The sequence below is a fragment of the Melozone crissalis genome, unplaced genomic scaffold (assembly GCF_028551555.1).
Source record: "Melozone crissalis strain CALT ecotype California unplaced genomic scaffold, PUWL_Pcris_2 ptg000111l_1, whole genome shotgun sequence".
NCBI classification, from domain to species: Eukaryota; Metazoa; Chordata; class Aves; order Passeriformes; family Passerellidae; genus Melozone; species Melozone crissalis.
The window spans coordinates 9,102,254-9,165,144 of record NW_026535888.1 but is presented as its reverse complement, the minus strand read 5'-3'; the positions used below and the strand labels follow the sequence as shown (position 1 = coordinate 9,165,144).

Genomic DNA, 62,891 nt, shown 5'->3' with positions numbered 1-62,891 from the left:
GTTTTTAGTAGCCCCTTGAATTAATTTTTTAGTAGCCCCTTGAATTTTTTGTTGTTGTTGAATATCAAGACGGCCCAGCACAAAGCCGTTATTCAAATTAATTAATGCGGAGTGTGGGAGTAAGTAAGTGCTGTAAAATATCACCAGAGCTTTTTGCACTGTCAAGACGGATGTAGCTCCTTCCACAGATCGAAAGCCAGGGAAAACCCGAGTGGTGTCGGTCAGTGACAGCCCTGCAGCACTTCCTCCTAATCCAGAAGTGGGTGAGTCCCAGAACAGCCTGAAAACGCTGCTCCGAGCCCCAGACCTTTCAAGAATTGTGGTGCTGGGCTGTGCTTTTGAGACAGGACAACCCTTGACGTGGATACACTGACACTGAAACAAGCTAAACACACACCCAAAGGCTGAGCTGCGGTTTTACTGTACCAGAACAGGCTCTGCAGCGTGGGAAGGGCCGGCTGTGGTAGAATGACGTGGGGTTTTTTTTATTTCATCCACCCCATTAGGGCTGGCACTGCTCCACGAGGGCCAGCGCCGCTGATTCTCCTTGCTGGGAAAGCACACGAGGCTCCAAGGGCTCAGACCCACCCAGCCCAGCTCTGCCGCCCTCCCACAGGTCACACTGTGTTCAGCCACGCTCCACACACAGCACCAAAGGCGGTTGACACAAAGAGCTTTTAATATTTTGCAATATTTTCTCCAAGGAACCAGTGGCAGGGAACAGCACCACAGGTAATTCAGCCTGGCCATGCTCTGTGTGCTCACCTCTGGGCTCTGCTTCAGCAGCAGAGAGCCACAGATGTGAAACAGGACCATCTGAAACATGAGATGCTTTTAGATTAATCCCACTTCCCCGCCTGAGGCTGGGAGATGAAACACAAAGTTGCTGTTTTACGTACGCAGGCAAGAAGGATTTCACTTTGGAGCTGTCAGAGGGGTGCAGGGAGACTGTGCCACAAGCAGGTCATTGATCAGAGCAGTGCTTCAGTCAATGCAGGATTTTGGGGGTTTTAAGGAAGCCTAAAACCTGCTTTAAGGAGGCCTAAAACCCTCTTGTTCCAGCTCCTGAAGTCCCTCATTCCAGCATCCACAATTAGCTTGCAGGTCTCTCAGACCTACAGCATTTGGGCAGGGTAGGGTAGAACCCCTTGGTGTAGATTTCTAGGTGGAAGATGAAGTGCTTTTCCTCTGGGAAAAGGGAAAATCTTGTTTCCAAGTGCTTAAACTTTACTGAAATGTCAGGACTCACCCATGCTGGGGTGGTGCAGGATTCAGGGTGCAGCTTAAGGGGGGGTTTCGGATCAGCAGCAGGGTCCTATGGGTCTCAAGGGCCTAAAGAGGGGTTTAGGATCAACAGCAGGGTCCTATGGGCCTGATGGGGGGTTTGGGATCAACACCAGGGTCCCATGGTCCTCAAGGACTTAAGAGGGGTTTAGGATCAACAGCAGGGTCCTATGCAGGGTGAGTACTTAAACTTTACTGAAATGTCAGGACTCACCCATGCTGGGATGGTGCAGGATGCAGAGTGCAGCTTAAGGGGGGTTTAGGATCAACAGCAGGATTCTATGGGCCTGATGGGGGATTTAGGATCAACAGCAGGGTCCTGTGGGCCTCAAGGGCTTAAGGGGGGGTTTAGGATCAGCAGCAGGATTCTATGGGCCTCAAGGGCCCATAGTTTAGGATCAACAGCAGAGTCCTATGGGCCTGATGGGGGATTTAGGATCAACAGCAGAGTCCTATGGGCCTGATGGGGGATTTAGGATCAGCAGCAGGGTCCTATGTAAAGTGACCCCCAAGGGTTTAAGGGATGTTTAGGATTGGCAGCAGGGTCCTATGCAGGGTGAGCAAAGTGCCCCCCAAGGGTGAGCAGCTGCCCATGAGCAGATGCAGAGGGCTCAGACACCCTGTTGGTGGCACAGGGACAGCACAGAGGGTGTTTGCTAGCAGCCTTGGCTGAAGGCAGAGAGCATCAGGTCCTACTGAACCTACAGGAGAGGCTGAGGAGCTGCCTGGCTGCTGCCTACCCCCAGAGGGAGGTGGTGACCCTGAAATTCAGGAGCAGAACCACCCCACATGCCATGAGCTGCAGGAGTGGGACCAGTGCTGCCTGCCCAGCGCTGTTGAGGTGAACTTTGCCATCCAGTTTCAGACAGCTGCCCTTTGGGGTGGCTGGGCAGCACTCCTGGTAGCAGGCAGCCTTCACCCCAGCAGCACAGGCTGGTTTGGCAGCCTTGCAGGCTCTGCTGCATCCTGCCATGTAATTCAAGCCCATCTTCTTCATCTGGAAGGAGAGAGACATCACCCTGGGGGTCATGCCTTTGGTGTTGGCATTACAGGAGCACAATGCTGTGCAGCCCCAGGCCATACCTCACAGAAGTCCTGTCCCAGAATGCATCTAGTGGTGGTTTTCCTGCCTTTGAAACACTGGTCCCCACGACAGGAAAATGCTGCGCACACTTTGCCCTGTGAGAGAAAGGACAGGGAGATGCCATCTGCCCATCAGGACAAAAACTGCATGTAGGACAGCCCTGGGCTCCTCTCCACCCCCCTCTGCTCTGCTGGTTTTTGTGCTATCAGGCATTTGAGATCCAGAGATAAAGGAGTATTCTGAAACTGCAAGAAACTTCTGAGAGACCAGCAGAGCAAGCAAGTTTCAAGCCTCTTTTTCCTTCCTCTTAGGAGGGCTCTGCAGAGATAAGCTCCTTCCCCTCCTCTAGGCTCACTGCAGAGCCCAGTGGGGTCTCACCCTCCTGCAGCTGCAGGAAGGCTCATCCCATGGCCAGATTAAACTGATGTGAGTGCTGCTCTGGGGAGCAAACCTGATGCATCCATCCCATGGTGAGATCAAAGTGCCTGAGCTGGTGTGAGTGCTGCTCTGGGGAGCAGGACTGATGGACAGGGACAAGACCCAATGCACAGGGCGCCTTAGGGGCTCCTAACTTCCAGTAAATACTCATTCCAGTGCTCATTCAGGGTTTGTTGCCCTTCCAGAGCGAGCATTTACCCCAAAAATCAAACGGAGGAGGGACATTTTCCTCTCCCCTGGCTCAGGGGGGAGCTCAGCCACCCCAGCAGCTCCAGGCCCATGGGTGCAGCCCCAGCCCCATGGGTGCAGCTCAGACCCATGGGTGCAGCCCCAGCCCCATGGGTGCAGCAGCCTCTCCTGCTGGGTACCTACGTTCTGGGGGGGAGCCCGAGGGGTGCTGCTGGTGCTGCTGGTGCTGCTGGTGGTTGTCGGTGGCACTGGGGTGGTGGTGGTGGGTGCCAGGTCACCTGCAGACACACGAGGAGCCCTGTGAGGCTGGGACAGCCCACACAGAGCTCATGCTCAGAGCCCCAGGGCCACCCTGCCCCTTTTCGGGTGACCCCAAAAGAGAGGCAGAAGCACCCACAGCCCCTCTGGGTTGTGCCCACCAGCATAAAGCAGAGCAAAGCTGAGCCGTACCATAGGCGGTGGCGTTGAGCTGCAGGCAGAGAGGGCCTGCACAGCACTCCAGGGCACAGTGCTGCCTGCTGCTGTTGGTGCTGCAGGGCTCCATGCTGCACCCCCTGCTGCAGCCCGCCGTGTAGTTGGTGCTGGAGAAACGGTAGAGCTGCAAGGAAGGGGCAGAGACAAATGGTAAATTGAGTGTGGAGAGTGGCTGCCATGAAAAAGCAGAAATAACTGACAGGCTGTCAGAGAGGAAAGGGAATGGGAGACAGATTTGATGGAGCAGTGTGGATTGCTGAGGTTTCCCCTGGTGCTGCCCCTGGCAGCTCGTACCTGGCAGTGAGTCTGGTTATGGCAGGTGGCTGTTGTGTTGGCATGGGCTCCATCCTGGTAACACCGCTCTCCCGAGCACTGAAAGCTCTGGCAGGTTTGCTGGAGGGACACCAGGGTGTCACTGCAGGGCTGTCCCCAAGCACAGGGGCCACCCCCACCTGGCCACCCTCTGCGCTCCCTCCCACCACAGGAAATGCCGCCATGGCCCTCCTGTGACCAACCAGCTGGGAAAGTGAGTGTCCATGGGGCTGCAACAGCCCAGCAATGCCCCTCTTTCCATTCCTTGCCTTACCATGGTCTCCTCTGCTCCCTCCATAGAGGTGTTGGTGGCCACCAGAGAGGCATTGGTGGTGGTGGCCACTACCGTGGCATTGCTGGTGACCACCACCACTGAGCTGTTCCTGGTGGCTGCCGAGGCCTTCTTGGTAGTTGCCACCACCACCATGGCATTCTTGGTGGCTGCTGAGGTGTTCTTGGTGGCCATGGTCACCATTGAGGTGTTCTTGGTGGCTGCTGAAGCCTCCTTGGTAGTTGCCGCCACCACCATGGCATTCTTTGGGGCTGCCAAGGTGTTCTTGATGGCTATGGTCACCATTGAGGTGTTCTTGGTGGCCATGGTCACCATTGAGTTGCCCTTGGTGGCCATGGTCACCACTGAGGTGCTCTTGGTGGTTGCCAGTGCATTCTTGGTGGCCCTGACCACCACCAAGTTGTTCTTGGTGGCCATCGAGGCCTCTTTGGTAGTCACCACCACCATGGCATTCCTGGTGGTTGCTGAGGTGTCCTTGGTGGCTGCCAATGCATTCTTGGTGGTCACAGAGGTGTTGGCAGTGGCCATCACTGCAGCATTCTTGGTGGTGGCCGCCACCATGGCATTCTTGGTGGCCGCCACCACTGCAGCATTCTGGGTGGCCACTGAAGGGTTCCTGGTGGTCACAGCCACCTTCTTGGTGGTCACTGCCCCTACCAAGGCTTTCCTGGTGGCTGCTGAGGTGTCCTTGGTGGCCATCACAGCTGTGCTGTGCGCTGGAAAACAAAAAGCTCCTGCTTGGTGAAGGAGAAACCAAGGAAGGAACAACGTGCTCAGCAAGCCCCGTGTCCCTTCCTGAGCCATGGCACGGTCCAGAGGGACCTGTGGGAAGCATCTGGCACACTGTGGCCAGGAGGTGAAATGGAAAATGACCACAGGGTGTCCCCAAGAGGGTTCACTTGCAGCCACCAATGGGGCAGCCCAAGAAGCGGGTGAGGGCCAGCAGCCAGCACAGCAGCGCTGTGTGGGTGTCACAACAGCCTCTCCCTCCCACTTCCAGCCATACTGCCTGGGAAGGACAGGTTTTATGGGAAAATGTTCCTCACCCATCCTGCAGCCCTGTCCTACAGAGCACAGCCTGCAGAGGACAGGCACAAAGCCACCACTCTGCCTGTGCCCCACTCCCTGCAGCACCCCAAATTTCCCCTTGGGTACAGAACTCACCTGTTGTGGCAGGAGAGCCCTGAAGAGAGAGTTGCAGAGCCAAGATGCAGAGCAGGAGGCCTGGAATGGAGTGGGAATGCCTGAGAGCACCACAGAGAGCACTGCTGTCTGCCTTACCCACCCAGCAGAACAGGCAAAATCCTTGAACAGACAGGCAGGGATGCTCCTCCACCTCCCCAAAGCCCCAGGCGAGCTCAGGGAGGCCTCTGGCACAGCCCCCAACAGCTGGAGCAGAGATGGGGGACAGACAGACAGACAGACAGACAGACAGACTGCTCCCTGTGCTGACACAGCCCCCTTACCTCGAGTGGGGGGCACGAGCCATCGGTGTCCAGCCATCCTCATCCTCCAGCAGCTGCACCCGGAGCTGGCAGGGGCAGAGGGGTCAGAGCTCAGCCAGGTGCAGGGGGGACAGCCCAGGACAGCTCTGTGCTGTCCCTGCAGTGCCCAGCCCCAGGACAGCTCTGTGCCCAGCCCCAGGACAGCTCTGTGCTGTCCCTGCAGTGCCCAGCCCCAGGACAACTCTGTGCCCAGCCCCAGGACAGCTCTGTGCTGTCCCTGCAGTGCCCAGCCCCAGGACAGCTCTGTGCCCAGCCCCAGGACAGCTCTGTGCTGTCCCTGCAGTGCCCAGCCCCAGGACAGCTCTGTGCTGTCCCTGCAGTGCTCAGCCCCAGGACAGCTCTGTGCTGTCCCTGCAGTGCCCAGCCCCAGGACAGCTCTGTGCTGTCCCTGCAGTGCTCAGCCCCTCCTGGAGGCTCCCCAATCCCCCGTGGCTGCTGACGGGGATCAGGAGCTCTGTGTGTGCTGTTGGTGTGGCAACAACTCCCTGGGGTCACAGCCCTGCAGGCAGCTGCCACCAGCAGGGCTCGGGGTGACAGGGAAAAGTGGAGATGGGACCTGGCTCTCCACCCTCTATTTGCATTCCAAATGTTGAGCTGTTTTGCTAAGGAAATGGTGGAGGTGTGACCCTAAACAGGCTCCAAAGCCAAATTCTCCAAGGAGAATGGTAATACTCCCCTCCTGTTTTATGATTTAGACTCAAGTCACCATTCCTCCAGGACCTGGAGGGGCTGAAGCTCAATCAGAGACCCCCAAGACTTCAGAAAGAGCCAGCTGGCACCTCACCCTGCAAACCAGCCCAGAACAGCTCCGGACATCCACACTGAGCCCAGGGCAGGCAACACAAGGAACAACAACAAGGATGAGCCTGACACAGCCCCATCCCAGAACAAGCTTCCCCCCAGGCAGGGAAATACCCCACAGCACTGACTCACCTGTCTGCTGCTCCTGGAGCCCCAGCACACCTCAGGCACTGCCAGCACCTCTGAGCAGCTGCTGTGGCACAGCCCCACCCTGGCAGCCCCCAGGGAAGGGTCACATGCAGCTCCACAGGGACAGACACAAATGTCCCTGTACAGCAGTGGGGAAAGGGCTTGTGAGGTGGACATGTCACAGATACCTTTTATGAAAAATCTTTTCTTTAAGATTTTTCCTCCTGAGAAGCTGAGAGGTCGCAGGAACAAAATGTAAACATTGGTTATCTGCTGCTGTGGAATGCAACAGGTGCATCTGTGATTAGCTTATGTTAGTTGTTTCTAATTAATGGCCAATCACAGTCAGCTGGCTTGGACAGAGAGTCCAAGCCACAAACCTTTGTTATCATTCTTTCCTATTCTATTCTTAGCTAACATTCTGAAAAAATCTTTTCTTCTATTCTTTTAGTATACTTTTAATATAATATATATCATAAAAAAATAAATCAAGCCTTCTGAAACATGGGAGTCAAATCTTCATCTCTTCCCTCATCCTCAGACCCCTGTGAACAGTCACAGGACATGTCACACCAAGGGCTTGTGAGGCTGGACATGTCATACAGGCCACCTCTGCACTCAGGGGACTCGGGGACACAAGTGCCACTGCCACACATGATGTGTGTGAGTGGCCTCTGCACAGAGGGGCTGCAGTTCTTGAGGCATCATGAATCCATGGGGTAGGTACAGACACCTCCAATGTGACACCAGGGGACAAGGATGCTGCTGAAGCCACGACAGGCATCTCTAAACAGTCTCTGTTCCCATCTCCATCCTCCTCCACAGATGGATCTGCACACAAATGACCAACCAGGACATTGAAGCCAAGCAGTGCCACAGAAATCACCCCAGAGCCAAACCTGAAGTTCAGTTGGTAGTTCTCAGAAAAAAACAACGGCCAAAGCTCCCCAGGGACATAAACCCAAGGTAAAAAGTTCTGTAAGCCAGGTGAGCTTGTTTTTTAAAGAAAACCGTAAGTTCACACCAAGATCTAGAAATAGGACCAGTACCTGTCAGCACACAGTGTCCATGTGCTTCAGTCAACCCTCACCATAAACATTTCCAGCAGAGTGGAAATGAGAGAAGGAATTCTTTCTGACAGCTGTATAAGAAGCATTTTAAACACACTGTAATCAAAACTCTTCCTTCCAGCATATGAAAGAAGACAAGTCTCTCAACACTTCCTAAATTACAATGACTTTATTTTTCAAGGTATTTTTAATATAAAACAATGTCACAAGTCTAAGTGGCTTACTAGAAAGTGACTCTATAAAGTATTCTTGAAATCTATGTTCATGCACATACAAAATGCAGACAAAGAAGAAGTCAAAGCTGCTGCCAGATCCACTCTCTCTGCAGATGTGGGATCCTTCACCTGGGGACAGCTACAGCAGCCCTTGGCGCTTCAGGTCTTCGTAGGTCTTTTTATTCACCACGTTCCCACTGGAATCCTCATATTCCTCCTGGAACAGAACCACAGTTTAGAGACTCAAATGTTAGCTCCAAGAGCAGCCACTGAACATGAGCACCCTGCCAGAACTTCTGTGCAGGAAGGCAGGCAGTGGATCTGCCAGCAGGTGCTGGGAGAAGAGCTCAGTCAGGGCCAGAGTTGTTACAGGGTGTGCCACAGATTTTACCTCCCACTTTTCCATGCACCCTGCTGAAAAATGGCTTTGGAACAGAAGTTTAGGAAAAGGCAGCAGGACACTGGAACAAGGGGTTCCCATGGACACAGGAGGAGAGACACTGAATGCCTCTCACTGCTCACCTCTGTATCAGGCTGCCACCTCTCTGAAGCCTTCTGCTGTTTCAGCTTTGCCCACACTGCAAACACAAAATCAAACAGCATCTGTGTCACTTCCCTTGAGATACTGGCTTCTAAACAATACACACATGAGCTTTTTTCCCTTCCTTTTAAACCCAGGAATGTATCTAACATCCATTACAAAGGATGGATGTTATAATCCATCATTCCACTGTACTATCATTCCAGTGTGCTCACTGAAAGGCACTGGGCTGCAGCAAACAAGAACTGAAATGGATTTCTGGGATGGGACACGAGACCAAGGTCCAAAGCCCCTCCTTCAGAAAAGGTGGTGCTCTTTAACATGTTCCCTGCTCTTTAACATGTTCCCTGCCCTGCCATCACTACTTACACGAGACTGCATCCTCAATCTGTGTGACATTGGCAAAGTGAGCTGTGTTGGGGATGCCCAGGCACCGCATGCCGTGGGCATGTCTCCACTCCTGGGGAAGAGATGAGATCAGTGTGAGAGGGAACACCACAAGACATTAACATCTAAACAGGGTGCAAAACATGTTATCACAGTACAAATCCACCAGTCCTCTTCAAAAACATTATTTTCTTGTCCTGCAGACAGTAACACAACACCAGCCATCAACAGCCACAGTGCACTCATCAGACTGAGCACTGGGTTTCAAATGGGCAGGGATGGCAGCAAAAGTGATCTCTGTATGGCCAAAAGTGATCTCTGTATGCCTAACACCATCTCTGGGTTCTGTTGCATTGCCCTGCAGCACAAGCTCAGACCCACATGGCAAAAATGCTGCTCAGGGACCCCAGGGACTCATTACAATGCAAGAATGAATGCAGCAGGGCTGTCACTTACTGCAAAGTGCCTCTGGAAAGCCTTGGGCCCTCGGTAGGTGTAATTACCACAGATCTCACAGTTGTAGTTGATGTTCAGTCCATGGAGTTTATACAACCAGTATGGGATGGGCTGGAGAAAGGAGACAGCAGGATTAGGTCACTTGGCAAAAAAACTCAAACAGAGAAGCAGCGTGGAGTCAGTGACCTGTCCCACTTCTCCAGGCCTGCTAAGTCTCAGTTACCTTCCCATCCCAGCCAAGAGGCAGATTTTTAGGATTATAAATGATTTCATTTTCTTCATCTTCACTCTCGCTCTCGCTGATCTGCTCCTCCTCCTCCTCCTCTCTCTCCTCCCCTGTCCGCGCCTGCTTGCGCTGCACGTTCTCGTGGGTGAGGTGTCTTTGTTCCTGGAGGGGGAGAAAGGAAGGGACTGTCCACACACCATGGCAGCAAAAAGTCAGGCAAAAAGTCACTCTTGTAGCCAAAAACTCCCTCAGTGCACAGAGGGAGGAAACAAGACCAGTGTGAAGCAGAGAATTCCCACCTTACCGAGCCAAACAGTTTCAGTTTTTAGTACCCTGACATTTCCTATTTGTAAGAATGAAACCTTGTATCACCTATTAGCACTTCCAGTGTTACCACAGCAGCAGCCACTCCCATGAAAACAATCCCCCAAAACTAAACACAAGGAGCAAGGCAGATCAAAGTAAAAGTTTGTAGCACTGAATGGCTTTTGCACAAAACAGATGTGGTGCAGCACACTGATGTGATGCTGCCGATGAAAGCACCACGTAAAGATAAGGACAACGTTCCAGTCACTATTTGACAGGTCTGAAATAAAAAGCTTAAAAACAAAATAAAATCCTTACCCCAAGAACTTCCACGTACTCATAAATCTGAGCTTCCAGGAATGCAAGATCTTTATTTCTTTCTGTGTCCCTGAAACAGATGAGGGTATCTTCATTAAACACACAAATTCAGCTCTGGTACCTTCTGTTTGGTTCAGCATGAAAAGCTTCTAAAATCCAGAATCTCTAACTACACAAGAGTGGTGACTATAGAACACTCCTCATCCAAGAGCAGAGAACATTGCCAGCCTCAGAATGACCTCTGAGAACTCACCTTTTGCTTCCTTTTGTCTTTGGATTCTTAGCAAACAAGGAAGGATCAAGTGCTTCCAGGGATTTGCCTTTGGTGCTAAAGAGCCTCTGAGCACGTTCCTCCAGAGTCCTGCAGAGAGGCAGGGAAGGGATGAGTCTAGATTGCAGTTTTACATTTCCTGAGATGCAATAAAAATCTAAATGTAGCTTTTAGGAAACCATGAGATTCCCTTTATCTTTGTCTTCATTCAAGTCAAAGTCTACTGTACCAGAGACAGGACCAGTTAAAAGCAGCAGATCCCACTGTTTGATTCTTTAATGTTTTATCCTTTAAACATCTCTAAGGTAATTCTAGTACAACAGAGATAACCACACAAGTATCCCAGACAGAAATGTGATACAGAAACACCTCAGAAACTGAAGGGAACTCTACAAAATTACACCTTACCCGCCACACTTCAGCCCCAGAGCCAGCAAAGCTGATTTTAACCTGTCCAGTCCCAGGGAGGCCAATTCCTGTTCAATTAAATAAACCACTGTAAGAAACAAGCTGTTCAACACATACAATATGGATGTAGCCCACTTTAGCTTATTAATGAAGAAAAAACCCTGAACAGTTTTTAAGAAAGGACTTTCAACACATAGAATATGGATATAGCCCACTTTAGCTTATTAAATATAGCTTATTAAATATAGATAAATATAGTTATTAAATATAGCTTATTAAATATAGCTAAATATATCTATTAGCTAATTAATAAAGAAAAAACCCTAATGAACAGTGTTTATTCTTAAACACTGTTCATTAGGGTTTTTTCTTCATAGGACTGTCAACACTGTATCCCTGCTCCCAGGAAAATGAGGAATGTGACAAATCTAACCAGGTCTTTCAAGTTACACCCCCAATGGGAGAAATCACATCATGAGCACCAATAAAGTTTTACCCAGGAAGCACAGAGCCAGGGATGAAAGCACAGCACTAAAAGTACACAAAAGACCCCAAATTACTGAACTTCCATCTGCTCAAAATGTGGTAGTATGTGCAGAGCACTGGAAAATTAATTACCTCCCAGGAGGAGAAGGCCGAGAGGTCCAGGTGGGCACCAGCATGGGTGAGGGCACTGCTGGTCTCTTTCTGCCAAAAAAAAAACACATGCAAGAGCTGCACAACAAGCTACAACACTTCTGGACATAGAGCATTTTAATCTTTAGTAAAGCAGTTCATTTCACAGAGAAAAATCCTCTTAATAAACTGAAAATGGAGCAATAGTAAGATGCAAAATAAGCCAATGTAAAAGAATGCTCGTTTTAAACCAGTTATGCTGGGTTTTAAATGCAGGCCAGTATGAATTTAAACACAGAGCTGCAGCCCTCACTGTCATGGTCCCCCCAGCACAAATGACTCCCAGAGCCCCTCCCAAGCACAGAACATCCCCCAGGCCCAGCTGCTCACCGGCCAGCCCGGGAATGTGCCGTTCTCCCACTTCTTCTCAAACTCCGTCTGGATTTTCCCAAAAAGTTCATTCTGGTCCAGCAATGGCTTCACACGATCTGTGTAATCCTGCAGGTACTCAAGGAGCATTTCCAGATACCTGGCAAGGGAATCATGAGCACAGGAAATTCACTGTCACCCTCTCAGCACATCTCTGGACAGGCACCACCCTCCAGTGCTGCAGAGGGACGTGAACAAGGTCAGGCCAGATTCCCACACAGGATTTTCTTTAATGTACCCCTCTTTCCAAAGGTACATTAAAGCTCTTCCTCTGAGCTAAATGTGCCTCTCCACATCTCTGCTGCACTGCAAGTTTGCTTGGGGCTCAGACATATGATTGAGCTGAGGTACCCAATCTATGTGAGTTAAATTTGACTGTTAATTATAATCTCTGGACACTTCAGAAGTAAATTCCTTCTCACCAGGACTTCTTTCTCACCAGTAAATTCCTTCTCACCAGGAATTCCTTCTCACCAGTAAATTCCTTCTCACAAGGCAAACAGGCTCACCTCTTATATTCAGCATTTTTCCTCTCCTTGGGAATATCGAAGAGTTGATCAAATGAGGATAAGTAAGTGATATAATCCAATTTCTAAGAACAGAAAGTGTGAGTCAGATTTCATACATGGCCAAATTAACATCCAGGTCCCAGAAAAGAGAAGCTCCAGCCTGGAGATCCCTGGGCCCACACACAGCAGGCACTCACCTCTGATGATTTCAGGTTAATGTACTTGAGGTAACAATCATGCAAATCCAAGTATCGTCCATACCCTTCCTCGTCTGTGAACTCCACCAGATCTGCAGGAAAGATCATGAAAAGCCTTATTATGAGCTTAATATTCCCTACTTATTCTACAACTGTTTTGGAACTGGAAAAGGATCAGCTGTGAAGTCATTTATGCTTAAGGAAGGGGCTACAATGCCTCTGACACTCATGGAGCAGCCCCAGAACATTCCACAGGAACAGCAGCCTGACTGTAGTTCAGAAGCATTTAAACAGGAGAATTTTCAGAATTCATTTAGTGAAAGGGAGGTGAGGCCCTGAAACATGCAAACCAGATCAAACAACCTATTAAATAATGCCAGAGCTGGAGCAAACTACAAACTTACTCTGAGCTTCTTCACTGGGGTTGTCTCTGGCCTTCAGCAGCTCCTCAAACTCCACTGACATAGGAACACAGATCTGCAAGGCACAAAGTGATTTACTTCTGCTCCTGTCCCAGAATAACTAATATAAAATCACACAAGGTGGCAAATAATGAAACTGCAAAAAGAAAACAAACTCAAAGCTTTGTCACCTTTTTTTCTGCACAAAGGCAAAAGTGTGGCTTTAGCCAACATGTGAAAGGTGAGATCTGATCCTTGCTCAGCTGAACATCCCAGTTCCAGCAGGGAACAGGGTGAGTGTCCTGCACTGCTCCCTCACATGCTCCTGACCCTCAGCAGCTATGCTGAGTGTTCTCAGTACTTGTGTATTAATGCAATAAACTGGGCAAACAAAAATTCTGTTTCCTGTAGGGACGAGACCCAACAGGGCACATCTCACCTGTTCCTATGGACCAGGTATCAACTCACCTCATTTGGGTGCTTCCGGTGAAATTCCTTAATTTGCTTCAGTCTGTTGTAAAACTCTGCAAATTCATTGGGCCCGGAGATGGCACTGAGCTCCTCCTTACGCAGGCTGTGAGTTCATGGACAGCAACAGATTACAGAGGGAAAGAAAGGGAAGGGAAGGGAAGGGAAGGGAAGGGAAGGGAAGGGAAGGGAAGGGAAGGGAAGGGAAGGTTCCAGGAAGGTTCCGGGAAAGTTCTGGGAAGGTTCCGGGAAGGGAAGGGAAGGGAAGGGAAGGGAAGGTTCCGGAAAGGGAAGGGAAGGGAAGGGAAGGGAAGGGTAGGGTGACACTGACACAGCCTTAGTCCAGGTCTGTGCTCAGCGTCTGACTGCAAACCTTTGAGCCATGGGGGATCTCCCAACCCAGCAGTTCAGGGGCTTGTGGCCACATCCCCCTGCACAGGCTGCACCCCTGACAAACCCTGGAGCAGCCAGGGCCTCCCCACGACATAACACAACACAATAAAACGTGTCCATCCAGCACAGATGTGCCCTCGGGTCCTGCCCTGCATTCAGTCGCCACATCTCCATTCGCGTGTCACCCTCGGGACATTCACACTGACTTCAAACAGCGGGGCACGCTCGGGCACACCCCGGGCACACTCACCCGTCCTTGTCGTCGTACAGGTCCCGCAGGTTGCCGCTCACCTCCATGTACCTCTGCGGAACAAAGCAGAGGCCCGAGCGCCGCCGAGCCCGTTACCGGGACAGGCCCCGCTCGCTCCGGGCAGCCCGGCCCGCCTCGCCCCCGGCCCCAGCCCCGCTCCCAGCCCCGAAGCACTCACGTCCTGCATGGCCCGGGTGCGATGGTCCGAGTTGATCTGGTCGCGGAGCTGCGGGCAGAGCAGAGCAGAGCAGAGCGGTGAGCGCGGGCCCCGGTGGCGCCTCCCGCCCCCCTCAAGGCCCCGGGCGCACCGTGGATTTCTTGGTGAGCATCTCCTTCACCATCACGTCCATGAGCCGCTCCCGCTCCTCATGGTAGCGCCGCTGCTGCTCCAGAATCGTCTCCATCCCGCGCACGGCTCCCGTTACCGCCGGAAGATCCCGGTGAGGCCCCGGTGTGTGTGCGGGAAGGTTCCGGTTCCGGGGCGCGGCGCGGTGCCCGGGGCCGGCCGGCAGGAGGCGGCGGCGGGTCGGCCGGGCCCTCAGAGCGGGGCCGCGTCCGAGAGCGGTGTCAGAGAGCGGAGCGGTGTTCGAGCGCGGTGTTCAGACACTGTCCGAACGCAGTGTCTGAGCACGGGGCCGTGTCTGACCACGGTGTCAGAGCGCGGTGTGCGAGCGCGGAGCAGTGTCCGAGCCTGGGGCACGGCATCCGAACACGGTGTCCAAGAGCGGTGTCCGAGCACGGGGCCGTGTTCGAGCACGGGGCCCGTGTCCGAGCACGGAGCCGTGTCCGAGCACAGTGTCCGAGCCCGGGGCGGTGTCCGAGCACGGTGTCCGAGCACGGGGCCGTGTCCGAGCACAGTGTCCCAGCACGGTGTCCGAGCACGGTGTCTGAGTCCGTGTCCCAGCACGGTGTCCGAGCACCGGGCCGTGTCCGAGCGCGGAGCACTGTTCGAGCCCGGGACCGTGTACGAGGGCGGTGTCCGAGCCCGGGGCCGTGTCCCAACACGGTGCTTGGTGGCACCGAGTGTCCCCCGGTGCCGGTTTGGATTTGGGGCTGCCCCAGCCCGGACCCTCTCGGGTTTGCCCGGCTGCAGCAGCGTTGTTTGATGCCGAGCCGGGCCGAGCCGTGCGGGACGCGGCGGCAGCTCCCCGGGTCCGGTGCCTCGGTGCCCGGCAGCGCAGACTTTGCTTTCAGCCCCACAATCACAGTGCGAATCCTCCCACAGACACTCCACTTGTTTTCAAGTGCCTTCTTCAGATCCACCCTAAATCCAAGGGTGCCTTGCCCCAACACTGCCGAATTCAAAGCTGTAATTACGTTTTGACTCACTGTACGTGAATGAATTATTCGTAATTTTTTAAATTACTCTAAGCCAAAAGCAAGAAAAAAAATTTGTCTTAATTAATGGCAGACAAAGATGATCCTTCACTGAGGAGAGGATGATGCTGCAGGTATGAATATTGTCTTTAATTATCCCTTGCATTATAGGCTGCCTCAAAGTATATAACTTTTCTTCATGAATGCCTGCCTAAAAATAAAAACAGAGATATGATTCTGAACTTAGTGTTCTAACGTTTATCTTTGCATGAAACTTCATCTCTGGAAAGAGAAGGAATTGAAATCTAGCAATCCAGCCACATGGCCTCCTTGTTTTGGGCTGCTGGCATCAGGAGGATTGAGGTGGGACAAGACCAACCCTTGCATGCCCACCCTCCTGGTGGGAGGAGGTGGGAGAAAGTTGTCCCAAGAGATGCTGTTTCGTTTCAGGGCAGCAGTGCAGCCTGTCAGGAGCTGGGAGCAGAAATGCAGAGAGCCACAGAATATCCTGAACTGGAAGGGACCCATGAGGATCATCAAAGTCCAACTCGTGGACCTCACAGGACTGCCCAGGCAGTGGCTTGAACCTGGCTCTGCTGTTAACGTTGTCCCTGATCCACAGTGGTGCAGGAGGGCACAGCTTGGGCAGATTTGGTCAGTGCCAGGGTCTCTTTCTGCCCCACTCTCACCTCACCAGCACAGCAGCCCTGGCCTGACCCCCCTCACACTGCTCCTCGTGCTTAATGAAATTTCCATGACTGTTTCAGAGCCACACTCCAGTCTCGGGGGATGTTTGTGCATGACATCACCCTCCCCCTCCTGTAAATCAGGCACTGGGCCATGTTCAGCCATGACCCATTCATGACAGGGATAAAATCCAGATGTTCCAGTGCTGCGTGCAGCTGGGTCATTTCCTTTTTTGGCTAAAAACGTGAGGCTCTGGAGGCTGGCTGAAAGAGGAGCCTGGGGGCCCCTTGTACAAAACCTTCTGTGGTTAATCCCTGGAAACAGCCCTGCAGAAAGCCCAGCTTGTGCTGCTGCTGCTGCTGCTGGAGGACAGGCTCAGCTGGGAACCTCGGGGCTGGAGCTGCTCACCCACCCTCCAAGGCACAGCACCAGAGCCCAGCCCAGGTCACAGGGCAGCAGCAGCAACAAAAATTGTGCTAGAGTTCCATCAACCAGCAGAGCAGAGCCTTTGAATGAGCCAGGAATGTGCACACAGCAGTGCCATGGTCCTACAGAGGCACCCCATGGGCTGTGCCCATCCTGCCACAGAGCAGCACCCAAAGGAGCCCAGCTCTGTGCTGGGAGGGCTGGAGCAGGCAAGAACAGAGCGAGTCACGGCAGCTGTTGGTAAATGTAATCTGTGGAAAATAGTTTCATATGTTAGGGAATACATGGCTCCCTGAGCGTTAAACATGAGTAAAGAGCAGGCAGCACTCGGGGAAGGCTGCCAAGAGAGACCACGGATATCCTGGCTGGAGGCTGCAGCAACATCCACCCAGGGAGTGCCCTTGGAATGTGGTGTGGGCAGTGCAGAGAGCAGGGCAGGGAGTTCTGCTCACTGCGGGGCAGGCAGGGCACACTGCAGGGCACACTGCAGGGCACACTGCAGGGCACAGAGCTCTGCACAGCGGGGCTGGGTTGGTACCACAGCCACCCCCATGATCTCACAGCCAGCCTGCAAGCACAGAGCAGCACCCCATGTCCTGCTGGGGCCTGTCCTGGACAGACAACAAGCACGGACAGATGGACATCCCCAGCCCCAGGAGCCACCCAGCAGGAGGAGGGAGATGCTGTGGCTGTGCCACAGCCACAACCACAGGGCTGGTGGTGCTTTGGGAAGGCAGGCGCGAGCACTGTGGAGGTGCCCATCCCCAGAATGGGATCAGGGGTGAGGCAAGGCTGAGCAGAGCCCAGCACACACCCAGCACTCTGCCCTGTGCCTGCTGTTCAAAAGACACAGAAGAGAAAATGTCACGAAAACTGTTTATTGTATAAAGCTGTAGGAAATACAGAGGATGTTGAGGTTTAGGACAATTCCTTCTGGAGATGGCTCCAAGCTCCTCTCATAATAGCAAACACACAAACACTGATTTGCTGTCATCAAAGCTTCCAAACAAGGATTCAACAAGGATCTGAACACAGAGTAATAACACTTCAACATGCATAACATTTTCTGTTCCTAAGTGAAGCCCGGGTGGGGGGCTAGCCCCTTTATCCTGTAGTTGTGTACAAAATGATGGATATTCATGACAAATGAGTACAAAAGGGAAAACACCCACAAGAACAGGTTTTCAGAAAAGCATGTGGCTGACTAAGCAGGAAAGCAGGGTTGGCAAAAGTGTCCCAGCGAGACAGAAGCAGAAAGATGTAGAGACAAGGCAGGCATGAGCATCCACTGGGAGGGGCCTCAGCCCAGGGCCAGCTCAGCCACGGGGCAGGGATTGCTCAAGGCCTCATGTGAGTCTGGGATGGCTCAAGACACCCTGTTTTGCATTTAGGGCCAACTGGGCAATGCAAAGTCATCCCCCCCTCACCCCCCAGGTGCAATTTTTGCTTTGCTTCTTGTTTGGGACCCAGGGAAGGATGAGTGTGGCTGGAAGGAGCCAGCACTCCCTGCCTACCCCTGGGGACACAGGCAGCCCTGGAGGAGCAGGTTGTGGACATCCTGCTGCCCCCTCAGCTGCTCTCTGTGCTGCAGCCCTGAGCTCCTGCAGACCCTCCCAGCAGCTGCTAATCACAGGCACAGTCTGTGGGCAATTCTCCCTTCTCTGAATGAACTATCTCTGGTGCTCTGATAGATGGATCCTCATGAGAGGGATGGAGAAGGAATAAAGCCCTGAGCGCTCTCAGCCTTCAGCATGCCTTTCTCTAGATCTCTGCCAGATGCACCTGAGCATCAGCACTCCCAGGATCAGCCACCCCAGCCATGGAGGTCACAGCACAGGTGGATGGCAGTGGGGCAGGTGTGGGTGGGCTGAATGCCCTGTACCTACAAGTGACTGGAGCTCCTCATTCACAGCTAAGAGAGCACTGCCATGGAGGTGCTGAGCAAAGGGTCTGGTCTGCAAAGAGTCAGGTGCTACAGAATTCCAGATGGATCCCATCTGACAAGATGCATGCTCTTCTCCTGGCCACACTCCAGCTTGGTGTCCCCAGACCTCTAGAACAAAAGACAGTGCCCCTCATGCCCGGGCCAGCTGTGCATATGGGAAGGCTGTGCAAAGCCAGCATGGCCAAGCTGCATGGCCACTGCCTTGTGTCACCTAGAGAGAGGGAAGCACATTGGGAAAGGAGAGAGGGCAGTGCCAAGGGGTGAATACATCTGCCAGCACGCAGATCCAGCAGGCCAGTGCCAAAGCCACTCCTGCCCTTTGCTCAGCTGGGGGCCTGGGCTCGTGCCTGGTTAGACTGGAAGCAAAAAGAAAAGAGTAAATAATGGGGGGGGTCTCAAAGCTCCTTTTTCAGCTTTATTTACCTTTGACTGCACAGAGCCATAGCACAGCATACTCTAGCCTTCAGGGAGGGGGCACAGGAGCCCCCTGAACACACCACAGCTCAGGGTCAGCCCCCATCTCCTGTGCCTCGTGCTCAGCCCCGGCAGTGCTGCTGGGAACGTGGCACAAAGGCCCTGGAGAGCAGAGGAAGGCCCTGCCCCGCCCTGCCTGCCCTCGGGGGCTCACAGGTCGTTGCTGCAGTCACGGCACAGGATCTGGTCGTTGTCGGGGATGAAGCCCTTCCCCACCAGCGAGGTGCTGCAGCGCGCGCAGTTGAAGCAGTTGTGGTGCCAGTGACGGTCCTCGAAGGAGACGTATTTGCCACCACCAAAACCTGCGGGAGGGACAGAGGGCAGGGTCAGAGGCTCTGGGGAAACTGGGATGAGCTTCCTGAGCAGACTGATCATCTCCAGGTCAGGTCTTCACACGTGGCACTGGTGGTGGCACACAAAACACAGCCCAGGATCAAGTAATGCGAATCTCCACTCTGGTGGGGGAAAAGCACTAAAATTGCTTCAGAGCAGACTTTGCAGGGTTGACACATTTGGACCAGAACTATGATTTTCTCCCCTAGGAGGAGATGGGACAAGAGCTGCACCATCACAGTGGATGAAGTCAGACAGAACTTATCAAACATGGAAAGTTTTGGTTTGGCACCAAAACCACGCACATGCCACGTGGGTGTGTGTCCACTGTGATGTGTGAGAGCCAGGCACCCTAAGGGAGATCTGTGTGCCCAGCTGCCCTTCAGAGACCCACACTCAGCACCATAGCAGGATTGCTCACAGTGGCTGGAAGCTCTGCCTGAGGGGCTGCTGGCAGCTCCAACCCTGGAACTTCTCCAGAGGTTTAATCAAATCCTGGGAAGAGCCATCCTGCCACCAGCTCAGGCCAGGCTCCTGCAGAGGCTCCACAGGAGTTTCCTTTCTCTGCTGGCAGTTGTTGGACTGGTGAGCTGTGACCCTCTTCTCCCCAGGGCTGCCACAAACTGATAAGGACCAGGGGGAAGTGGGTGCCTGAGCTGAGTTCTCAGCCAGAATCATCCTCTGAGTCACCAGCTGATTCACAGCTTCTCCTGCCCTCCCAGCAGCAAGAACCTGGGAGGTGCAAGGGGGAAGGTCAAATGGGGGAGGGCAGGAAGGAAGCCAGACTCTCTTAAGGGGTTCTGCAGAAGAGGATCCCTTACTTCCCCTGCCTTAGGCAGGTACAGCAGGTCCAGACTCCCCTGCACCAGGTGCTGCTCTAGGCTTTCCCTGTCCTTTTCAAAGGATATGGTCATCACTATCAAGAAAGGCAAGCTAAAGACCTGAGATCATGCTTTGAGAAATCACTTTGGAGCCTTTACCTGTGGGTAGAGGGCATTCCTCCCACAGGACACAGCTCCCCACTAGGGACAGAAGTAACCCCAGGCATCACAGGGCTCCTCAGAGAGCTGTTCTGCTCACCTGTGATGGGCTTTGTGCAGGCACTGCACTTCTTGGCATAGAGGTTCCCAAAGCACTTGATGCAGTAGGGGTTGTCATCCTGGGAGGTGAACTGCTGCCCAGCCAAGGGGGTCTTGCAGCCCGTGCACACAAAGCACTCCTTGTGCCAGGGCTCATCCCGGTAGGTCACTCCTCCCTTGGTGAGGGTCTGCAGGAAGAGAGCACGTGCTGCTGGCACACAGGCAAAGGGAAACAGCCCAGCTGGGGTGCTGGCACCTCTGACAGGGCTCAGGCAGGAGCAGGGAGCTCCCTGTCCCCTCAGGTACCTTTTTGCAGCGAGTGCAGCGAGGAGCGAACTTGCTCTCGTAGCAGGGGACACAGTAATAATCCTTCTTGTCTGGGATGAAGGAGCGGGACCCGATGGGCTGCTGGCAGCTGCTGCATATGAAGCAATGCTCGTGCCAGGTCTGTCCATTGTACTCCAGCTTCCGGGAGCCTGCAAAGAGAGCCCTGCAGTGACACAAGGGAGCAGCACACACACACACACAGACACACACAGGGACAGGGACCTGGGCAGTATGAGTTGTGCTCCTGCACACCTGGCTCTATGTTCCCCTCCCCGTGGCAGTTCAGGACATGGAGCTGGAGAGGGGCTTCATGCCCACAGCACAGCCACAAGGGGAGGGCTGCAGGAACATGTCCCCAGCACTGGCACAAAGGCCATGGCAGAGAGGCCTGACGTAACCTACATCTGATGATGGTGCCAAAATAGCCAAGTAAAGACACACACGCCTTTGCCTCAGGCCGTCTCCAGAGACACTCACACATCTTCAGTCATTCTGTCTTTACTTGTTAGCACACAGCAGAAAATGCCCAGGAAACCCTTCGTTATCTCCTCCCTCATTCACTTCCCCACGAAAAAGGGGAACAGATAGATGGGGCTGCTGTGGTGATCACAGCTTGCCCAGCAGTCTTGCTGGACAAACAAAGGACAGGAGGGCAGGAAAACAGAGACCCAACTCTTCCATGCTGCTCTCATGCTGGACCTGCAGCCCCAACTGACACCGAGGGACCAGGAACAGACTGCAATGCTCCTACCTGGCATGACAGTCTTCTCACAGGCGATACATTTGGAGGAGAACTCGCTGCAGTAGCAGTCGTTGCACAGCAGCTCCTTGCCCTGGCAGGTGAAGGGCTCATCGGCCAGGGAGCGGTCGCAGCGGAAGCAACGGAAGCAGTGCTCGTGGTAATGGCGATCCTCGTAGTACAGCTCCTGGGAGCACAGCCAGCATGAGCAGGGAGCCAGGGGCTGGGGAGCTGGCCTGCTGGTCTGCAGGGCCTCTGCTCACCCTGCTGGTCTGCAGGGCCCCTGCTCACCCTGCTGGTCTGCAGGGCCCCTGCTCACCCTGCTGGTCTGCAGGGCCTCTACTCACCCTGCAGTCGTGGCCGATCAGCTCCTTGCACTCGTCGCAGGTGTTGGCGAAGTGCGCGTCGTAGCAGGGGATGCAGTAGGGGCCATTGTCCATCTGGATGTACTTGCGCCCATACAGGGACTCCTTGCAGTTGTCACAGTCGAAGCACTCGGTCATGGTGCCGGTCTGAGGCCCTCCTTCACCTGCTGAGATCAGGGAGGTGTGGGTCAGCATGAACTTAGGCTGTCTGAGGTGTCCCTGTGCAACCCTGCCAGCTCCAGAGTCCCTGCACTGAGCCAAGAGCTGCTGGCAGCACAGGGGACAGACCCATGCTGCCTCTCACCCCCTGCTGCCCTCTGTGCCACCCCACTTGCCTTTGCTCCCTGAAGCTACCTGGGACCTTTCTCTCTGGCAAAGAATGAAATGAAATTTCCAATTCTCCTCCAAGCCCTGGTGAAGGGAACTTTCCATGCTGTGCTCCTGCTCTGGGGCTGCAGGCACTTCCCTAAGAGCCTGCACACATCAGGGCCTTCAGGCTTATTCTCCACTTCACAGCTGGAGAACTTTGGTACCACTCAGAACCTGGACATGCCAGCATGCAGCTAAGCTTTGCTTCCATCCTGAGAAGTGTAAAACAAAAAGGGAGAAATTTCCTGCATGAAAAGTTTTGGTTTGGCACCAAAACCATGCACGTGCCACATGGCTGTGTGTCCACTGTGATGTGTGAGAGCCAGGCACCCTAAGGGAGATCTGTGTGCCCAGCTGCCCTTCAGAAACCCACGCTCAGCCCTGCATGGTGTGTAGCAGGATTGCTCACAGTGGCTGGAAGCTCTGCCTGAGGGGCTGCTGGCAGCTCAAACCCTGGAACTTCTCCAGAGGTTAAAAGCAGCAGCTCCGTAGGGAAGCAGAGATTGGGCATTCTGCTCTGTGCCTTGGCTGTGGAGCCTTGTCCCAGCAAACTGTTCTGCATGTGTTGTTCCAGCTATAAACACTCTCCAGGGAGAAGCTACAGGGGCAGATGGGTGTTCCACAAGCACCTGTTGGGGCTTGGCATGAAGGAGATCTGACATCTCTCCTTGCTGCTTATCTCCCCCACAGACAACAGGTTTGTGGAACTACTCTGCTTTCTTTGGAGCATTAACCCCAGAACAAGAATATCTTCCTCCTGTTTGGTTCAGCCTGGTTATTCCTAAACATGGAGTTTTCCACTTGCAAAATCACACCCTTCTTTAACCCAGGTTGCTGTCAAGTGTGGACAAGCCCATTGAATTACACGGGACCTGTCAGCTGCAGAGCACCTCCACTGCAGAGTTCTTCACAAACCCACTCACTTCACAAAGAGCAATTACAGCTCAACCTGCAGCTAAGCATTTAATGGTCAGGGAGCTCCCTCCCAGCGCCTGCACCCCCTCCCCACAGCCAGCTGTATGTTGGGAGGCAGCCTCGGGGCAGGAGCTGATCCAGACAGCTCTGACTCACGGCCCAGAGCTCCCCAGGGCTATTCTTGGCCAAGCCACACAGCTCCCAGCTGTTGTCAAGCCCGGTATGTGCCGATAGGACTGATGGAGAATAAATCCAGCGCTCCCGCATGGCTACGTGACCAACTGAGGAGGAACAAAGTTCCTTTTCAGACACTCTCACCAGCTGCCACCCAGGCCATGCCCGCCCCGTGCCCTCCAGCCTGGCAGCCCAGCGTGTGTGGCTGTGCCTGTGGCAGCAGCTCCACAGCCTGTCCCTGCCAGCAGCACGGGCTGGGGCCAGAGCTCCAGCAGATATCCCCCAAAGCTCCAGCCAGCAGCCCTGTGCCTGCACAACTGGGCAGTGCCCAGTGTGTTACAGGGCACAGGGCAGTGCCCAGTCTGCTACTGGGCACAAGGGGGCTTGGTGAACCCAGTGCTCCACCAAACCTTCCCCAAAGCTCCAATCCTGTGTCTACAGAACAGGGCAATGCCCAGTGTGTTACTGGCACAGGGCAGTGCTCACTCTGTTACTGGCACAGGGCAATACCCACTCTGTTAATGGGCACAGGGCAATGCCCACTCTGTTACTGGGCACAAGGGAATGCCCAGTCTGTTACTGGGCACAGGGCAGTGCCCAGTCTGTTACTGCAACACAAGGCAATGCCCAGTCTGTTACTGGCACAGGGCAATGCCCAGTGGGTTACTGGGCACAAAGCAATGCCCAGTCTGTTACTGGGCACAGGGCAGATTCAGGGTGAACTGCACCTTGTGCTGGCCCCCGCAGTGTCCCTCCCCTCTGGGGCACCCCCAAGGTGCCCCCTGACTGGGCAGCAGCTCCCCTGACCCCCACACAGCTCCTGGCTGCTTCTCACCCCCTGCTGCCCTCTGTGCCACCCCCTTGCCTTTGATCCCTGAAGCTACCTGGGACCTTTCTCTCTGGCAAAGAATGAAATGAAATTTCCAATTCTCCTCCTCCCCTGTCCCAGCTCTGGTGGAGGGAACTTTCCAAGGTGTGTCTGTACTAAGAGGAGCTGTAATGAGCACTCCTGCTCATTAGGGGCTAAGGCACTGCCAGAGTTTCCATGTTTCTCAATGGGCTGCACTTCAGCTCTGTGGTCCAGTAATACAAGCCCAGAGAACATCAGAAAACACAAAGGAAGCAAAAACCAACTTGAATGAAAAAGATGGGATTTTACCAGTGATGAGGAATAATCCTCCTGAGCACCACCACCCTGACCCTGATGCAGTCAGAAGAGGAAATGAAAACCAAACCCCTCCAGGAACGACATACCAAGGAGGGCCCTAAAGCAGTGGGACACTTTGAGCAGTTTTTCCCCAAATCTGTGCTCCTGCTGCACACTGGGGGCTGAGAGCTGAGTGTAACCCCATGGCCCTTCACACCAGTGCTCCCCAGGCTGGGGGTGCAGCAGAGCCAGGCCCAGGAGCCTCACGTGGCCAAGGCTGCACACGGGAACAGACTTTGTGCTGCCTTGTCCACAGAACAAGAACAGGCCCAGGAAGTTTGCTCAGGGTTATTTGTGTTAGATAAGCTGTTTGCTCCCTTTGTTCTGCTCCCAGATGCAGAGCTGGGCAGGGATGTTGAAGCTGGGCAGCACCAAAGCAAATGCAGCATCTCCGTCCCTGAGATGTGGTGCTGTGAGACAGGAAGAGCAAAGTGGGACAAAAGAAATGGAGTAAAAGAAATAGTGGAAAAGCCCACAATTCTTACTGTGATTGTAATGATGAACCTGGGAATTGCCTTCCTTATGAAGGACAGAGAGTTTTAAAATGCATTAAACCCCTATTTAATCAAGGCTCAGACACAGAAGGCACAACACAGGCAATGCTCTGGTGCCAGGGAGCCTGTGCTCATCCTCTGCACCACCCTGGAAACATCGGCTGTGTGTGGAGTGTGCTGGGCTGATGGCAGCAACGCCCTCCAATGCTAACCAAGGTGTTGCCCTGTAATGATGGGATTGCAGCTGTAAATGGGGTGTTTGTGCAGTGCCAGATGGCTCCAGTCTGGGGGGACAAGGCTTGCTGGAGCAGGAACCTTGTACAGGGTGGTGGTGGAGCTGGATGTGGGGTATTGCTCAGCTGTCTCACTGGCTGTTGGAGGGCAAAAATAAACACAGATATATGCCTGCCAGCTGCCTCCTCTTTCCCTGGAGTTCCCTGAAAGATGTGGTTGTGCTCATGGAGCAAAGGAAGTTCAGATTTTCTCCCGTGCCCCTGAACAAACAGCTTTAGGAACAAGAGCTCCACTCACAAACAACATTCAAAGTGCTCCACGATGCAAATCTGATCAGTCTGGAGCAGAGCTCAGAATAGCCTCATGTTTGGAAAAGGTCAGCAATTTGTCAAGGAAGCACAGCAAAGTCCACTTTCTAATTAGAGAGTAACATGCACCCAACACCACCCTGGTGTCATTGTCCCAAGCCACGGCTTAGCAACAGCCCCAGGAGATCACTGCATTAATTTTAGCACCAATAAACCAGGGATTTGTTATGCAAAGGAGGCAATACAGACAGAGTAGGCCTGATCCACACAATCACTGAAGAGTTTAACTACTTTTTGAGATGGTTCCTCCTACAATGAACTCCTTAGTTGTGGAGTCTTGTGTGTGTGGTGAACCTGTACCCCATGTAACTTCACACCAGTTTGTTGTTTGTGGTCAGCTCACAACCAGCTGCTCCACAGAGTCACCCCAGAGTAATCCACGGGGTTATTCCTAGGGAAACACTTCATCTTTCCAGGACACAGGAAAAGACCTGCCTCTGACTGTCTGTCAGGTCCCTGCCTATTCTCACCTCCCCGCTGTCTGAGCACAAATATAAGCAATTGCAGCTCACACCTAAACAGACACACAGAGACAAAGCACCACCTCACTGGGACAGGCAAGTGTTCCCCATGTAAGGATGAAACCCTGCAGGGACATGGCTTTGAAAGACAGTCCCCAAAGCACTCCAAGGTCAGCAGAGGAGAAGAACACTTTTTGTTCCTGCTAGCTTTCCAGAACCATTATGGGTCCTGGAATCTGCATGAAATTGTTTCTGCTTGCTGCCGACCCTAAAAGGCAAACCAGCTGCTGGCTCTGAGGAGCAGCTCCAGCCCCTCTGTTATGCTGGGAGTGCTTTCATTCCACGTTTCCTGACACCACTTCTGGCCATCTGCACAGGGTCACTGCGCACCCTGGCCCCAGCCCAGCCCAGGTTCCTGGGGTAGGGGTGCTGTGGGGGTTTCTCCACACTTCTCATGCCTAGCTGTGCCCTGCCACTGCTCCCAAAGCCACCAGCACTGCAGCAGAGCTGCAGCATCCCCAGGGCTGTCAGGGGAGAGGTGCCAGAGTGCCCCAGCCTGCATAGGGCACCCTTGGGAGCAGAGTTGCACCAGAGCTTCACCCTCCTGCTTGCAGCACCAGTGAGTCACTTCCTGCCCTCAGCTCTGCCCTCCAAGCTGCCTTCCAGCCTCAGCCTTCCCCAGAACAGCTCTGAAATCTTAAATAGGAAGGGCTCCAGCATGGCAAGAAGGAGATTTTTTGCAGGGACAATCAGGACAGCCACAGGCCTCACACAGCAGCTTCCCCATCACCAGCACAGCCAGAGGATGCTGCAGCTCATTTCTCCAACACACAGGGAAAGTTTGGTTCTTACAGGCAGCCTCAGAGGCAGCAGATAAGGAGATCAGCTGGGTGTATGGCCACATCCTTCCTCCACTGTGACAGTGTTCATGAAGGTTTTAGGATGAGGGAAGAGATGAGGATCTGACTCCATGTTTCAGAAGGCTGATTTATTATTTTATGATATATATTATATTAAAACTATACTAAAAGAATAGAAGAAAGGATTTCCTCAGAAGGCTGGCTAAGAATAGAAAAAGAAGGAACGAATAACAAAGGCTTGTGGCTTGGACAGAGTCTGAGCCAGCTGACTGTGATTGGCCATTAATTAGAAACAACTCTGTGAGACCAATCACAGATTCACCTGTTGCATTCCACAGCAGCAGATAACCATTGTTTACATTTTGTTTTTGAGGCTTCTCAGCTTCTCAGGAGGAAAAATCTTAAGGAAAGGATTTTTCATAGAAGATGTCTGTGACACTCCACCACTGGTGTGTTGTGCCATGCATGTGCACACACCGAGCTGTGCTGAGCAAGCCTTTCCCAAGCATGGGCAGGACACCCTCCTGCCCAGAGCTGCCATGGGCTGCTCCAGGCTGTGCAACAGATTGAGTAAAACGGCTGGCAGCACTCTAAAGAAACACCTTGCATTTCAAATAAAATAACTTGCTGGCAGCAAGGGAAGAGCTTCCTGAAAATGCCCACAACTCTGTGAGGAAGAAGCAGCAGAATCCGTTAAAACTGAAGGAGCAGAATCTGACAAACCACAAGACCTAAACGGTTGCATGACTTTAATTCAGTCTTGGAATGACAAAATAAGGGTTTCCCATTGTTCAGAGGAGATCTTTGAGTTGCCCCATCCAAAGAACAAAGCCATATCACAGACTGCTCCTGGCAGCTCTGCATGTAGATAAAGGACAGTGCCAAAACCACACCTATCCCATAAATGCCTGATTGTACTCTTAAACAGAATACAATCAGTAAGAAAATCACACCTGCCTCCAGCCCCCAGCCTGCCCGGGGGTGCCTGCAGGAAACTGTGACAGGGACATCACACCTGGTCCAAGGTGAGCAGGGCAAGCTGCCACCACTGCTGTGCTGGCTCCTGAGATTCCAGCAGCACAGGCAGAGGCACAGGAAACAATTCAGCCCTAATTCAGCCCTTGCTCTGCACTTTCTTTAAGAAAAATTAATTCTACCAGGATCTGAGAAAGAAGCTCAAGAGTCCCTACTATGCAACCATAAAAATAAGAACTCGGCCTACTAAAAAGAGAAGAAATTATTTCAGAGTTAAAAATTTATTACTAAACATCTGTAGGGGTTAACTAAGTATTTTAGGTTCTGGACAAAATCTTGGTCGTTCAGAGGTGTAGCTAACAGCAGTAAAACTATTTGGGAACACGCAGAGCAGGCAGCCTATGTCATTCTGCTGACATTAAATTGGAATGTTTGCTCAAGAGATCAACTGTTAATCTTATTCAAAATGAGCACAAAGTAAGCAAATTCTGAGCACTCAACAGGAAGTCAGGAATTGAAGTCATTTGGGCACTTTGGACCCATAACACTCCAACAGACCATTAACAGATGGAAGAAGTCTGAGAGCAGAGGAGCAAGATAGGAACACTGCAGAAACTTCTGGCCAGCTCTGTCAGGCAGTTAAGAAACCCATGGCTCAAAACCATGCCAGGAGAGGGTCTGGCTTGTCTCTGAGGAGGCTGCAGAGAAAAGAGAGGCTCCTCGTGACAGGTACCTGTGGTGCCACGTGCCAGTGACAAGCAGGGGACACTGGCAGCGGGCACAGCCACCGCTGAGGCAGGGGTTGGCTGAGGGCAGCAGCTGCACACATGGTCACAGTGGCCATAAGAGGAAGAAAGATGCTGAAGCCAAGCTTCAGGGAATGTGAGTGATCACAGGAGCTTTGGTGTGATCGGAGGAGCAGGAGCTGCAGGCCAGGGAAAGGGCTGCTCCTGTCAGTTCTCAAAAAGGAGCAAGGGACAGGTGTGCAGTTCTTCTCAATAAGCACGTTGTGAGCATGCTACAATCTAGCACTGAAAGTTTAATTTTGAATTGGTTTGTACCCCTGTAACCCACAGCCCTATCAATTCCTCATGGCTTATCCAATTTAACAATCTGAGGATTCCTGGCAATCCTGTTTTCAAGATCTCTTTGCCCCACAAAATAAAGGTCATATGCAGTACAACAGAATTCAAACATGCAAGCGTGACAGGAAATGACTAACTGCACACTGAGGCCAATGTACCTTCATCTTGGATCAGCTCAGCACACAAGAATCTTGCAACTCAAACAGACATCACAGCCTATATGCAGAAAAAATAATCTGACTGCTCTAGTTGCTAGTTCTTGGGGCCTGTGCATCTCAATGTAGATATTACTGCAGAATAATGTAATTCCGCTCTATTTCCCTGAAGTTCTCTCACAACTGAATCCTTACACTGTAGTTTGCACTTTGCCTTCCCTTAGAGACAGCTGCTTTTAAAATTGAGGATGAAGCCTTTCTTAATTTTGAGTCGATACATAATTTAAGTCAGTATTTACAAAGCTTTTTGCAGTCCTTAATAAAAGATCCTTATGAGGTTACACCTCTGTTTTGCCCAAAAAGGCAATCAAGGGACTGCCCCAAGCTCTGGACACAGCCCTATGATGGTGTTTTAGCTCATGTCCTGAAAACCAACCTGTACAATTTGAACCCACTCCCTATTCCCTGTCTCCCCAGCAAGCCTGAAAGCTCTTTTGCTGATCAAGGCTCTGCTCAGCTTCATGTTTCTTTTTCAATAAACAAAGCAACTTTGACTTCCAGTAGCAGGAAAAGACACATATCCCAGACATGCTTTATTTAATGCACGCCTATTACTTAAAGGGCAAAGTGAATTTTTTCACCAAATTTGGTCAAAATGCTCCCTCTTCCGATTTGATTACTTGCTTCCCAAAGAATCATTTGCAGTTGGTTTCTTGCATATAAGCAGATTGATGGAGAGAGGTGATGGGCAGCCGAGCTATGGCAGTTTTGTGCTTTTTGGGGGGGTCTCTAAAATCAGCAGAGGGAAGAGAAAGGTGACAGGATATTGCAGTGACATTTGTGCACTCTCTCTCTGCCCCAGATCCCCGAGGGCCTCCCCACCTGTGCTGGCTCCTGGCCCAAGGAACAGGGACACTCTCCCTATAAAGCGCTTTTTACAGCTGCTGGTGTCCCTTGCGAGCCAAGGCAATGCCAGCCCTGCAGCACCAAGCATGCGAGCAGCTTCTAAATCTGAGTGCTGGCAAAAGACAAATTGTCTCATGTTACCAGCCCGGGAACTGCTTGGCTTGATGGTTGTCCGAAACAAAACCGAGGATCATTTGTTGCCAGGGAGATGCTGCGTGTGCCAGCTGCAGCCCTCCGAAACAGGGCAGCGCTCAAGGGCAGCCCAGCCGAGCGAAGGGGACACAAAGGGGACACAAAGGGGACAGATGGGATGGCTGAGAGAGGATGAGAACACCTTCCAGCCACTGCCCTGCCAGGGTAAAAGTGAAACAAGCTCCCTTCCGTGACTGAAGACTTCTCTGCCAGGTGATCTGCCCAGCACGTGTCATTTACCTTCATGATACAGAGCTTCAAACCATTCTCACCGATACCTTTAAAATTACTCTTAAGTACTGCAAAATTTTAAATAATAGAAGCTATCAGTTGTCACGTATTTTGCATAACATCTCTATAAAGTAACTCCTTGCAAGCACTAAAAGGAAATTTGCAAGATGCAACATGCGTGCTACTGTTTCTGGGCAGGAATAGTCTTGGTGGTAGCCATGAAAGGGAAAACTGTGCCACATCCAAAAGACTACGTGGAAACAGATATTTTAAGGGACACAAATGCCCACAAAATGTAGGAATGCCTTTATAACACGCAGCTACACATGGAGTTTCCAAGCCCATGCCCCTGCCCACTGGACGTGTCCATGTCAGAACTGGAGCTGCTGGCAGGCAGCTCAGTAACCATGTGCACTGACTGTGCCTAAAAACTCACAAAGAGAGGAAAAGCTGCTCCTTTACAGAAAAAAAAAAAAAAAAAAAAATCTCACATGAACAGAAAAGTAACAACATTAAGAGTCCCTGATCCAGGTCCATGGCTCCTTTACAGAGCCTCATTCTCTAATTCACATCTGAGATTTACAAGGAATCCTACATGAAGCTCATCTCCCACAGGTTAAAAAGGATCAGAAAGACCAAAATTTTCACTAAGAGAAGCTCCTCTCTTGGCAACTTTCAGCTGAAGACCAAGAAGAGCTGCAGTGTCAGCCCTTGAAGCAGATGGGAAGCAATGCCCATTTCTTTGCTGCAGGGAAGGTGCTCCACACTCCTTGATGCTGATGCACACTCTGACTATTGGGAAAAAGTTCCCAAAACTGTTCACATGCTCAAGCAACCTGAGGATCAGGGACTTCACTGCAAAGCCAACATGCTCCCTCTGTTCTGGAGCTGCTCAGAACAAAAGTGCTCCATTTACAAGCTGTTTGTCCCAAACTGGCAAACCCTGGAAATAAAAGCGCAGCCCACTTGTGTTACCTTGCATTGCTGACAGCGATGGAGCTGCAGGAACCCAGCTGTGCCAGGGTGCTCCTCTACCTCACCTCAGCCAGGTACAGCAGGTGCCACCAGGCACACACTCTCAGGAGTAAATCATCACTTCACTAGCAGACACTCAAGTGCCTGTCCAGCAACAAAAGCACTCATATCATAAACCAAGGGTGACATCAGCACACGGATTGTGTTTCCTACAGGGGTTTAAATGTCATTACTTGTGACTAGAAATCGGACACTTGCAATAAGTTACTCTAAATTTTCACAAGAGACATGATTCCAGTTTTGAGTAGATGTGTTTCACTTCCAAAGACTTTCTATTGCTACACGTCCTAATGAGAGAAAAAAAACAAAGAGAAGAAGCAAAGCTCCTAACATAAGGTGAAAAACTCATTAATATAATTATCAGCCTGACTTAACAATCAGGTGCTAACAAGGTGAGCAGCAGAACCTGGATTGTCACTTGAAAGGGTCACTGTGGCTCAAACAGCCTGATCTACTCATTATTCAAGGTCTCTGCATTGCCCTCTTCCATTTTTATTCAAAGTTCTGCTCTACATCTTCTAAAATGAAAACTCCAAGCTATCAAGGACCTGACAGCATTATTTCATCATCCTGTAGTTGCTGCTGTTTCACATGGCACGAAGCACAAAACAATCTGTGCACCTTCACCAACCTGACATGCAGTTTTGATTTCCCACACTCAGCTCTGGGCTCTCCAAAAGCAACACATCCAACACTTCTGCACATGCACATTGGGCCAGATTTAATCTTTCTGTGAGTTACGTGGTGTTTGCACAGCGTTGTGAAATAGCAGAAATAAAACTTTTCTTGGCTGAGATAGATGCAAAACACGCTGTGCACTTTTTGCTTTTAATGACTCTTGGTGAGTTCCACTACTAGTCTGTGTATTCCAGAATGTTCTGAGTTAGGCACTCAGCAATTTCTGAGTTAAAGGGAGCCACTGAAATGCCTTTAGATTTAGATGCTGCCTTTTCTTTTTGAAAATGTGCCAAGGAAAGAGGAAGATGAGAATAAAGAATCCAAATTTAAGGACACAAACTAAAGATTTACCTGGTTAGCAGTTTAGCTCCCTGATTCTCTAATTCAGTGACACCAGCTAGGTGGTGATCCAGTGTAAGTTCATTAATGCAAAAAGTCCTCAATTTCCAGAGCTGCCATCCCACACCTCTCACTGGATTGTGGCTTCCTCAATTCCCTAACAGCTGTCAGCAGCAAAAACATTATTTACCCTTGTAATACCCACAGGTCAGGGAGTAATGCTATCTCCCTCCTGGGATTTGCACCTCAGAGAGTTCTGGCACTGGGCATGGCCTGTAGAACTAAAAATGGAACCAAGATCCAAGTCCCATCTTTCTTCTCCTTTGGAGATGCAGCACATACCCCTGTCAGTGGAAACTGTGACAGCCACCAATGTGGGGTACAGACCTGCACCTACAGATTGCACAATCCTTACTCTGTGAGGAGAAGGGAAAAGGGAAAAGGAGAAGGAAGAGAGGGACGTGGTCTTTAAGGTGCTTTCCAACCCTGTAACAGACAGACAGTGCTGTGCTGTTACAGAGCACAGCTAATCCAGAGTCATTCCCCAACCAACACCGTGCCTCTGCTGGCTGCTCCTGCTATTTAAACTTGGGGTTGAGGAGTGAGCAGGCTGAGCTGGGACAGGGCAGCACCAGGAAGTTATGCACCAGTTCCAAATGGGTTCATTCTTAGGAAAGGAAAAATCCACGTTTTCCTTAAATGAGGGTGGTGGAATTCCAAGGTGAGGTCAAAAATCAGGAGTTGAGGCTGGTACTGGGGCTCATGATGCTGACAAATGCAGTCCTTGCACTCAGGGACAGATTAGCACCCATGTTATAATTTTTTGTTGTCTTCCCATCCTGAGCAATACCCAGAAACAGTGATATCAGGTGTGGACCTCAGAGAGGAATTTTTGTCTTCAACCATGCTGAAGGTTAGGCCTTTCAGATACACACTTTACATTATTCCCTTTCTTTTGTTTCATTAGGAGAACTACAAAAAGACATTTTTCACAAGAAGCCTGAGTGCACATGCAGGTTGTGTATGATCTGCAGCCACGCAGAAATGCCCTGAACCACAACAGAAATGAAGGAAATCTTGTGGGCATGGATCATTCCAGAAATAAGGTTGCTTTACAGCTACAGGAACAACACATGCATTCTAAATGGGTAAGATACAGGCTAAAAAACCAACTGCTAATTGTTTTTACAATTTGTATTTTATATTAAAACACTTCCTTAATACCTTAAGAGGCAGAGCTGAACTTAGAAAGGATTTTTATGGCTAAACCTGAAAGTAGGGATCTAGAACAGAACTAGTCCATTACATTTCAAAACTTGATCCTGGGTTCTGCCTCAAGCAGCTGGGATTATTTTACAAGTTAAGCAAATTCCTGTTTCTAAAACCCACTCTGATATTTAAATAAATGTGGAGAAGATGCTGAGTAGTCACTCTGATTCACTGATAACAAGGTCAGAACTGCATTGTTTGATGGATTTCTAAGAGAACACTTGAAATTTGGGCAAACAAATTTAAAATATCAAGGTCAGATTTACATTCCAGGGTAATAATTAAATACTTAATATCTTGTGGTTCCACTATTTTAGATTTTTCTACACACCAAAATATTTAGTCATGTGAAAACCATCTGTAGCAGCTGGAAGACATTCATTTGGCCTGCCAAGATTAATTAGTTTAAAAAATACATAAATAAAGAGTTCATTTTATTTCCAAAAAGCTGTTGCTCTTGGTTCTTTCAGGGTGCTGGTGATTAATGCTTATGGAAGGTTCTCAAAAAGAGAACCTTCCATATCAGATGCCAGTTTCACAAATATCTGTTAAGTAAAACAAGGCCTGTGTTTAGGTTAATGCTCTTTGGACTAAGCCAAGTCATTTTTCACAGCAATACAAAAACTAGCTTGCAAACACTTCAATCCTTATTTTTAGTCTTTCCTCTCTCAAATCTACAGCGCTGAAATCTGCTTTTAAAAATTAATGAAATTTCTCTTCAGGACTGGGGTTCAGATACCCATGTTTAAGAATTACAAATCTAAGTCTCCAAGCATGTCTTTTCTCTCCAAGAAGTTCCTGAATAATCTTCAGAGAGCTTTTCAAAGTCAAGTAAAAAAGACACTCAGCTGAAACTATATAAAAAGGGTTAAATTTGGCTTAGCATCCATAGGGATCACTTTTCTGGCCAACAGCTTGCAAAGGGTTATTTCTTGGCTCATCATTTCTGTTTTGCTGGAAGATGTTGAGGTTTTAGTGAAGTTTCTGCAGAGCACGCAGCAGCATTCAACATTTTTTTGCTCAGCTAATGAGCTAAGTCATCACAGCCCTCCAATGGCTTGAAGATTATGGGTGTAGGAAAAGGGAATGCTCAGAGAGGGGAACTTTTGAGCAGCCACCACTAAACTGCGGTTAAAACAGACACCAATGACTCTATTCAGCTCCCAAACCTCAGACAGTTTCCATTTTCTCAATAACAAAGCATTTTTGTGGAATGAGGTAACAGCTTCCATCTGCCAGGTCGACATCTCCACTAAGATTTCTCAAGAGTGTGGCTGACGAGGGCTGGCCAGCAGAGCCAGAGGCAGGAGAGTCCCTTTACAACACAGGGACAAACTGCCACGGGACAGACAGACGTGCAGAGGAGCCTCTGTGGCACCATCACAAACTCTCCTGGGAGTTTGAGCCACGAGCAGCCTGGAGCAAGCTCCACACACTGCACAGCTGAAGAGCCAGAAGGTCAGAAAAGGGTTGGGGATTGTCACTATGGGTGGCCAGGGACAGGCAGGAGGGAGCAGAATGGGTGCCACAGGTCCAACAGCCCATGGTGTGGGTGGGTCATGAGCAGAAATGCGTGATTTAGGAGCAAAATCAGGCACACAGTGCCAGATGTACAGTGCAAAGGGTAGGGCAGACATCCCACAGCACTGCCCCTGGGACTGGCCACTCAATCTTCCATGCACCACCCCACACCTGAAATGCCAAATGTCTGAGGCACAGCAGTTACAGCCTCAGGGCACAGCCTGGGAGAGGGTTTGGTTTTGTTCTTTCCTCATTTCTTGAATTTGGCAGCCTATGTTTTGATCTCTCAGTTCCAGGGATGCTGAGCACCCAGTCATTCTTTTGATTTCAGACAAAGCCCGCTCAGTTCTTCTGAAAAGCAGACCTTCACTTAGACCCAGATGAATATTCCAGCTCCTGTCAGGACCCCCTCATCTGACTCCTGTCTCCCTGTGAATGGTCACTGAGCTCCCTTTTGAGCAATTTTGAGACTCTCAGCTCCAGGTTCAACTCCCCCATCTGGTTCTCCCATCTAAAGCAAGGCAATTTTCCAGTTGGTTTTCCGATGGCCTTTGTATTCCTGTAACACTTCCTCCTGAAGTTTAGAAAATGCTAACACTAATCTCCTCACTTTCTAGTGTAATTCCAGCTGTGTGCCCACACGGATACCTGGTGAGTGCCACATTCCTAGTCAGGACAAAGCATCTCCCATTTTCTTCCAACGAGGAATGCTGCTGTCAAATGCCAAAACCCCACTCTGCTAATACTAGCCTTCCACAAGGTCAGCCAGAGAGGACTTCCATCAAGGATGAGCTTTGCTGGAGAAGGCTCCCTGGGGATTATCAGAACAGTACAGTCAAGCCCAGATGGCCACAATGTGCTGAGCACATTTCCCGCAAGCACAGCAGCGAGGCAGAGGCCTCCACAAATCAAAGTCCACCCTGATTTCTGCCATCTGCTCAACACTGAGGGCCAGGCTGAGGCCTTTGGGAAAGGTCAGGGTAGTCTTACAGGCTCTCAAGATATTGCTTTTGTTCTCACTATTTGCTTCTCAATTCCTTCGTTAGAAGATACTAATCTCTCTGTAAGGCACTTACTTGGAGCCAAGACTTTAGATATTATTGCAAAACATATGCTTAAAAGAGACTGGAAATTATGCTGGCAGTGTTACAGAGGGGAGCAAAGCACAGCTTTGGGTCAAAACAAACAAAAAAAAATGTAAGCTAGTAAGCAATTCCCATGCAATAGTTTAGGAGAGCCAGCAAAAGCTTCTTCTAGAAAGAAAACAATGCTGTGAGAACGAAGCTAAGGAGAGCTGGCTCTTGGAAAAATAAAGCAGCTAGTAATGAGCCAAAAGCACATATCCAAGAGAATCTTTCTGGGAAACCTACGCTGGAAAGCCCTGAGGGAATAGGGACCTTGAGGCTAAAAGCTGGCAAATTACTTCATCAGTTAAGGTTGGTCTCAATGTTTCCTACTGTGTAAAAATAATTTGTTTTAGCCTACAGGTCTCTACAGAGCACTGGGTAAATTCAGGCTACTTCCTTTGGGAAGGGAAACGCAGTGCCTGGCAGAGCCCTGCCCAGTGGGATATTTTCAGGGGTTTCCCACCATCCCTAGGCTGGCCCAGCACACTCAGGCCTTGGTGAATGAATTCTGCTGAATTCCCTGGGAGCTGCTGTAGTGAACTGGGCACCACATGCCCATTACTGGCATGGGAACATCCCCTGAGCTGTCAATGATTATAAGATGATGATCATGCCTCTGTAAAACCACCCTCTGGAGGCTCATTCACCCACGATGGATGCACTCAGGACAATGATCCTGATGTATCTCGTTTTCCACAGCGATAAGGAGGAGACTTTGTTCTCTCTCTCTCAGAGATTAGTTCATGCACCCACCAAGATCGAGGTGCTGATAGAGAGTGGCAAAGGCAAGGTCTGTTCATTGCCAGTCCAGCTGCACAGCCACAGCACCACACCAAGAGCACAAGACAATGAACGTGTGCTCCTGCGTCAGCACAGAAAATCCCCACATTGGCAGGGGATATCAAGGTGCTCTCTAATGACTTTCTTTCTCTTCCAACTGCTCTGATTCACGTTGCCATCTTCCCTGCAACTGACCTAAATAACATGTTCAGGCAGCACTGCAAGTGTTTCCATCTCATACTGCAATAACAGTGAGATCTTTGCATCTGGGAAGGGAATTTCACAGGGAAGTGGCACCGCAGGTGAATTCACAGCGTCCTGCTCAAGAAAGGAACAGAAGCTCCCTGTCTTATCCCATCAGGGAGACTTCCTGGCTGCAGGAGAACAAAGGTTGCCCAGGAGCAGGGAAAACACACACTAAGTCTGTGCCCAAGCCCCAGCAGATCTGAACAATGTGGGCAGATTACTCAGTTACCTCATTTCCAGGTGTGCTGTCAGCATGAGCCACGACTGGCTTGGAATTAAAGAGGTAAAACTGTTCCTAGATCTGGGCTTAGCCTGCATAATTTATGGTAATTATTACTCAGTAGCCATTAATCCTTTAGTGCCATATCACACACTCAGCCCTCAGTTCTCTCTTTTTGGGCATCACAGACCATTCCACTGCAGAAGGGGCTGAAGGACAGGGTGCAAGACCACACTGGATCCAGAGCCAAAGGTCTCAGGACGGGAAAAGCAAGGAAAGCCACAGCAGAAGGACTCCAGTAGGTCAACCCTCTCCAGACACACAGTGAGTGTGTGTGCAGGTAACATACAGGCACTTAAAGCAGCCTTAATCCCAAATAAATGCAGTCAGGAGCTCTGCAGCTCCTCACTGCAGCACCAGCTTTAACTCAGGTGTCCAACAACACACAGGAATACAGGGGCAATTCCATCCCTGTCACTCCACTGTGATACTCTCCTAATCTCATTCTTCCCTTTACTGTAAACTGAGGCACTTCCAAAAGTAAATATCCATGTAAGTATCTCCATTCCTTCCAACCCCTAGCACATTACAGATCTCAGTGTTACCTTACAGCAGTGGCCCCCACAGGCTGTGTGCTGAGGAACTGAAAAAGTCAATTAAAAATGCATTTATTGCCAACAAGGAAAGTGACTGTGGGGAATAAAGAAGAATATTCTGAAGCTGCATGGCCTGCCACAGCACTTCCAGCTTTCAGGTGAGGCAGGGCTCACCTGGGGCTGGTGATACCTTGCAAGGCAAACACTCAGCAGCCTAACAGATGCCTTTCCCACTCTGAAGATACATATGAATGCAGATACAGTTCCCCTTTTGCAACAGAAAGGAAGTTGTACTTGATCCATACCAACTCTTTTTCAGGTAATTGAGCTTCAAGACTTAAGCAGAAAAGCTGCCAGCAAAACTTGTGCCTCTTTGTGCTACAGTTAGTCCGTAACAACTATTCTGAATGTGTTATCTCTAGTTTTTATTAGCTCGTATTTACTTTGGCTGCACATCCAAGCAGTCATTTATACAGGGTGAGAGAGGAAAATCTTGGACCTGCAACAATGGCCAAGCAGTTTAATCTACCACTGGGGACAAAGACTTGACTCCTATTGGCATGGAGTGCTGGCAGGGTCAAGTGTAACATGTGCTGGAGGAAGCACTAGGGAAGCAGATCTCTGACTGTTCAAACAACACCAAGCATTTCCTCGAGCTATTCAGAGTTCTCTCTGCCCCTCCTGTGCAGAGAAAACAGCTCCAGCTGTCCAGTCACCTGCGCTGGCTTCTCCATCGCTGGATTCATGACACTGGGGGCCGCCAAGAGCTCCAGGTTGGATGCAGCACATTCCTCATTCCTCACAGCTCAGATGTTCAAAGCTAAGTTAGGAAGCAGTCAAGATCATGTCCTTGGCATCAGCACCAAGTTGGTGCTGGAGGATAATTTATATTCCTGAGCAGAACTGGCACTGGGCAGATTGGCCATAAACATCAACAAACTGTTGCTCCAGCCATGACACCAAACAGAAGGGTTCAGAATTAATATCTGGTTTTTTTTGTTGCTGTTTTTGTGAAGTTCAAAATACCTCACACAAAAGAACTCTGCAGTTTGCAAGTGGGGGATGATCTACCAACACATATTCAGAGGCAAATAAAAAATGAAATGTATTAATATTAAGAATCAGATCACCACAGGCCAAATCAAATCAAAGTGAGACTAAGAACAAGAACATAAATTTCAGGATTTTTATTCCATTGCTCTTCAGATTTAATGTTAAGACATTATTAAATAATTCTTAATTTAGCCCTAATGACCATGTCCTTCTGATTCCTCCCAGAGTAATATTATTCTCTTGGTGGGTCCCTGTGAGTAAGGGCAGAATCATTTGTTAAAATCTTTCTCCATTTAGCAAGTATCTGCAGACAAAGTGGTTCTGCCGGGGTGAAATACAGGAAGGTGAAAGCCATATGGCAGTCTTCAATTTCCCCTTTCCTTTCACAATCAGAGCCTTGATATTTTCTTCAACAGGAATAATGACATTCCCCTTCCGTGTAAACCGCTGACAATTGTATTTTACACCTGGTAAAACCAGAGCAAAACGGAAGGAAGAGAAGAAACAAAGACCAAGGACTTTTCTCAGCGACTACATCTCCCCAGAATGAAGTATTTTCCTTTTCCCACCTCAGAGCAGACAGAGCCCAGTAGACACAGCCCAGCCTTGGTGGGAAATGCCCCCTCCTCGCTGGTGAGTGGCAGCAGGACAGTGCCCACTGCAGCAGCTTCACAGAGAGCAGCCAAAAAACCAGAACAGCCTGTGCAGCTTGGCCCTTCTGCCACAACCTCACTTTAAAAGTGACCCTGAAGCTCCTGGTAGTAGTAATTTGAAGATTAAATACTACTGATAAAGCTTTAACAAGTGGTCTTCTCCCTTTCCTAGATACAGCTGGTATTTAGGGTTACAGCTATCCCCTCCTTTTGAAAAAAAAACCCCACCTGAGTAAAATGCTTAAATTGATTTTCATGAAGTTCTCCCTGAATTTTTCCAGTTTGGCCATAGAAATTGCACCTATTTCAGCAGAAGCAAAGTCCCCTAAGGAATGAGCCACTTGCACTCTGAGCAGAGCTGCAAACATCATTGGCATCACCTTCCTGCCAGAGCACCTGGGCACGAACAGCACATCTCAACCAGGGATACTGAACACCAGAGGAGAAATTATTCCTTACTTGAGCAATTAAAAGGAATTATGGAGCTGTTTGACCTGTTAACAGGTTTAATTTTTATTCAGAAGAGCCAGACCCCAGTTTTCTGGGTAACTTTTTATCACACAAAAGGTGAAGCAGAGCAACAAAGTTTAACTCCTGTTTCTCTCCTGAGGTTGCTGCAGCAACTGTGGCTCATCAAGCACAGCCTCACATAAGCTACAGGCAGCAAAAATCCTACAGATATCAATGAGAATCCTGGTGCACCACCATGAAAATCTTGTGCATCAGTGCTGCAATTACCATAAAAGTCCTCTTTAAGGGAGAAGGTGTTAGAAACACTTTGGGTATTGAGAGTAATCAATTTTTTCCACCTTTTTGCTGGCATTTCAAACAGCAGCCAACCGTGTAACAGCAGAAACTCAGCTGCAATTAGGAACACAGCAGAAAGCACCTTACCTCATCAGGCAAGCAATAGAGCAAGCAAGTCCTGGCTGGGAGCAGAACACAGCCCTTCCAAAGTTGGTGCACTGGGAATTTTGGGAACCTGCCTGCAGGGAAGTTTTTCCTGGCTCCATCAGTTAAGGGTTCACCTCAGTCTTGAAGCTGCTTTGTCCAAAGCCAGAAAAGAACGTGGCTAAACTCAAACCCCTCAGAAATCAACTGACAGCCAGTGAATATTGCCTACAGTCATACAAGACTGGTACACTACAGACAAAAACACCAGCCAGGAAACACTCCTGCCTTTCCTCCCAGGACAGGATGACCTGGAAAAGGTGAGCAATCCTACTGCCAGCTGTGCTCTGGGACAGCAGGGCTATTCCAGCACCTGCTCCAGAAGAAACCACAGTGCAAAGCAGGGGCTGAGCAGAGGGAAATGTGCTGCAGGAACAGCAGCCACCTCCTGTCCTCCCAAAGGCTTGGGAACCACGGTGACCCTCAGCACCCTGCTCACCTCTCAGATGCTGTCCTGCAGGCAGGGGAAAAGCACAGATTTTACCCCAAGAGGCATCTCAAAAAACCCAAGACAGAAGCTGAGATCATGGAACAGTTCACAGGGCTTCCTGCTAGGGAATTCTGGCTGTTTCCAAGCACTGCCCTGCCTTCAGCGTGTCCCACCACTCCCTATGCACAGGTTTATGGAGTTCACACTCCAAAACACACCTTGTGCTGTAGAGCAGCCGCTATAATTAGTGCCCACAACTAACCATATCACCTATATTTTTGTCTCCTGGGCTATGCCACCCTGTTAAAAAGTGTGCAAAATTACAGACCAAGCTGGGTAAGAATAAAACTACTGCTGACAATTCTGTGCCTCAAAGGAAGTGGTCAGCAAGAAGAGCAAGGGAACAATACAGTCTCCATGTTAGGAAAAAGGAAAGACGGTGGCACAAAAGTAAGATAGAGGAAATATCAGACTTCCTCTTTCCTCTTTGCCTATCATGAAGTTAAACCACATATTGGCAAAGGAAATCATGGAAATAAGGCAGTTCCAACACCTGGGCAGCTAGGAGAGCCACAGATTTCTAATGCTTGGTAGAAGAGTCAGAAAAGTAAAAGGAATGTCCCTACACTCCTCCCTAGAAGTCTGTACAGCCACCAGAGCTTTGCCCTTTCCTCTGCTCCTAGGAATAGGTTTTCTGCTTTGGAAAGATTCCTTTACCATTTTCAAAACCGGGAAACAATGACCACAGCAAGTTCAGATTTAAGTAAAGAGACCACAGTATCAAATCCTGCCCCGTGAAGATACATAACGCTGGCACATGCCATCCATTTGTGCTGCAAGCCTGTGGAGAGAAATTCCTCCCACCACGCTTCACCCAGGCGAACTGGAAAAGTTTATCCAACATCCCCATGAGTTCTCATTAAAGTGTCAGCGGTTAAGGTAACCACAAGTACAGAGCTGGAAACGGATAAAGAAAACAGTAAAAAGTTACCTGTAAGAGAACAAATCTGAAACATAACTGTGTTGAGGAAAAAGAAAATTGCAAAGATCCTGAGCTGTTTTTTAATGTGAGATCCAAACTGTGACTTCCGAGTCTTTGTCTAGCACACACACACAAAGCAAGGCTTAGAATCCTCTCCCATAGCTACCCTGGGATTCTCTGGAAAAACAGAAACCACTCCAGATGTGCTGAAAATTTTCCTGTGCTACATTTGAGCATTTAGTTATGGTTTACTCGCGGGTCTGTTGGTCGGATAAAGCCTCAGCACTCTCTTCATGAAACACTGCTCAAACTCTCAACTTCTGGCAAAGGGGCACGGCCCAAAGGCTGCGGTTTTCAGCTTGTGGAAAGCGGTGCGCATCGTGCTGCGGACCGAGCCCTCCGGCAAGCCACGTCCCTGTCCCGCCACCGCGATCCCGGCAGGGGATGCCCGGACCCCAGAGGGCACCGGGGACACGGTGCCTTCCCTTGAGCCCCCCGGGGCACCCCCGCCACCGCCCGTCCCGTCCCGCCCGGGGCAGCAGGGCCACAGCGGGCAGCGCTTCTTCATCTGACCCGGCCCGCTCTGACCCGGCCCGGTCCGGCCCGACCCACCTGCTCGGCGTGGCGGGGCCGCGCTGCCGCTCTCGGTGCCCCGGTGCTGGGCAGACCCGGCTCAGCTCGGCGCCGCTCCTCAGCCGCGAGCGCGGAGCCCGGCCCGGGGCGGGGCCGGGGGCGGCCCGGGGCCGGTGCCCGCCCAGCACGGCGCTCGGCCGGCGGGAGGCGCTGCGCCGCCAGCATCACCAGCGGGGGCAGCGGGCCGGTCCCGCCGCGATGCTCCCCGTGCGGCCGGCAGCGGGATGAGCCCCGTCCCGAGGCGGCGGCTCCGGCGGGAACGGCAGCTCCGCGGGACAGCTCCAGGCGGCGGCGGAGGCAGCGGCGGCGCTCGCCCCGCGGGGCTGTCCCGGCGGTGGTGGCGGCCATGCCCGCCCATGCCCGGGGGTCCCGGCGGTGCCGCGCTCGGGGCCGCGCGCGCGTTCCCGCCGTCGCCATGGACACGGCGCCTCCTGGCGGGGGCGCGCGCGGCCTCTGACCGCTGACCCCGGGCCCCGCCTGTTCCGGCGCGCGCCCCGCGTGTGGACGCGCGTTCCCGGGCCCGGCGCTCGGAGCCGCCATCGCAGCCATGTCGGCCGCCTTCAGGAAAGCCGCCAAGGCGCGGCAGCGCCCGCACCGCGAGCGGGCTCAGGTATGTGAGCCGAGCCGAGCCCCGCCGGGCCCCTAGCGGAGCCATCCGCGCTCCCTCTCCGCCGGCCCCTCCGTGCTCGGCCCTCAGCGCTCTCTCCCCCTCACGCTCCCCATCTCGCTCTGTCCCCCTCACGCTCCCCGTCTCTCCCTCTCCCCCTCACGCTCTCTCCCCGTCTCTCCCGTAGCCCGCCGCCCGGACGAAGCTGGGCTTGCTGGAGAAGAAGAAGGATTACCGGCTCCGTGCCCGGTGAGTGCGGCCCCCGGGGGCGGGCGGCGCTGGGTGGGTGTCCCCCCGTCCAGAGGGTTTCCCCTGGGGAATACAGAACCCATCCACGTTGCGACATTGGCTCCAAATTGCTCTGTTCCTTGTGGGGTCCCTGATGCCTTCGAGTTGGGATGATGCTAAGTCTTCCTCTCCTTAGAAAAGTATCAACTTTAAGAACGTGGATTTGAGTAAGTTAAAACTGTCTTTGGGGCTATATGATGCTAATAAACCCGTTATTTTACTGTAAAGTGATTTTAAGCAGGTATGATATCACACTACTGCCCTTGCCATGGCTGTGCTTTTGCAGGGCCTTGTCCTGCCCGAATTCAGGGATAGGGACAGGGACAGGAACAGGCTGTGTCCGAGCTCTGAGCCTCGCTGGGAAAGACTCGATGCCCCAGCAGAGATGAACACAGAGAAGCTGCTGAACACCTCCTGATTGTTGTTTTTTCCTCCCCAGTGACTACCACAAAAAGCAAAATGCTCTCAGGGCGCTGCAGAAGAAAGCTCTGGACAAGAACCCCGATGAGTTCTACTTCAAAATGATACGTTCAGAGGTCAAGGTGAGAGCCTCCACTGCCTTCAAGCAGGATTACACTTTGTTGCTCCAAGTAACATTTTCCCTTGTTTTGATTTAAATTTATGACTTAATAGGTAAATGAGAAAAATTAGTTTTGTTCCTGTAGAAGGCTTTGAAGGAAATGAAGGACAGAGGACAAAAGATGTGCTGTTAGCAGGCCCCACAGTGCTCTCCAGGTGGGATGGGCTGACTCTAAGTGCTGTGTTTGTCTGGTTGTAGGATGGAGTGCATGTAATAAAGCAGCCAAAGGATGAAATTACTCCGGAGCAGATGAAACTGATGAGGACACAGGATATTAAATACGTAGAAATGAAAAGAGTTGCAGAAGCCAAGGTAATAACTCGCATTTTTAGTGTTTTCTAGTTTGCTCAGAATTGGTTTTTACTGTGTTGTTCTTATTGCTGCTATGTTGAAAAAGACCTTTGAGATCATCAAGTTCAACCTATGACCTAACACCACCTTGAAAACCAAACCATGGCACTGAGGATCCCATCCAGTATTTTTTAAACACCTCCAGGGTGATGATTCCCCCACCTCCCAGGGTAGCTCATTCCAGTGCCCAGAGATTTTTTCCCTAGTGTCCAGCCTAAATTTGCCCTGGCACAGCTTAAGGTCCTCTGGTTGTGCCAGTGGTTGCCTGGAAGAGCAGACCAATCCCCAGCTGGCTACAGCCACCTTTCAGGGAGTTGCAGAGTGATCAGGTCTCCCCTGAGCCTCCTTTTCTCCAGGCTAAAACTTCCTCATAGAATGAAGAATGAATTCTTCATTCTGTGAAGAATGGCAGCTCCCACAGCCATTCTCCGTAGGATTTATGTTCCAGACCCTTCACCAGCCTTGCTGCTCTTCTCTGCACACATTTGAGCCTCTCAATGTCCTTCCTAAACTGAGGGGCCCAGAACTGGACACAGCACTCAAGGTGCAGCCTCACCAGTGCTGATACAGGGAAAAACACTTGTTTTACTTGAGAGAACTGTGAGAGAACTAACTCAGACTATGAGAAGGTTTCCGAGCTCAGGAGAATAATCTGGAGTGGGTTTTTGGAATATGGTAGGCAGTCCACAAAATACAGTTCTCTTCTGAAGATGTTGCATGCTCTGATGTTGATTGACAAAACAGCATCAAATTCTCACTGGGGATAAAAAAGCAAAGCCAGCTTTAATCTTTCCTTCATGCTTTTGCTGGTGGTTCCATGGCAGTCATTCCCCTTTGCCAAGCAGAGGGCTCAGTTTTCCAGGTGGATGTGTGCCTGGGAAACTGCAGGAATCACCGTGACCCTCTGTCTGGAAAGGTTGTGAAGACATAAATATAATAGATGTTTTCAGACATGAAAAAAGGAAGGAGGAGTTCAGCTATTTGTAACCCCGAGGAACAGACAGAAATGTCCTCTTGAGGGGGGAGACTTGATTTTACTCATTCCGAATTTGGCCAAACTTGGACTTTCCGCAGAAAATCGAGCGCCTGAAGGCAGAGCTCCACCTGCTGGACGCCGCGGGGAGCGCCGCGGGCCAGCACCTCTTCTTCGTGGACACGGAGCGGGAAGGTGAGCCCTGAACTTGTTCTGTCACCTGTTCATAAAAAAAAAGACACTTTTATTTGTTTGGAATAAAAAGTCAGGTGCTCTAGAAACCCCTCTTGGTTACTAGCTGGGGTATCACTTCTGCAGGAGCTGTGTGGCTGGCTGTAGCAATGTGTTTGGAAGATTTGCTTATTGAAGGAGTCCATGGGAGTTTATTCTTTTTTTTTTCATGAATAGTTCGGGAGTTTGACCTTGCTGCTCACCTGGACACTGTTCCTGAGCTGGTGGATAGGGTGTACAACAGACCAACCATTGCAACTCTGCAGAGAGAGGCAGTGAAGGGACCTACTGATCCTGCCCACCTAAAGGTACTGCTGCTGCTTGTGCTACACACTTCTTCATGTTCTACATCTTTTATATGACAAGCACTAAAAAGGATTGATTGCACCACTGTGGAGGTGAACAAAAGTGTGTTCTTAAAACTTTTATTGGTGACACAAGGCAGTAGTGGATGTCACTGAATCACAAGTGAGTGCCTGGAGCCTGCAGTCACATCTCCTGGACTAACACAGAGTACTCTTTTACTGGATCTTAGTTCACCATGGGAGACCACCATAAGTTGTGATGTACAGGCCAGAAAAGAGTGGTGTCCCTGCAAAACTGAGATATTTCTCCTCTATAAAGGAACATATACCTCTGTGACTATCTTGGACTGTCTTTTCATCAGACTGCTGCAGTTTCAGGTGTGATTTTTTCAGCATCCACTGTTAAGTCACCCTTCACACTTCCCCAAAACCCCTTGCACCCCTGAATTAGGTGAATAGGAAGAATTAGGTAAATAGGAAGAAATAGGTAAATGGGAAGAAGCTTATTCCAGCACAGATGTCTCTGTTGCTGTGTTCCTGATCTCACAGTATTTTTCAGTTTGGTTCTGAGCCCAAAGTCACTTGAGATTTGTCTCCTCGCTTTCCTTCCTAAAGCCATTTAAGCCATAGTCTCCCTTCCTGGCTTTCCTAATTTGAACTGTTTCATGATTCTTCAGCATGAATTGCTTTAGCAATCAGCTTTGATTCTGATGTTTTAGTATCACAGAAGTAGCTACACTTGTCTTTACAGCTGTAGATTCTGCTCAGGTAATTCAGATCTGTTGGAAAGTCCTCTGAGTACGAGTCAGTTGTGTCTAAGATAAAAATAGTTGTTTTAAAACTGCCGACTGGTAAATTTTTAACCAGTTTTTTCTGACTCAGATGTCAGATAATAACCACCCTGTGGTCCCTTTCCTCCTGCCAGCTGTCTCAGTTTGACTTGTCAGTAAAGCAGTTGGACGAGTCGTAGGCTGACTAGTTTTCTCCTAAATGTCTGAGTCATATTTTAAGCATGTTGGGATCTGTTCTCCTTAATTTAATTACTTAAATCACACCTGCAGTAATACTGTTCCTGTGCTGGGAAAGCTATCCACTCTCATTAGGCAAACTTGACCCAACAAGTTGCATTTTGAGAGGCCTCTGCAGGCTCTGAGCACTTCAGGAATTGGTCTCTGGTCTCTTTTTTTTTTTTTTTTTGTTTTCCCTCTTCTAGATTTTCATTAGGGAGTCAAATGTTTTCTTGCATTTGACATTGAAATTCACAGGATTTAGACCACAGTGTCTTGTTCATCTCTGTTTAAAAACTTTTTTTCCTTGTTTCCAGAAATTAGCCCAGCAGAGGAAGAACCAGTATGACCTCCTGAGGCAGCGCATCGAGAGGGAGAAGGCCATGTTTGTCATCTCCCAGAAAATCCAGACACGCAAGGATCTTCTGGTGAGGGATTTGCTTCTGCTTCTCCAGATCTGTTCTGTTCAGCTCACTAGGTCTGGTATTGTGTGTGTTGTGTTTGTTTCTTCATTCTGGTTTTATAGTGACACCTGCAGATAACTCCTAAAGATAAGTAATCCTCTTTAATATGGAAAAAGCAAGGAGATGAAGCATTTCAGTAAATTATATCTGCTTGTCAGCAAGGACAAAGACTCAGCTGTAAAATGGTGCTCACAAGGAGCCCAGAGTAGTGCCACTAGGAGTCAGAAGCAGGGAACCATTTCTGTAAGTTAAGAGAAAGTCTTAAAAATCCAAATGACCACAGAAATTACTTGTCTCAATGGGACTCCTGTTCTCTGGTGCTTGTGAGCAAAGCAGATTGTCTCTGACAGCCTGAAGGGGAAAAGAGCAGATAAAATTATAATTTAGTGACCGTTTTTCTTTTATGGTTGGTCCCAGACAGGGACTCTGATTTGTGTGGGTGGAAGCTTTTCTCCATGCATGGCAGCAAATATTTCTACTTGTTCTTTTTTTTTCCAGGACAAAACTCATAAAGTGAAGGTGAAGAAAGAAACAACGACTGGACCAGCTATTTACAAATTCAAGTTTCAGAGGAAACGTTAGCCATTTCATGGGATAATTGTTACGGTCTCTGCTCAGGAAGGAGGAGCCATCTCCCTTGGAGAAAGGCTGGTGCAGCCTCCTTTTGACTGCAGCTCAGCACTTTGTTGAAACAAATCACTGTGGGACAGTGGTAGCCATCTGTGTGTTTGTTCTGATTAACTGATTAATAAATCAGAGTTTGTTCTTTTGATATTTACAGTGGGAAGCCATGAGGTTTGCCTAAGTGTCCTGGTAAGATGCAGCATGAACAATCAGTGAGCAGTTGAGGTCACAGTGGAACTTTGGGGTGGGTTAAGGGACAGGGACTTGGGGATTGTTGTCCCTGGGGCTGAGCAGGACCTGGCCAAGCCCATGAGAGCGGAGCTCAACTTTTTCAGCTGCCTTTTCAAGCAGCTTAAAGGTGAATTACTCTAGTTATTTCCCCCAATGCCTCTCATTTCCTATTTGCACCATTCCCCTGTGTGCTTTTCCTCCAGAGCTGCTTCAGTTCAAACTGAAGCAGTGCCAAAACTCTGTGTAAGGGGAGAAACACAGCACCAAGTGTGGGCCAGGAGTTTGTCCTCTGGCTTTTCCTTGGGCCCTTGCACTGCCAGGGCTGGGGGATGTGCAGGCACATCCTGAGTGTCCTGAGCAGCCCAGGCACGTTCAGAGGAGCCTCCGTGTGAACATTCCTTTGCTTATCTCTCCATCTCCTGTCCCTGCCAGCAATAAGCACATGGTCTGCAAGAGGGGGAGAAAAAAAAGATGCTCTTCTCAGGCCCTACCTACTTTGGAGCTTTTCCAGCAGCTCAGTGATGAAACTCGATGTTTTTACCTGCTGAAATGCAGCTTCAGATGCTGTTCCTGCCAGAACAGGAGAATTTTTCAGGGGAGCATCCACAGAGTTCTGCAGAGCTTGGAGTCTGTGCATTTTGTGAGGGCTGGGTGAGCAGGAGGGGAAAACAAAGCCTGAAGTGTGAGAATGGTTTGGTTCACTCAGGAAAACAAAGTCCTGTGTGTGAGAATGGTTTGGTTCGGTTTGGTTTGGTCCAGAGTGCTCAAGCAAAAAGAAACAAAGTCTGTGTAAGAATGGTTTGATTTGGTTCAGTTTGGTTTGCTTGAGTGAAAGGAAAACAAAGCCAGCATGTGAGAATGGTTTGGTTTGGTTCAATTTGATTCTCTTGAGCAAAAAGAAAACGAAGTCCTGTGTGTGAGAATGGGTTTGGTTTGGTTTGGTTTGGTTTGGTTTGGTTTGGTTTGGTTTGCTAGAAACCAAACAGGAAAGCAAAGCCAGCATGTGAGAATGGTTTGGTTTGGTTCAGTTTGGTTTGCTTGAGCAAAAGGAAAACAAAGTCCTGTGTGTGAGAATGTTTTCCTGTTCAGTTCCTAGCAAACTGAACCGACCCAAAGTCCTGTGTGTGAGAATGGTTTGGTTTGTTTGGTTCGCTTGAGTGAAAGGAAAACTTAAATCCTGCATGTGAGAACGGTTCAGTTTGCTAGAAACTGAAGAGGAAAACAAAGTCCTGGGTGTGAAAATGGTTTGGTTTGGTTTGGTTTGGTTTGGTTTGGTTTGGTTTGGTTTGGTTTGCTAGAGCCAAAGGAAAATAAAGTCCTGTGTGTGAGAACGGTCTGGTCCGGTGTGCTCAAGTGAAAGGAAAGCAAAGTCCCGCGTGTGAGGACGGTTCGGTTTGGTTCTCTTGAGCAAAAATAAAACAAAGCCCGCATGTTAGCACGGTCCGGTCCGGTCCGGTCCGGCTCGGCCCGGTTCGGTTCTCTCGAGCCCAGCCCCGCCGCCTGGGCCGAGCGCGCAGCAGCCGCAGTGCCGGGCGCGGCCCGCAGGGGGCAGCAGCGCCGCGCGGCGGGGCCGGGGCCCGGGGCCCGTCCCGGGCTCGGTTCCGTTCCCGCGGTGTCACCGCGCACCGGGGCCCGCTGGATGCCAGGGAAAGCTCTTTTAGACTAAAGGTTAAATAAAGAAATATTTCATCCTCGCGCTTAATTTTACCTGCATGCAGGGCGCTGCTGCAAAGGGTGGGAGAGAAAAGCCGCAGTTCTGCTGGGAGAGCCTCCAGGAATCCTGGAGCAGGATTGAAAAGCAGCGACCTGGCCAGGTCCAGAAACTGCCTGTCCAGCTCTGTCCACTGCAGAGCCAGTGCTGGAATGGGCACAAGCGCTGTTCCCTGGAAGAAAGGAGTCTATTCCCGGTTTTTATGGGATGCACCAGGCAGCTGTGAGGCTTTCTCTGAGCAGGCACTGGCCACGCTGCTTGTCCTGGGCATGGTGGTGTCCCCTGGCACCGGGGAGCTGAGCTGCCAGCCAGGACACACAGTCTGTGATCACAGTCTGGGTCTGGGTAGCAAAAGTTGAGCCTGTTGTGATTTACCTTTCCATGGGAAGCCGTGAATGTTAACAAAGGGAAACCAGAGCACTGTTAATCTGTGATGCTCACATTGAGCAGGCTTCATGCTGGGCCACAAACCCCATAACCTGTGGAGTGGTTTGTCATCCTGTGGCCAGAACAGACTAAAGGAGGTGCCAGCTCTTGTGCACAAACATTTTTCACCTCCTCTTGCCTGCAATGGTGAAGGATTTGGCAGGTGCTGGTCTCTGAACTTGTGTGTTAGCAGACAGGGCTGAGTCACACCTGCTGCCCTGCAGAGCTCTCAGTGGCATCCAGGAAAAAATCCACACCTTCTCAGAGACCTTGCTCTTTGAATCCCAAAGATTTTAGCTTGGCATCCCCATAGTAAAGCACTGAAATGTTTCTGCAAGGATCTGGAAAGAGCCAGTACCTTATAACTGAATCCAAACCCCACAGCACAGGATTTAAAGTGAGACAGGAGTGGGATCTGCCATCCTCTAGCTGGGCCCTCATGGGGAAGGACAGCGAGAAAATGCCCACAGCTATTTTTTGTTTATGATAATTATAGCATCAAAAGCTGAACCAACAGGTTCTTTAGCAAGGAGATTGCCTGCAGCTTGAAAGATACAGATATCAAAATTCCCCAGATTCACAGCTCAGGTTTTAGGTGACTCAATAATATTGTGCCATATAACAATTTGTGTAATTCCTTTTTCAACTCCTGAAGAACTCAATTGATAATGACTGTCTATAAAAGTTAATAGCAGGCTACACTTGCAGGATAATCTCCAGGCAGCTGCAACAATATATTTTACTGGCAGGAGAACCATCAGCAGCCCCTGGGCTTCTCAGCTGAAGGCTCCATTTTCTGAACCTGAACCAGAGTGGAGAGCACAGTGGGGTCCCTGGGGCAGGGGAGCAGGAGCTGGCTTGGCTGGGGAGGCTCTGGATCCTCCAGGACAGGCACTGTGGGGTGGGGTGTCCATCAGTGGGGTGGGGTGTCCATCAGTGGGGTGTCCATCGTTGGGGTGGGTGTCCATCAGTGGGGTGGGTGTGCATCGGTGGGGTCTCCATCACTGGCTGTCCATCAATGGGGTGAGTGTCCATCAGTGGGGTGGGGTGTCCATTATTGGGGTGGGTGTCCCTCAGTGGGATGGGTGTCCATTATTGGGGTGGGTGTCCACCAGTGAGGTGGGGTGTCCATCAGTAGGGTGTCCATCAGTGGCCCTGTGCTGTGGCAGGCAGTGGGACCCCCAATACCTCTGGATCCCCCCAGGACAACCACTGTGGGGTGTCCATCATTGGGGTGGGTGTCCATTAGTGGGATGGGGTGTCCATCATTGGGGTGGGTGTCCATTAGTGGGATGGGTGTCCATCATTGGGGTGTCCATCCATCATTGGGATGAGTGTCTATCAGTGGGATGGGTGTCCATCAGTGGGGTGGAGTGGGGTCTCCATCAGTGGGGTGTCCATCCATCAGTGTACCTGTGCTGTGGCAGCCAGAGGGACCCCAGAGCCTCTGGATCCCCCAGGACAGCCACTGGGGTATCCATCAGTTGGGTGGGTGTCCCTCAGTGTGGTGGGTCTCCATCAGTGTCCCTGTGCTGTGGTGGCCAGAGGGACCCCCAGCACCTCAGGAGCCCCCAGGTTGTGCTCTTTGAACACAGGAGAGCTTGGTGCCCCCCGTGCCCCTGCTCACAGCGCTGCCCTGTGTGTCACCACCTGCTCTCCCCACACCTCTGGGTGATGCCACTGCTCACCCCCAGGTGCTGCCAGCCCAGGGCACCGTGTGGAGCTGCTGCAGGTGTCTCCAGCTGCAGGACTGGCTGCCCTGGCCCTGCTGCTCCCCAGCATCCTCCAGCCAGGTTCAGCTGAGGTGCCTTGCCCAAGGGCACCGAGGAGAAAAGGGTGGTGAAGTTCCTCCGCTCAAGCCTGAGCAGCTTCACAGCAGGGAGTTGAAAGAGCAGAATGTAAATCAGGAATGACTAATTGCTGCTCAGCATGGCTGCCCTGAACCTCTCTGCTCCACAGCTCCTTGGCCACTTGGACCTTTCCCCTCTTGATTAGGAGCAACACAGGTGATGTCTGGGGAGAGCCTGGGCACTGGGTGCAGCCACACCTGGGCACAGCCACCCATTTCCCTCCTAACAAACCATTCCTCTACAAATTCCACCACAGAAGGTTTAAAATGAGTAAATACCTGCTGCTGCTGCTTCTGTTGGGAGCTGCCAGGCATCAAGAGTGAAGCCAGGGCTGGGTGAGGTGAAAGCAGCAAATATTTGCTTTGCTGTCTCACAGTCCTGGACCTGCAGCCGCTAGTGCCTGGAGAGAGCCCAGGTGAGCAGAGTTGCTCCAAGCAGGCAGGAGCCCATGATTTAGTGAGAACTATTCCCAGGATGTCCCTGCCTTGGCAGAGCTGGAGCCTGCAATAGTGAATTAGTGCATGCAGATCATCATTTACTGAAGCACAAGCCCCGGTGCACCTTTCTAGGGAAGCACTAATTTATTATGCATTGTTATTAGCTGCAGCAGGGCCTTCATTAGAGCTGGAGTTAAGGTCTGTTTTGGCTGCCTCATCAGCATCAGTGAACTGCGTCCCTGCGAGGTTTGATACAATTTAATTAACCTAATTAAAAGCTCTGATTGCAGAGATGATTGGGGTAGAGCCAGCAGCAACTGCATATTTATAACGAGCTAGAAGGTGTGGGACTGGAGCCAAATGATATGCATCTCTAATGAGCTGGTGCTATTGAAGTGTGGATTTGGAACACTAACATTTATTTTTGGCAACAATGGCCAGTTTATCTTCGTGATAGAAACGATCAGGGCTTGATTGGGTGTAGCAGGCAGCTCAGCACTCTGCTGCTCCCCGGCCTTCTCCACACCACTGGCAGGCACACAGGGGCACCCACAGCTCTCCCCCAGCCCTTCCTCTGCAGGCACAGCCCCAGCCCCACTGAGCAGCCCCAGTGAGCCCTGGAAACGCCAGCAAATTCCCCTTCCCCAGCCACCACTGCCTCCAGCTCCACCTTCACTCTCTCCCAGATCTGCTCTGTCAGAACCCAGGAAATTCCTCTGAATGCCCTGGATGGTTCAAAACCCCTGCCCAGGCGGCTCAGAGACCTTGGCACAGAGCCCCAGACCCCTGTGTGCCTTTGATTTAGCCCTTGGAAAAAACAATTACCAACTTTATATGAAGAATTGCAAGCCATGAAAGTTTAAGCAGAATGATAGTGAATTTATCACAGGGTGAAAAATAGATTTTTGGGGTTTTTAGAATGGGAGTTCAGGAGGGAAGATGGAGGAATATGGGCATGTCCACCTTTTCTCCTTCTTCTTCTTGGCCTCCATCTTCTGCTGTGATGGTGGCACTTCTGGATTGGTTTAGAATGCAGGCAGACTATCTAACATAGGTGATAGGTATTGGAAAATTATTGTAGATAAAGTACATATAGTTCATAGTATAAAAAACTAACACCACCCCAAGGGCTGGAAACAATTACCAGCTTTGTGTGAGGAGTTACAAGCCACAGGAGTTTGAATAAAATGATAGTGAATTAATCACTATCACAGGGTGAAAATGTGGAATTCTGGGGTTTTTAGAATGGGGATTCAGGGGGCAAGATGGAGGAATCTGGGACTGTCCAGCCTTTCTCCTTCTTCTTCTTCTTCTGCTGTGATGGTGGCACTTTTAGATTGGTTTAGAGTAGAAGCTCACTGTCTAACATAGGTGATAGGTATTGGGAAGTAATTGTAAATATTGTACATGTGGTTTCTAGTATAAAAAGATAACACCAGAGTGCCTCTGTCTGACCTGCTGAATGGACCTCGGCATGTCAGGAGAAAGAATTTTATAGATAAGAAGCAATAAACAACTTTGAGAATGAGAACTGAAGAGCTCTGACTCCTTCTTTGACCGCTGGGCTGCGAAAAGAGACTTCTAAAAATATTTTGGGGTCACTGTGAGCAGCTAAAGCCCTGAGACTGCCCCACAGCCAGGCTGGGCTCCTGGTGCATGTAACCCACCTTAGTTATTCCTCCAGGTATCAAACCCTTCATGCCCTAATCTGCTGGGCACCTGGCACAGATAACACAACGAGTGCCCAGATAACACAGAGCAGCCTGGAGCAGAGATCAACCCCAGCTCTGGGGCTCCAGGGCTGCTGCAGTGGAGCACCAGCACCTGCCCCTGGCTGACCCACAGCACCAGAACCTCCTGCCCTCCTGTTTAGTGCCGGAGAGGCTGCCAGCCCCTCATCCCCAGCAGCTGTGTCAGAACAAGGGGATTCCTGGCAGCCCAGGCCAGGGAACCCCCATTTCTGGGCTGCAGGAGTTCATCTCACAGCTCTCACCCCCTTTTCTCTCCTCATTTCAAGGCTGCATGGTGCTAAAGAGGACTCAGGGGTGCAGCGCACCCAGCTGCAGCACTGGGATGTCCCAGGCGCGCTCAGCAGCCAAGGAACAGCAGCCAGTCTGCTGAGCTACTTGGAAAATTTGATCCATGCTAATTATGCTGAAAAAAGCTCTTCTGATAATGAGTATGAAATGGAAGCGTAGCTAATACTCATCTCTGAGTGCCATTAATCTTTAAAACTGGAACAATAAGTGAAAACACTGCAGGGCATATGAAGCAAGGTGTGATTCACATCTGCTCCTCCATGGCTGCCTGATTTATTGGCACAAGGCAACTTTCCTGCGCTGTTTCAACAGAGCTGCATTACATAACACCACGGGCTGCCTTGCTCTGCTTGCCTTTTCAATCCAGGCATCTCCTCAGAGCTTTTAGTGATCCTCTTTAGTGATCTTCTGATCTTTTGGTGATCTCCTGTCCTTTCCTGGGACAGAAGGAGCACAGGAGATGAGTCCTCCAAGATCATGACTCTTTACCAGGTCTTGGCCTCTCAGAGATGTTTCTTTCCTCCTGGCCTTGACAGCTGCTGCGGCAGCAGGGACGTGGCCCTCCCATCTGAGTATACTGGGTGTACTGGGTGTACTGGGTATACTGGTGGGGCAGGGCTGCTCTGGACAGCCAAATGGGCTGGAGGGGGATGGAACAGGAGGATGGAGGCTCCCTCTCCATCCCTGCTGTTGCAGCAGGGCTGTGGCTCTCCAGTCTGGGTGTACTGGGTATACTGGTGGGACAGGGCAGCAGAGGCTCCCAGGGCTGCTCTGTGCAGCCAAGGGGGCTGGAGTGGGGATAGAACAGGGGGAGGGAGGCTCCCTCTCCATCCCAGCTGTGGCAGCAAGGATGTGGCTCTGCAATCTGGGTACACTGGGTATACTGGGTGTACTGGTGGGACAGGGCAGCAGAGGCTTCCAGGGCTGCTCTGTGCAGCCAGGGGGGCTGGGGAGGAATGGAACAGGGGGATGGAGGCTCCCTCTCCATCCCTCTCCATGCCTGCTGCCACAGCAGGGACGTGGCTCTCCAGTCTGGATGTACTGAGTATATGGGGTGTACTGGGTGTACTGGTGGGGAGGGCAGCAGGAACTCCCAGGGCTGCTCTGTGCAGCCAAGGAGGCTGGGGCAGATGGAAACAGGGGGATGGAGGCTCCCTCTCCATCCCTGCTGCGGCAGCACGGATGTGTTTCTCCAGTCTGGGTGTACTGGGTATACTGGGTGTATTGGGTATACTGGTGTACTGGTGGGACAGGGCAGCAGAGGCTCCCAGGGCTGCTCCGTGCAGCCAAGGGGGCTGGAGAGGGGATAGAACAGGGGGATGAGGCTCCCTCTTCATCCCTGCTGTGGCAGCAGGGATGTGGCTCTGCAGCCTGGATGTACTGGGTGTACTGGGTGTACTGGGTGTACTGGGTGTACTGGTGGGGCAGGGCTGCTCTGTGCAGCCAGGGGGGTTGGAGGGGGATGGAACAGGGGGCTGAGGCTCCCTCTCCATCCCTGCTGTGATGGTCCTTGCAGGGGAGCAGCACTGGGGTTCCTGTGCTCCCCTGCCCTGCACACACGCTCTGTGCTGAGCCCAGGCTCCCCACGACCTCTGCCACTCGCACAGATGCATCGAGCTCACTTTTGATGCCTTTTATTTTCAAATAGCTCTCTCTGGGGGACTTAGTATCTTTTATTTAAATGGTGGGTTTGCTGAAGTGACCTTTTGGCTGGCTCTGAGGAGAGATGGGGAGCTGCAGTCCCAGCAACACTGCTGACCCTGTGGCTTTGAACAAGTTCAAAGCATCTTCTGCCTTTTGGCCATACCCCTCAGTAGTGCCTTTGCATGGATTTTTCTCCCACACTCCTGAAAAGACATCATCAGAGACATTTCCCCTCATGGGCTCTTTAATATTTACAATGACTTTGTGAATAGATAATATATTCCACCTTTTTTTTTTTTTTTGCTTTTTTTTAGCCTTTTAAAAGCACATGCTCCTTGTGCAGCTGGAGGAGGAAGCTGAGTGCTGGCTGCCTTTGAGGCTGGCAGGACAAACAGACCTGGGGGAGATGAGGGTTGCTCTGAGCCTTGCTCACTGCAGCTCCTGGGGCACCCACAGACCTGGGGTGGCCCTGCTGAGTCTCAGAACTCAAAAATCCTCAGAACTTTCCTCCCTGCACTGACTAAGCCCAGAGCTGATCGTCTTGGTAGCTGCAAGACAATCCAAATGCAAAACAAAATGCTTCTAAAAACTGTCCCACAGATTGCCAAGCATCTCATAAAGCCTGGCCATGGGCTTAAGTACATCAAAATCATGTGGATGCCTTTTGTCAAAATGGTTCTAAGGCAGGAAGGCAGCGAGCAGCTTCCAACCCAGAAGTGTCACAGATGCACTCGGGAATGCTTGTCCATAATTTTGTTTATTCCAGCCTGCAAGTCCAGGAGGGACTGTCAGATCCTGTGTTCTGATCCTTCTCTGTGCTGCCATCACTGCACTTCACTCAGGGAGCCAGGACCGAGTCCAGCAGCTCCAGCTGGGTTTGGGGTTGTCAGTGCTGAGGAGCCTCAGGAGGGAAGGAGGGCACAGAAGGGGAAAGGTGCCCTGGTGCTGCCAAGAGCTGGACTGTGATCTCTGGGGCAGGGGGAGACAAGAACTCCCTGATCCTTGGCTTTTTCACTAGGACATAAACTTCTCCCTTGCCTCAGACCTGGTGGATGTATAAATACAGACAGATGTGAGCAGAGCAGAGCCAGAAATGTCAGTGGAGGCTTCGTGGTGGGTGAGAGGACCCTGAGCAAGGTGCAGCCTCCTGCAGCAGCCAAACACAGCAGGCCAGGTGTTCTTTAGGGCAAAAATCCTCCTTGGCCTGCAGAGATGACAGGGCTGGTGTTGAGGCATCTCGGGTTTTGGTTGTTCATTGCTGCCCCGAGATGTGCAGGATGTCTCTGCTCCGGCCCGCGCAACTGAAGAACGAGTCTGGACTCTTCACTTTTCGGTCTTGAGGTTGTTTATTAATTCTTATCCATAAAATTTTCTTTCTTCCCAACTGAGATCTGCTCAGCAGGGCAGCCACAGGCACTCTGTGTTGTCCTTTTATACTACAAACTACGTATAACATATTTACACTTAATTCCCAATCCCCATCACCTATGTTAGACAGTGCACTTCTGCTCTAAACCAATCCCAAAGTGCCAACATCACTGCAGAAAATGGAGACCAAGAAGAAGAAGAAGGGCTGGACACACCCTGATTCCTCCATCTTGTCCCCATAACCCCCACACCAAAAATCCTAAAATCTACATTTTCACCCTGTGATCATTTTATTATTACACTATTCAAACCTGTGTGACTTTCAGGTCCTCATACAAAGCTGGCAACTTGCTCCAGGGGTCATAATCAAATCCCCAGGTGTTCTGGGCTGTGTGCCAGGGTCTCTGAGCCTCCCAGCAGGGTCCCAGCAATTCTGGACACCCAGAGGGATGCGCTGAGTTCTGACAAGGATGATGCTCAGGGGGTCTCCTCCAGGCTGAGGTACCCCCTAAGTTTTCTAGCCATGGTAAGGCTGGTGAGGCGCACAACTGTGCAGAGGGGCACATATTTTCCAGTCCATGTTGCCCTAACAAACAAATAAATGTCCTGGGACACAGACAATAATGTTTTTATGAGACTCTAAATTCTAAACTGAAATGCTCTTTGTAGCGGACTAATAGCCAACACGTGTCCCTTCATCTCATGCTGAACTTTTGTGGTCTCGCAGGGGTAAAAAAGGCCCTGGTGAACATTCACACTGAGCACTTTGTTCTCACAGATTTGTAGAGCAAAGAGAATAATGCATTGAGGCTCTCAGCCCGTGCCAGTTTGGCTTCATTTGTCCTTCTGAACTTGCCCTGAGAGATAATGTTTCCTTCTAATCTGCTGCCGTCCACCTACAGCAGGCACTGAGTGAATAACTCTCCCAAACAAGCCTTTATTCTTAAAACTCTGCCTGCTCCTAACCCTTTCTCCCCCTTACAGAGTGATTGTTGTGCTCATGACATGCAAACAGCCCGAGCTGTGCCCCAGCCCACACTGGTGTGGCCACACAAACGGGGCTCAGGCCCTGCTGCTTGCAGAAAATGCTTTCAGAAAATATTTTCAGAAAATGCTTGCAGAAAATGCTGCTCTTTTGGCATTATCTGAAAAAATGTGCACCAGGATGATCCCTCCTAGCCCGCCAGGTGCAGAGGCTTCACAGAAATCTTCCAAGGAGTGAAGCTTTTCTCTCCACACATGATAATAAATTACTGTTGCCCTCCTATAGGAAGGAAAAGGAAGCAAGACATCTGAGTCTCTGGTTAATGAGACAAATATTTCCCATTCTTTTCAGTTCAGGTGCTTATGTCACCCCTTCACAATGATATTTTAATAAGCCTTTGTAAGCTCTACAAATTGCCCTTTATATCTGCAGGGGGAGGGAAGCTCCAGGGGATGAGCAATGTGTACATTGAAAACACGAGAAAAGCTTTATCTAGCTCCTGGAAATCACTCTCCAGAGACATCTGGAATGGGTGCCCCTCTGAAAACATCTAGGGGAGAGGTATTAGTAATTTTAATATTATATTATTTATAGTATTAGTTTTATTTACATGAAGATATTATTTATATTATTCATTATTATATTATTTTTTATTATTCAGTAAATTTAAAATTATATAATATTTATATTATTCACTAAATTAAATATTATATCATTACATTATGTATATTAGCTTTATTTATAGAAATATCATATTATTTGTATTATTAGTTATTATATAATATTTTAATATTATTTATTAATCTTAATGTTATAACATTATACTATATTTTTAGTTTCATTTATATAAATATTATATTGTTTATATTATTAGTTATATTGTATTATTTATATTATCAGCAATTGTAATATATTATTAATATTATTACCTTTATTTATAGAAATATAATATTATTTGTATTATTAGTTATTATATAATTTGTATTATTCAGTAATTTAAATATTATTATTTTATATGTATGGCATACTTATATTATATATTTATATTATATTAATATAGAATAAAAATAAAATAGAAAAATATATATTATATTATATTAATTATATTATATTATATTATATTATATTATATTATATTATATTGTATTATATTATATTATATTATATTATATTATATTATATTATATTATATTATATTGTATTATATTTTAAAGTGCTGGCTTCATGGTGCCTTTCAAACAGGACCAAGCTGAGGTCACCCCCCCATGCTCAGGGACTGACAGGCAGCTTTTTTCCTTTGTTCCTAACCCCACTCCTGAGCTTAGGAGACAGCCAAGGGTCACCCTCTGATACCTCCCAGAAGGCTGCAGGGACAAAAGCTGCAACTGCACTGCTCTGAACCCAGGAGCTGCCTGGCACAGGGCTGCTGGGAGAGGGGAGGCTGCAGAAAGCATTGCTCAGTGCCAGGGGATGGGTTGGAGTGACATCTGTCTGGCTGGGGGTGTCACAGGGCTGGAGGTGCCTCAGGGCTGGGGTGTCACAGGGCACATGCCAGCACTCACTGCCAGGTGTTGGGTTGGTTTGCAGTGACACTGTCTGGCTGGGAATGTCACAGGGCACATGCCAGTGCTCAGGTGTGGCACAACTCTAAACCTTGGGGTTGGCTGGCACAGGGCTCCTGTGAGAAGGGAAGCTGCAGCAAGTTGCTCAGTGCTAGGGGATGGGTTGGTTTGGAGTGACACCTGTCTGGCTGGGGGTGTCACAGGCTGGGGTGGCACAGGGCTGGGGGTGTCACAGAGCACATGCCAGCACTCAGTGCCAGGGGATGGTTGGTTTGCAGTGACACCTGTCTGGCTGGGGGTGTCACAGGCTGGGGTGGCACAGGGCTGGGGGTGTCACAGAGCACATGCCAGCACTCAGTGCCAGGGGATGGTTGGTTTGCAGTGACACCTGTCTGGCTGGGGGTGTCACAGGCTGGGGTGGCACAGGGCTGGGGGTGTCACAGAGCACATGCCAGCACTCAGTGCCAGGGGATGGTTGGTTTGCAGTGACACCTGTCTGGCTGGGGGTGTCACAGGGCTGTGGGTGTCACAGGGCACATGCCAGCACTCACTGCCAGGTGTTGGGTTGGTTTGCAGTGACACCTGTCTAGTTGTAGTGTCACAGGGCTGTGGGTGTCACAGGGCACATGCCAGTGCTCAGGTGTGGCACGGCTCTAAACCTTGGAGCTGGCTGGCGCAGTGTTGCTGTGAGGGGAGCTGCAGCCAGCCTTGCTTAGTGCCAGGGGATGGCTGGTTTGCAGTGACACTGTCTGGCTGGGGTGTCTCAGGGCTGGGGTGTCACAGGGCACATGCCAGCACTGAGTGCCAGGTGTTGGGTTGGTTTGCAGTGACACTGTCTGGCTGGGGATGTCACAGGGCACATGCCATTGTTCAGGTATGGCACAACTCTAAACCTGGCACAGGGCTCCTGTGAGAAAGGGAGGCTGCAGCAAGTTGCTCAGTGCTAGGGGATGGGCTGGTTTGGAGTGACACCTGTCTGGCTGGGGGTGTCACAGGGCTGGGGTGTCACAGGGCACATGTCAGCACTCAGTGCCAGGTGTTGGGTTGGTTTGCAGTGACACTGTCTGGCTGGGGGTGTCACAGGGCACATGCCAGCGCTCAGGTGTGGCACAGGGCACACCCCCACAGGTGCAGGTGAGCTCCCACGTGTGCATGTGAGTGTCAGGAGCAGCATGCACAGGAATTGAGGTGTGCTGCATGCAAGCTGTGTGGGCTGCTCCCAGACTAGCCCGAGCATGGCAGGGGGATTTCTCTCCAGGAAATGGGAGGAAGAATCCCTTTCACATGCAGGCTCACACAGCAGCGTGTGCATGCAAAACCAGGCAGGTATCTGCTGTGCATATTGCCCCAGTGTGGGGGCAAACCCTGCTCAGAGAAGGAGAAAAACCAAAGAGACGCTGAGAGAGGCTGGGATTGTCCAGCCTGAGCCCTACACAGCCCCAAACCCTTCTCCCCATCCCCATGGCTCAGCCCCTGCCCCATTCCCAGGGCTCCTGAGCCCCCAGCTGCGCAGCCAGAGTGCAGAACCTGTCACTGCCACATCTTCTGAATAATCCCCTTGTGCAGGATTCTTCTCCTGGGAAGCTGAGAAGCCTCAGAGAAAAAGGAAAAACAATATTATCCCATTTGTTTGGCTGCTTTGGAATGTGGTTGGAGATTGTTTATCCAACATGTGGGTTGTTTTTACTTAATGACCAATCACCATCAGCTGTGTTGGACTGAGCCAGCAGCAAAAATGGGAATTTCTGAGTGCCTGAAGCCCAAATTTGGCACAAAAAATGGGAATTGGGTACCAAAAATGAGAATTTCTGAGTGCCTGAAGCCCCAAGTCACAAGTTTTGCATGAGTATCTTGTTAAACCTTCTGTAGGTATCCTATCTCTATTCTTTAGTATAGTTTTAGTACAGCATTCCATAATATAATATAATATAATATAATATAATATAATATAATATAATATAATAATGCATTATTATTTTATAAATAATATAATTTAAAAATTATAAATTTATATTTATAATTTTATAAATTATAATATATAAAATAATAATAGATAATAAATTATAATATATAATAATAAAATGTATAATTGTATAAATGATGAATTTATATTATTTATATATAATATGAATATATAATGCCTATATAATTATAGACATTATATATATTATTAATATAATGTAATACTATATTTTAATAATATAATATATTATTTTATTATTTTAATATTATAATACTATTATATAAAAATATAGAATAATAATAAATTAGCCTTCTAAGAACATGGAATGAGATTTATCAATTCTTCCTTCATCCTGGGCACCCCGAAAATACCCCACAGATCCCCCCACAGGACAGAGTGTTCTGGGAGAGCAGAGCTCAGAGAGCCCAAGCAGGAATTGCAGATCC

General features: G+C 50.2%; 3 protein-coding genes across 4 annotated transcripts; 1 reads left to right on the top strand and 2 right to left on the bottom strand.

Annotated features, from left to right (window-relative positions):
• Positions 1-7,728: 7,728 nt before the first annotated feature.
• On the bottom strand, positions 7,729-14,414 carry SF3A3 (splicing factor 3a subunit 3). The gene is made up of 17 exons (XM_054292566.1): positions 14,277-14,414; positions 14,147-14,194; positions 13,969-14,021; positions 13,326-13,431; positions 12,861-12,933; positions 12,457-12,548; positions 12,260-12,342; positions 11,712-11,850; positions 11,325-11,393; positions 10,707-10,774; positions 10,281-10,388; positions 10,028-10,097; positions 9,401-9,565; positions 9,178-9,288; positions 8,704-8,794; positions 8,316-8,371; positions 7,729-8,010 (listed from the first exon to the last, which is right to left on the bottom strand). Exons 1-17 carry the CDS (start codon positions 14,370-14,372, stop codon positions 7,933-7,935), a joined length of 1,506 nt encoding a protein of 501 aa, XP_054148541.1. The 5' UTR covers positions 14,373-14,414; the 3' UTR covers positions 7,729-7,932.
• Positions 14,415-17,279: 2,865 nt separating this feature from the next.
• On the bottom strand, positions 17,280-42,866 carry FHL3 (four and a half LIM domains 3). Of its 2 annotated transcripts, none has more exons than XM_054292568.1 (6): positions 42,779-42,866; positions 21,643-21,824; positions 21,308-21,482; positions 20,536-20,705; positions 20,231-20,417; positions 17,280-19,119 (listed from the first exon to the last, which is right to left on the bottom strand). In XM_054292568.1, exons 2-6 carry the CDS (start codon positions 21,796-21,798, stop codon positions 18,968-18,970), a joined length of 840 nt encoding a protein of 279 aa, XP_054148543.1. In that variant the 5' UTR covers positions 21,799-21,824; positions 42,779-42,866; the 3' UTR covers positions 17,280-18,967. The 2 variants fall into 2 exon arrangements, with proteins under 2 accessions (XP_054148543.1, XP_054148544.1); XM_054292569.1 differs by having other exon boundaries at positions 21,643-21,827; positions 42,779-42,862.
• Positions 42,867-43,320: 454 nt separating this feature from the next.
• UTP11 (UTP11 small subunit processome component) lies at positions 43,321-48,383 on the top strand. Its single transcript, XM_054292581.1, has 8 exons — positions 43,321-43,409; positions 43,594-43,655; positions 44,134-44,236; positions 44,473-44,586; positions 45,700-45,793; positions 46,007-46,137; positions 47,459-47,569; positions 48,104-48,383. The coding sequence occupies exons 1-8, from the start codon at positions 43,347-43,349 to the stop codon at positions 48,185-48,187; spliced, it is 762 nt and encodes a 253-aa protein (XP_054148556.1). The 5' UTR covers positions 43,321-43,346; the 3' UTR covers positions 48,188-48,383.
• The last annotated feature ends 14,508 nt before the right edge of the window (positions 48,384-62,891 follow it).

Coding starts and splice junctions, on each gene's coding strand:
- SF3A3 (XM_054292566.1), bottom strand. CDS start 14,372: ATGGAGACGATTCTGGAGCAGCAGCGGCGCTACCATGAGGAGCGGGAG. Junction 14,195..14,276: donor TGCTCACCAAGAAATCCACG/GTGCGCCCGGGG, acceptor CTCTGCCCGCAG/CTCCGCGACCAGATCAACTC. Junction 8,011..8,315: donor GGTGGCAGCCTGATACAGAG/GTGAGCAGTGAG, acceptor GTTCTGTTCCAG/GAGGAATATGAGGATTCCAG.
- FHL3 (XM_054292568.1), bottom strand. CDS start 21,798: ATGACCGAGTGCTTCGACTGTGACAACTGCAAGGAGTCCCTGTATGGG. Junction 20,706..21,307: donor TGAGAAGACTGTCATGCCAG/GTAGGAGCATTG, acceptor CTCTCTTTGCAG/GCTCCCGGAAGCTGGAGTAC. Junction 20,418..20,535: donor GCTGCACTCGCTGCAAAAAG/GTACCTGAGGGG, acceptor CTCTTCCTGCAG/ACCCTCACCAAGGGAGGAGT.
- UTP11 (XM_054292581.1), top strand. CDS start 43,347: ATGTCGGCCGCCTTCAGGAAAGCCGCCAAGGCGCGGCAGCGCCCGCAC. Junction 43,410..43,593: donor CGCACCGCGAGCGGGCTCAG/GTATGTGAGCCG, acceptor TCTCTCCCGTAG/CCCGCCGCCCGGACGAAGCT. Junction 45,794..46,006: donor CGTGGACACGGAGCGGGAAG/GTGAGCCCTGAA, acceptor TTTCATGAATAG/TTCGGGAGTTTGACCTTGCT.